This window comes from Lathyrus oleraceus, chromosome 1, assembly GCF_024323335.1.
Source record: "Lathyrus oleraceus cultivar Zhongwan6 chromosome 1, CAAS_Psat_ZW6_1.0, whole genome shotgun sequence".
Lineage (NCBI taxonomy): Eukaryota > Viridiplantae > Streptophyta > Magnoliopsida > Fabales > Fabaceae > Lathyrus > Lathyrus oleraceus.
In genome coordinates, this window is record NC_066579.1 from 403,606,649 (window position 1) to 403,678,737 (window position 72,089).

Consider the following 72,089-nt stretch of genomic DNA (forward strand, 5'->3'; position numbering starts at 1 on the left):
AACAGGATAAATGTCTATGGGCCCAATATCGAACTGGACAAAGATGACACGGTCTATGCCCTGTGTTCAATATAGACATAAGGGCAAAAGGGTAATTGTACACATAAGTATTATCACAAAAGGATTTATAAGATCACATAACATTTTCGTGTCTTTGGTAGTAGTGATGTGTTGCTAGATACCGCTCATTATTTATTATGTTAAATACGTGATTTAGTATAATTGTCAATGTCGCGAAAACCTACATGGTCACACACAAACGGACGGATTGATGAGAGATAGAGCAACTAAGGAATATCGTAATGTACGGTGCACTTAAGTGAATTGTAGAACATCGTAAGGTACGGTGTACTTAAGTAGAATGCGAAATATGGTAAGGTACCATGCGTTTAAGTGATTTTGGCATATTATAAGATATGGGCCACATACACTTGAGTGAGTTTTTTAGCTTGCAGCCCACATAAGTGGTTCTATAAATAGAATCCTTGTGTGGAAGCATTTGTGCAGTTGCAATTTCGTTTTTTTCTCTCTCTCTCTCACTCAAAGCCTTAATTCGTAGAAGCTAGCACTGAGATTGAAGGAATCCGTTCGTGTGGACTAAGTAGAGGCGTTGTCATCGTTCAACATTCGTGATCGCTCCGTAAATCTGCATCAAAGGTTACAATCTCCACAAGAGATAACGATTCTATTACTGATCTTGCCCATTCGTAAGGATCACTAAAGGAGAAATTTTAAATTCCACTGCATTACATCTTTCAAGCCTAAAAATACATTCAACCAGAGACCTAGCTCTTGGAAAAGAGAGGGGATACGGATCAGAAGCAAGGCACTTCACCCTTGTTTGAACATCCCATTCTTGTCTTTGCCAGAGACCTAGCTCCGCCGCATTGGAAATCGCCTTTTGCAGCGGTGAAGGTTCAAACACACTCATTCATACATCAATCAGTCTATTTCTGATCCCTCTACCATAATCCACTAACCACTTTCCCTAATTCTTCACCTAGAGCCTAAATCGAGCACCAAACGACATGAACCCTAATACAAGAAATCAGAAATTACAAGGTACCAAGGAGGAATCAAAGCCTTACACCTGAGGGCTCTGACTCCTCATGTTCGGTGATAAATTATGGAAAGTGAAATTGAGCAAGGAGAGGGATAAATCGTGACCACGAACCTACAAGGCAGAGGAGGGTCCCAATTCTGTAGGAGTTGGAGAAGAGGAAGACGAAAATAACAGGAGCTTTAGGTAATCTTCACTATCATAGATCCTTCGCACTTTGGTTCTCTTCTTCTTCATATGCTATAGTATGTAGGATTAGATTTTGTGGCTCTTTGTTGATGTCGATGCATGTGAATAGAGGCTTTAGCTCAACAACTTAGAGCTTCGGAGGTTGAAGCTCTAACAGTAATGGTGGATCGAGTGTATGGTGAGGGTGAGAGTTTTAGAGAGAGAGAAAAGCTTGGATGAAAGTGAGAGATTGATCATGATTCAATAATGAGTGTGTGAAGAATGATTGGTGGTCCCTTCAATGATTGAATGTGATGATTATTTATAGAGATTGAGTGAAGTAACTACTTAGGGTAGCTTGGTCATGTCTGTTAATGGAGTTAGGGTAGGTTAACTGAGTTATGATTTCACAGTTGAAGTGGTTAGGGGTTATAACTCTGTTAATGAATTCCGTTAAAAGTTAGTTAAAGTCTGTTAGTGCAGTTAAGAGTAATTCAGTTAGTATTAGAAGGTTGTGAAACAAATTAGTTAAAGTGTAGTTAATCAAAGGTTAGTTAGTGAAATTTGAAGAGGTTAATTAACCTTCTGCTAAAATAGTTAGGATCAAATTGTGTTAATGAGTTCAAGGTAAGCCTTTAGATTATGTTATGACTGTAGAATCAGTTAAAACAATTAGGATAAAAGTTGTTAACTGAAATTTAATTAAAATGAGTTAGTGAAATCTGAAGCTGACTCAATAAGGAAATGTTAGGAAATTAAATGTTGATGGACTATACTGACTGTTAGGGATTATGGTATTGGAAGTGTTGGTTTGAGCTGTTAGTTAGAAACAAGGATGCTACTACAAATGGTTATAGTTAAAATTCTGAACTTGGTTAGTTAACTGCACTTGCTGAACTTGGTTTTTTTTTTTTTTGTTATTTTGGACTTTATCTAATGGAATTGATACTTGTGTATAGTTTATAAATGAAAATGAATTTGTAAATGGATTTCTAAATGAACTATATAAATGAAAGATAAATTGAATGGTATATCAACTTGTGACTTCTGAATTAATCGTGTGTAAACCAAACTTAAAATGAATGGACTACAGGAATAAATGTAAGTCCAATGAATCCATTGTTTAACATACATGATTACCATAATCCCTGCAATTTTAACACACATGACCACCATAATCCATGTAAGCCTTGTGTAGCACCTCAAATTTGCACCTATCATTGTACATACATTTTCATATTAGGTCATAGCATATCATGGTCCATTGCATAGCATTGCATTGCCTCTTTTGCCTCAAGTGCAAGCCAATCAAGGAATTAGGTTAAACTGATCAGGAGATTAGTCAACCAAGCAAGCAAGCACAATTCTCAAGGAGCCAAGGCCCTAGGGTTGGTCCAACATGTTCACATGACTTGGGGATCCATTTGAAGTGATTAGGTCAAAGATTGGATGTTCAGAAGTCATCAGTCAGTGCACAGTCAGTCAGAAACCCTAAAAGTCAACTGTTGGTCAACTGTCCATTTAATCAGTGGTTTGATGGTTGGATTTGGTTTGAGAGGTCTCATTCATGTCCCGATAGGCCTCATATATCATGTCAAACACCATCATGGAAGAATTTGAAGCCAGATTAGAAATTTCCAAAAATGGAAACTGGACCTGTAACTGAAACTTACCAAAAATGGAAAGTCTTGATCCTCAAACTTACATCATGATACAAGCTTCAAATGAATTTTTGCCCAACATGAAAGTTGAAGATCTTGTTCTCCCATTTCCAAAAAGTCCAAGAACTCTCAATTCCCATGTATGGTTGGCAAGTTATGATCAATTCATTTTCAAAAATTCTTGAACTTCAAAAGGCCATATCTCTCAAACCATTTGGCCAATTTGGGTGGGGTTTTTTCCTACAAGTCACATTTGATCCCCTCTTTCCAAAAATGTAACTTTCATGTACCAAAACTTCACCAATCAAAATGGCATTTTTTGACTTGTCTCATTTAAATTCAAGTGTGGACCAAAGGTTGACTTTTTGAATTAGTGATTTTTAAACCATTTGGCCAATTGGGAATTGTTTAGAATGTTATTTGCAGCATGTTCAAAGTCCTTTTTGTGCAGTACACATAGCCCATACTAAGTTGCTTGAAAATGGGAAGAAAAGTACAATTTCTCAACAACCACATCCCACAAATCCATGGACCATGATCTGTACCACAAAAACAGCAGACTAAAACATGATTTTCTGTCAATTGAAACACAAGTTGCAGCCACAAACCAGCAAGAAAACCTTGGTTCACATTCTCTCAAAAACTTCATTCTTGGCATTTTTCCAAAGCCTGTCCAGAACTCTCAATGAACCAAACTTTGCCTTACATCAAACACCATCCAAGCATCATTTTGAAACCAGTAGCAGCCACACAAATCACTTGGTCCGAGCAGAAAAAAACTGATATTCCCTAAAAGCCATCTTTTGCATTTTGCATTTTTCTTGAGAAAACACCAAAGAGCCCGAGCCATACTTGTTTGTGCCATCATTCATGATCCTATTGGGAGCTATTGCTGGCAAGGAAATGCAGCTGTAACTACCTTTTCACTACTGTCTTCTCCAAGCACTCAGCCATGGCAGAACTTGTTTGCAACCTCACCAAGCCATTTCAAGCCAAACATCAATCATCATCCATCATTGGAAGGCTTATGGAGCATCTGTTTTAGGCCAACAACATCAAACAACGACTGTACCACAACTGTCCATCAAATTTGGTAAAAATTCGATCTCCCTATTTTGCGAAATAGATGCATGCTTTAGGCAGGTCTCTTGATGCTGAGTCCATTGTTGGTTTTGGTTTTAAAAATGGTTGAGTAATGGTCAAGTTATGTTGAGTGGAAGTTTTACATCCAAACTTGTTTTTGCTTATTTCTTCTTGTTTAACTTGATTTGATGAAAATGGAGTTTGGAATGTTGATGTGTGTTGCTTGATGATCATTTGTGTGTGTTCAATTGAGATTTCTGGGCATTTTTGAAAATCACGATTGAAAGAGGGATGAAGGTGCTGTACTGTGTAGAAACCCTAACTCCAAAATCCATTCCCCAGAATTCTTGTTTTTTCCACGTGCATGGCATGGTTTTTAGGCAACAACCAATAGAATTATTTCAATTTCCTGGCCAAAACGACCGCGTCCCATTAAGTGGGAGGTTTATTTACAAAACTGCCACTCGGACCCCATGTCACATTAAATTAAGTTATTTCTTTTCTAATTATTTCACTTTGATTCATCCAATTTGCAAAAATCATAACTTGTTCAATTTTGATCCAAAATTCATGGGATTTTTTGTGTTGTGTTCATCATGATCTCTACGTTTTTATCACATTTTTTCCAGAATTTTTGGATGTTTGGTTTTTAAATGGTGCTAGGGTTTGTGACATGTGACCAAATATTGTACGTTTTGCCAAAACATTTGTGAAATGATGATACTTTATCCAATGGCTCCCAAATTTTTTGTGCTTAAACTAGACACACTCATGGTGATCTTGGTGTAGAGTTTGTGAATTTATCTTATGTGGTTTGAGAGTTATGATTTTTTGAATTAGGGTGTGACAATTTGTGTCACACCATTGATGTCCAACTTCATGATTTTCATTACCATGCTTCTTGACCTCCAATTGATCTGATTTTTTGCATGAACCTACTCTTGTATGTCTAGTTTACATGTGAATTTTCTTGAAATTATTTGTGGCATTTCCTAATTGTTTGAGATTTTCTCCCCTGTTTAGTCATATGTTGACTTTTTGTGACACTTGTTCCCATTTCATTTGTGAAATTCTCATACTTTATTGGATGGACATGAAATTTTACATGAGATAACTAGACATCCTCATCTTTGCCATGGTTTTGACCCCATTCATTTATCATGCACCATCTCTGACTTATGATTTTTCTAAGTTGATGCATGTTTGGTTGACTCCTTTGAGCATGTTCAAAATTGCTTTGACTTTCTGATTTTCATTGACTGCCTTCCACTTGTCCAAATGAGATGAAATTTGACATGCTTACCATACTATGTGTTAGGATTGATCATGATTTATTTGGTGATTTTTGGAATTGATTATGATTGGTTTTGAGTTAAGTCTTGCTGTTGACTTCTATGAGCATCTGTTTGCTATACCTTGACCTAAATTGTTCATGAAATGATGATGATGATTGATATGAATGTGAACCCAATTGGTTTTGTTTCTTGATTGTTTGAACTTGATTTTGGATACTTGCCATTTGCTGTTTTGACTTTTTCATTCCTTTTTGACCCTAGGCTTGCCCTAGTGGTCCTGTTACTCACTTTTGAGCTTGTGTTTTCAGGTTAAGCTACAAATGACCAATGAGACCAATTCTTTTTGATTGAGCTTGCTTGATTATCATTGACTAACTTGTTTGTTTTGTAGGTGGCTTGACTCATGTGATTTGAGTCTTGTGCTTGGCACAGTTGATTATCTGTTTTGACTGTTGTTTCCCAATTCCTTTTGCTTTGACTTGTGAACTGTGTACTGATCAGTTTGACCATTTCAGGTACCATTAGTTGCTTAAGTTCCTTGAACTTGCTTTGCTTTGCTATTTAGCAACTTGCTTGAGGTATAATTTCTCATCTCCATGTAGTCTGGAAGACCTGGTCTGTTACTTGGCCAGGCAACTGTCTGAAGTCCTCCTTAAGAGGCAATGTTTGTGGATGTTTAATTTTGTCCTTGCATAGAGTCAAAGACCTCCTAAGTGAAGAGGCAATTGGCAGAACCCAAGGGATATGCAACCTATCCCCTGCTATTCAGTGTGTCTTCTGTTCTGCTCACACCACTGTGTTGATGCATTGCAGATACAAACCCAAGATCTTGTACAATTGTACAGTTGAGTCAGTTTTAAATGTGTAGAAGGGTTCCCACTTTCTGAACCCACACATTCTTGTCTTAAGCTCTCCCAGGCCAGGGATAAGAGCTGTGAAGTCTCATCTTCACTCACCTTTCATCTGCTTCACCTTAGCCCCTCAATGGCAAGGTTAAGAGCTAACTTTACCCAGTTCCAGAGGTTTGTTTGTTGAGGTTGATATGACCCCTCGACTAAAGCCTAACCCTTGTTTGAGCCACTTGCTTGTGTATAGTGTGTGCTATCTGTGCTTGTATGTTTGTTTGACTTGCTTCCTGTGCAAGTTAGGTTTAGTTTAGACTTGCTTCCTGTGCAAGTAGGTTTTGCTTGGCTTGCTTCCTGTGCAAGTTAAGTGTGTGTGTGGCTTGCTTCCTGTGCAAGTCATGACTAGGATAGGCTGGCTCCCTGTTCCAGTTAGCTAGAAACCCTAACTTAGGGATGATTTTGCATGACAACATCTAGGCTCGAGTCGTAGTCTCCCTAGTTGTGTCTCCCTCTGTTATCTGGTTAGGCTAGTCCCTTATCCCTCTGTAGGGGAACTACATCGCCCTGATCTTCATACCAGATGAAGTATGTAGGCAGGAGATTGAGCTGATCTCTCCGGGCGCCCTTTTTCTTTTTGTGTGAGTTGTTTGACAGTTGCTAGGCTCGAGTGCCTGACTCCTTAGCAATTTGTTGTCTGTTTGTTTGAGTGTGTGCTTGACAGTTATAGGCTCGAGTCCCCGACTCCCTATTAACTTGTTGTGTTGTTGTGTGCTTGGAAGCCGATGTAAGTCCATCGAGTGGCATTTGGGTTCCGGTGTGCGTGTGTTTAGGTTCGGATGCTGATGTAAGTCCAGTGATTGGCAGTCGGGCTCCATGTTTGCCTTTGCCTGTGTTTGTTTGTGTGCGTGTCAGCCGAGCTACGAATGCTCTGATTCTTCTCTCGTCCGAGAAGATACGTATGCATAGGATGCGATATCCTAGCGAGCATGTGTCGTTTCCCCATTCCGAACTACTTCGACTCAGATGTCTATGCCTGATAGACTAAGTAGGCCCAGGATGCGACATCCTGCCGAGTCAGTTTCAGTCAGTTCCTTGTGTCTCTTTCAGCCAGTGTGTGTGTGTTTGAGCAATGTTTTAGCAACCAATTTTCCTTCCTTTTGTGCGTGGATCCCGTAGAGTACTACGGATGCGTAGGGGTGCTAATACCTTCCCTTCGCATAACCGACTCCCGAACCCATTCTCTTTGGTCGCGAGACCATGTTCTTTCCAGGTTTACTCTGAGCGTTTCCTTTCCCTCTTTTGGGATAAATAACGCACGGTGGCGGCTCTGTTGTTCTTGTTTTCCCGCCGGTTTTTCGCGTGATGCGACAGCTGGCGACTCTGCTGGGGAGATAGAGAAGTTGACCTGTGCTGGTCCATCTTCCCTAAGCGAGTCTCTCCTAGCGCTCTCTAGGTTAGGGTTTTGGTTGCTGTTTGCTGTTGTATTTATTGCATTCATTTATTTATTGTTTGCATTCATGTTTGCACTTATGTTTGCATTCATTCACATTCATTATTCATCTGGCTGGTTGTCTGTTTCTCTCTGTTGGGGTGGGAGTTACATGAGGTAAAAGGCCCAATACCCAGGCCATGAGTGAAATCTAGGATACTTAGGAATAGAGTGATTCATGGGAAGCGAGTGGTATTGCGCCACTTAGCGGAACATTGATATCACGAGCAGTTCAGACCCTGGTGGGATATTATCGTTACATACTTCGGGTGTGTATATGATGATATTCTGCGAAAGGTTATTTATGCTGCGTTTCTCTCGACCTTACCCTGGCCTAGATGACACCCGTGAGTGGGGAGGGAATGATCATTATTACAGGCACAGTTGGTGACTCTCGGTACTGATGGTGACTGTGAATTATGGACATTTATTTCTGGGACGCCGGAGTTCTGTCCGTGGTTTATCAGCGGGTTCCGTTTATTTCGGATCCCCGGGTTGAATTTGAGAGTACCTGTTCAGAGGGGCTGGCTGTCATCCGTTCAGTGGATGTTCCTGTGATGATAGTGATGTAATCTCCAGTTTCGTTTAATTCGGAACTCCCCAAGTCGGATTTATGGTGACTTGGTTCCTCATATTGGTTTCAGATGCCAGTTGATCAGATTGACTTTGGGTTTCAGATGTTTGTGATCAGAGTTCAAGACGAAGCTTTGACCTTGTGCCTTGAGACGCACAGCCTGACCAGTCATGTTCACATCATTTGCATCATAGCATATTTATTTTCAAAAAAATAATAATGCATGAAAAAAGTTAACTTGCATGCGCATATCCTTTATCAGGATCATTCATGATAAAATATAGTACCCATATCATGCATATCATGTACATCCTTGCATTGCAGACATGTTTGGAGAGACTTCTCACTTCGGTTCTTGACTGAGACAGGATTGCTGACCGCCGACCGCATCGTTACTCAACCAGATTGAATCAACAGAGAAGTATGGACCAGGTTCAGACAGAGTTGGCTGAGATGAGGGCAAACATGGCCCAGTTCATGACAATGATGCAAGGAGTTGTTCAGGGGCAAGAGGAGCTGCGTGCCTTAGCCCAGAGACTGGAAGCCGTGATTCCACCAGTCCACCGTGCTTCACCAGTGGGTGTACCCGTTCATGAGAATGCTGCTGTCACTATTCTCGTCAATGATTATGCCTTGGGCGATGAATTGAGGGGGATCAGAATCAGTGAACAACCACTTACTGCAGAGACTGTTGATGTCAGAGCAACCTGTGCTCCGTTTCGCCATCCTGGCTCTTCAAATTCTTCCGGTTCTAAGAAGCCACCCTCTGGGGCACCCAGAAGGGGAGAGGGTGAGACAAATGTCGTGCACCGTAGGAGGAGTGTGAACAGAGGACAGTATCGTCAGGCTGCTGCTGTGACTATTCCAGCAATTCAACAACAGCAGGGAAGACCAACTCAGCAATATCAGCATCAACAACGTCGTCCTCAGCAGCAGGCTTCCCCAACAAGCCAGTACGAGTAATGAGAGGAAGAAGATCATTTTTGATCCAATCCCCATGTCCTACGCCGAATTGTATCCCTCTCTGTTAGAGCGGAACTTGATTACTCCCAGAGACCCGCCGGCTAAACCCGACAACCCTCGGTGGTGGTATAGGCCCGATCAGCATTGTGTGTATCATTCGGGTGCTCCTGGTCATGATGTGGATAGTTGCTTTCAGTTGAAGATGAAGGTTCAAGACCTCGTAAGGTCAGGTATTTTGAACTTTGAAGACTTGGGTCCCCGTGTTAATCAAGCCTGAAGATAACAAGTCCTGGGCTGGCGCCGACTTTTTCTTCAGAAGGGTTGTTCAGAAAGCAGAAGTTGCTGATGCAAGAGATACTGACAGTTGTCATCCCCGGTGGGATCTATCACAATTGGGTCACAGTGGGCGTTCCTACAGTTGTTCATAAGTCAGAGTAACAATCACTTTGTTTAAAAACCCTTCTCCCATGCCAAAAGGAGAAGTGATGACATTGTTGGCAACATTTTGTGCAATGATATTTTCATTCAAAAAATTCATGTTAAAACATTTGTTTTCCATTTGTTTTCCCTTTTTGCTTTTTTGCATGAAATTGGTGATCACAAAAAACCCTAAAAAACAAGAATAAAAGCAATCTTTTCATCTGCATAACGATTGTCTTGTTTGATTTTCAAAGAGCTTTTCATCTCTAAATCATTATGCAGGTTGTTTCTCAAACCCATTGAACGTAATGATCAGACGTCATCTCCCAATTTTGAATTCCCTGTATTCGAAGCAGAAGAAGATGATGTTGAAGGGATTCCTGACGAGATTTCCCGACTTCTTGAGCAAGAAAAGAAGATCACTCAGCTGCATCTCGAGAATCAGCAGAACAGCCAACTGGGGCATCGAAAAAAAAAGAGAGAAAAAGAAAAAAGAAAAAGAAAAAGGAGGGTGCAAAATCAAAAAAAAAAAATCAAAAGAAATCCAGATCAAAAGAAAGAAACAAAAAAAATAGCACCCTCAAAGTCCCAAGTTGGCTGATGCTGAATTCGATCGAAAGGAAGAGATCAACTGCCATGTGTCATGGACAGTCATATCAGCAGAGAGTAAAAAAGCATTCAACAAGAAGGTCAAGCCTCGTGTGTTCCGAGAAGGTGACCTTGTGTTCAAGAAGGTCTTGTCTTTCGCGCCCGATTCCAGGGGCAAGTGAACCCCCAAGCTATGAATGTCCATATGTTGTCAAGAGAGCCTTTTCAGGCAATGTTTTGACACTTACAACAATGGATGGAGAAGTTCACTCGTCCTGTGAATCCCGATGCAGTCAAGAAATACTTCGCCTAAGACAAAAAAAGCAAAAGCTCGCTAAGTCGAACACCCCAAAAGGCGACTTAGGCAAAAAGGAGCGTCTCGGTGGATTGAAAACCCGAAAGGGCGATCCAGGCAAAAGTTAGAGACATTGAAAAAAGAATTTGCATCCCGCTAGATTGAGCACCTCACACTGGGGCAATCTAGGCAAAAATTAAGGATTTGGCAAGTAACTGCATCTTGACAAGACTGTGCTCTATATCTGTCATCCGTCAGGAATTCTCGATTTGTCGTCGACTGAAGCTTTGAATACATCGAAAATTCAGAATGGTAGAGGAAAGGTCATTATGTTCAATGTATCCCTCTCCAATATACATCACCGATTTCAAACTTGCACAGATCTATGGAGTCTCGCCCTTTGCAGACTACCATTCCATCACATCAATTTGAGCTTTTATCCAATTATTTGCACTCTTATTTGTTTCAACTCAACAAACGTTTTGCATGTTTTAATTGATAAAGTATCATTGTTTTTCAAAATAAACAAATTTTTCAAAAAAAAATTTTGTTCTTAAACAAAGTGAACATTCACAAAGATGGAAGAATACTTAGGAGACCCACGGTGCTCTCCCGGGGGTGGTATGATTACCAACAGGTAAGACAATTGTTCGTATCTCGAGCATGACTGTATCTTTGTCCTGCAGAACCTCGTATGGTCTCTCCTCAGTAAAGTTGCCCGATGCAGTGTTGTTTGAAGTTGTTCATCTTCATGTTCCCGGCAGTACAGATTCTTCCTCCAAATCCCTGTTAGCTCTATTGTGGGGCATCCCCAGTAGAGTGCTGTTTGAGCCCTATCGTGGGGCATCCCCAGCAAGTTTGCTGTTTCGGACATTATTGTGGGGCAGCTCCCCTAGCAGAGTGTTTACCGAAGACTTCAACTTTCGCCTCTCCAGCAGAGCAGTCTTCATCTCTCCCCAGCATGGGTGCTTTTCTTGGAAGATTCAGTATTTTGCAAATTGACATCCCAGTACTCCATCATGTCCCTCAGATAGATTCCCCAACGGAGTTATTGGCATGAAAAGCTTTCTCAATGCCTATCTATCTTCATCAGAGATCTGATTGCTTCTTGGTATCTCTAGCACAAGTTGTTGTGGCGCATCCGCTTGTATGTTGAACTCTTCTCTCCGGTTGTGACCGACGATCCCTCCGGAAGCCTCGGGTGGCCTTTCTCCCCTGCAAGATGTTGATTGTTTCCTATTGTCCCAGCCTCCAGTGGATTTTCTTGGCTCTCTGGTGACTTTGGTTTTCTCTCCGGATGGTTGATTCCCGGGCCTGCGTGTTAAGCATGTCTGTTCGTCAACATTCATCATGCAGTTTAGGTATAAAACATACATGCATAATCATAGCATTCAGGTACTCATGTTGCAGTTGTTGCCGTGTATCTGGTGATGATTGCCTCCTGCTATTTGGTAATACAAATCTCCCCAGTAGATTTTCCTAGCAGAGTCGGGTGTGTCTGATCTCTCCATGTAGAGCCAACCCCTTAAGCAGAAAGTGTCTATCCTTTCCTGCCATTTCCCCACTGAGATACGTCCTCGTGGATGACGGTTGTTTCCGTTCCCTCCCCACACGGGATGGATTTTCCCTATTGAGTTCTTTCCTCATTAGGGTGAGTCTTGGTTCAGTTTGCCTTTTTGGATCGATCCTAAACTGGCTCCCCGTTGACCGTCTCTTGTGCTTCCCTGGGGCATAAATGAATAGTCGCTCACTAACCGGCACTCATTCATCTTATCCTCAGCGGAGTTTGTTGGCCTCTACCTACAAACCGGTAGTTGTAAGTCCTATCTTTGTGGTTTTCTACCCACAAGCTGGTAGTTGTAAAATCCCACGTTCTCCCCTTGGTGGAGTTAACCCTGTGTGCTCATCCCGATGATGACTGGTTACTTTTCCGTTGGCCTCTACCTACAAACCGGTAGTTGTAAGTCCTATCTTTGTGGTTTTCTACCCACAAGCTGGTAGTTGTAAAATCCCACGTTCTCCCCTTGGTGGAGTTAACCCTGTGTGCTCATCCCGATGATGACTGGTTACTTTTCCGTTGGCCTCTACCTACAAACCGGTAGTTGTAAGTCCTATCTTTGTGGTTTTCTACCCACAAGCTGGTAGTTGTAAAATCCCACGTTCTCCCCTTGGTGGAGTTAACCCTGTGTGCTCATCCCGATGATGACTGGTTACTTTTCCGTTGGCCTCTACCTACAAACCGGTAGTTGTAAGTCCTATCTTTGTGGTTTTCTACCCACTAGCTGGTAGTTGTAAAATCCCACGTTCTCCCCTTGGTGGAGTTAACCCTGTGTGCTCATCCCGATGATGACTGGTTACTTTTCCGTTGGCCTCTACCTACAAACCGGTAGTTGTAAGTCCTATCTTTGTGGTTTTCTACCCACTAGCTGGTAGTTGTAAAATCCCACGTTCTCCCCTTGGTGGAGTTAACCCTTTGTGCTCATCCCGATGATGACTGGTTACTTTTCCGTGGTCTTCTACCCACTACCCGGTAGTTGTAAATCCTTTTTCTCACTTTGTCTCTCGGTAGATCGGTTGATGGCCTCTACCTACAACCCGGTAGTTGTAAGTCCTATCTTTGTGGTTTTCTACCTACTAGCTGGTAGTTGTAAAATCCCACTTTCATCCCCTTGGTGGAGTTAACCCTGTGTGTTCATCCTATGCATGACTGGTTACTTTTCCGTGGTTTTCTGCATACTAACCGGTAGATGTAATCCCCTCTTTGCAGTTATCAGTATCCGGTTCGTGATATTGACATTCTTTCCCCTCTGGATACTTGCCTTGATTAAGCAGTATTGTCCCCAGTGGGTCTTCCCCTTCTTTTTGGATACTTGCTCCGAGTAAGCAGCCTTATCCCCTTTTGATTGGTCATCTTTTGCATACCTAGTCTGGTACCCAGATGCCTTTTCTTTTCGGTCGATTATCCATTTAACAACCTACAACCCGGTTATGGATAATCTTCCATGCGAGTGTATTATCTGCGTTTTGACGGCTATAGATAATATGTCTTATGTTTTTCCGGTAGTCAGACCGAAGAAGTTTCCGACGATCAGGTCGATGTACTTATGTTTTTCCGGTATTCAGACCGAAGGAGTTTCCGACAATCAGGGTGATGTACTCATGGCACTCAGGCCAATTTCCCGGTATTCAGACCGAAGAAGTTTCCGACGATCAGGTCGATGTACTTATGTCTTCCCGGCATTCAGACCGAAGAAGTTTCCGACGATCAGGTCGATGTACTTATGTTTTTCCGGTATTCGGACCGAAGAAGTTTCCGACGATCAGGTCGATGTACTTATGTCTTTCCGGTACTCAGACCGAAGGAGTTTCCGACGATCAGGTCGATGTACTCATGGCACTCAGGCCAATTTTCCGGTATTCAGACCGAAGGAGGTTCCGACGATCAGGTCGATGTACTCATGGCATTCAGGCCAATTTTCCGGTATTCGGACCGAAGTGGCGTTCAGGCCAATTTCCGATTTTCAAATCGAAGAAGTTTTCCTCCTCTCCGTTGGTGTCGATAAACGTCGAGTTTTTCCCGACCATCCGTTGATGATTTGGTTGTGTCCTTCTTCCCTAGTGAAGTATTCTCCTCTCCGTTGGTGTCGATAAACGTCGAGTTTTTCCTATTCGTCCTATGACGTCTAGTTGTACCTGTCCCCACGTGGATTTACCTCTCCGTTGGTCTTGGTAAACGTTGAGTTTTTCCCATTTCGTTCGTTGACGTATGGTTGTATCCCTCCCAGTCATTCATTAATGTCTGGCTACCTCTCCGTTGGTCTTGGTAAACGTTGAGTTTTTCCCATTTCGTCCGTTGACGTATGGTTGTATCCCTTCCAGTTATTCAATAACGTCTGGTTACCTCTCCGTTGGTCCCGATAAACGTCGAGTTTTTCCTAGTTGTCCGTTGGCATCTAGTTGTGATTGTTGTTCCCATTCACCATCGTTGTGATGTCCGGATGTGGCCGTACCCTTTGAAAACAAAACCAAAAAATATATACCCAGTAATAAATATCAAATCCCAGTGGACGTTTCCATTGGTGGATCCCTGTATTGTGCAAATTCTACGGTTCTTGGTATTCAATCCCTGTTTACCCTGAAAGTCTGACAGCCGTTGCTCTCATCCATTCGGGTTCCCAGTTGATTGAATAGGGGCAGCTGTAGCACCTCAAATTTGCACCTATCATTGTACATACATTTTCATATTAGGTCATAGCATATCATGGTCCATTGCATAGCATTGCATTGCCTCTTTTGCCTCAAGTGCAAGCCAATCAAGGAATTAGGTTAAACTGATCAGGAGATTAGTCAACCAAGCAAGCAAGCACAATTCTCAAGGAGCCAAGGCCCTAGGGTTGGTCCAACATGTTCACATGACTTGGGGATCCATTTGAAGTGATTAGGTCAAAGATTGGATGTTCAGAAGTCATCAGTCAGTGCACAGTCAGTCAGAAACCCTAAAAGTCAACTGTTGGTCAACTGTCCATTTAATCAGTGGTTTGATGGTTGGATTTGGTTTGAGAGGTCTCATTCATGTCCCGATAGGCATCATATATCATGTCAAACACCATCATGGAAGAATTTGAAGCCAGATCAGAAATTTCCAAAAATGGAAACTGGACCTGTAACTGAAACTTACCAAAAATGGAAAGTCTTGATCCTCAAACTTACATCATGATACAAGCTTCAAATGAATTTTTGCCCAACATGAAAGTTGAAGATCTTGTTCTCCCATTTCCAAAAAGTCCAAGAACTCTCAATTCCCATGTATGGTTGGCAAGTTATGATCAATTCATTTTCAAAAATTCTTGAACTTCAAAAGGCCATATCTCTCAAACCATTTGGCCAATTTGGGTGGGGTTTTTTCCTACAAGTCACATTTGATCCCCTCTTTCCAAAAATGTAACTTTCATGTACCAAAACTTCACCAATCAAAATGGCATTTTTTGACTTGTCTCATTTAAATTCAAGTGTGGACCAAAGGTTGACTTTTTGAATTAGTGATTTTTAAACCATTTGGCCAATTGGGAATTGTTTAGAATGTTATTTGCAGCATGTTCAAAGTCCTTTTTGTGCAGTACACATAGCCCATACTAAGTTGCTTGAAAATGGGAAGAAAAGTACAATTTCTCAACAACCACATCCCACAAATCCATGGACCATGATCTGTACCACAAAAACAGCAGACTAAAACATGATTTTCTGTCAATTGAAACACAAGTTGCAGCCACAAACCAGCAAGAAAACCTTGGTTCACATTCTCTCAAAAACTTCATTCTTGGCATTTTTCCAAAGCCTGTCCAGAACTCTCAATGAACCAAACTTTGCCTTACATCAAACACCATCCAAGCATCATTTTGAAACCAGTAGCAGCCACACAAATCACTTGGTCCGAGCAGAAAAAAAACTGATATTCCCTAAAAGCCATCTTTTGCATTTTGCATTTTTCTTGAGAAAACACCAAAGAGCCCGAGCCATACTTGTTTGTGCCATCATTCATGATCCTATTGGGAGCTATTGCTGGCAAGGAAATGCAGCTGTAACTACCTTTTCACTACTGTCTTCTCCAAGCACTCAGCCATGGCAGAACTTGTTTGCAACCTCACCAAGCCATTTCAAGCCAAACATCAATCATCATCCATCATTGGAAGGCTTATGGAGCATCTGTTTTAGGCCAACAACATCAAACAACGACTGTACCACAACTGTCCATCAAATTTGGTAAAAATTCGATCTCCCTATTTTGCGAAATAGATGCATGCTTTAGGCAGGTCTCTTGATGCTGAGTCCATTGTTGGTTTTGGTTTTAAAAATGGTTGAGTAATGGTCAAGTTATGTTGAGTGGAAGTTTTACATCCAAACTTGTTTTTGCTTATTTCTTCTTGTTTAACTTGATTTGATGAAAATGGAGTTTGGAATGTTGATGTGTGTTGCTTGATGATCATTTGTGTGTGTTCAATTGAGATTTCTGGGCATTTTTGAAAATCACGATTGAAAGAGGGATGAAGGTGCTGTACTGTGTAGAAACCCTAACTCCAAAATCCATTCCCCAGAATTCTTGTTTTTTCCACGTGCATGGCATGGTTTTTAGGCAACAACCAATAGAATTATTTCAATTTCCTGGCCAAAACGACCGCGTCCCATTAAGTGGGAGGTTTATTTACAAAACTGCCACTCGGACCCCATGTCACATTAAATTAAGTTATTTCTTTTCTAATTATTTCACTTTGATTCATCCAATTTGCAAAAATCATAACTTGTTCAATTTTGATCCAAAATTCATGGGATTTTTTGTGTTGTGTTCATCATGATCTCTACTTTTTTATCACATTTTTTCCAGAATTTTTGGATGTTTGGTTTTTAAATGGTGCTAGGGTTTGTGACATGTGACCAAATATTGTACGTTTTGCCAAAACATTTGTGAAATGATGATACTTTATCCAATGGCTCCCAAATTTTTTGTGCTTAAACTAGACACACTCATGGTGATCTTGGTGTAGAGTTTGTGAATTTATCTTATGTGGTTTGAGAGTTATGATTTTTTGAATTAGGGTGTGACAATTTGTGTCACACCATTGATGTCCAACTTCATGATTTTCATTACCATGCTTCTTGACCTCCAATTGATCTGATTTTTTGCATGAACCTACTCTTGTATGTCTAGTTTACATGTGAATTTTCTTGAAATTATTTGTGGCATTTCCTAATTGTTTGAGATTTTCTCCCCTGTTTAGTCATATGTTGACTTTTTGTGACACTTGTTCCCATTTCATTTGTGAAATTCTCATACTTTATTGGATGGACATGAAATTTTACATGAGATAACTAGACATCCTCATCTTTGCCATGGTTTTGACCCCATTCATTTATCATGCACCATCTCTGACTTATGATTTTTCTAAGTTGATGCATGTTTGGTTGACTCCTTTGAGCATGTTCAAAATTGCTTTGACTTTCTGATTTTCATTGACTGCCTTCCACTTGTCCAAATGAGATGAAATTTGACATGCTTACCATACTATGTGTTAGGATTGATCATGATTTATTTGGTGATTTTTGGAATTGATTATGATTGGTTTTGAGTTAAGTCTTGCTGTTGACTTCTATGAGCATCTGTTTGCTATACCTTGACCTAAATTGTTCATGAAATGATGATGATGATTGATATGAATGTGAACCCAATTGGTTTTGTTTCTTGATTGTTTGAACTTGATTTTGGATACTTGCCATTTGCTGTTTTGACTTTTTCATTCCTTTTTGACCCTAGGCTTGCCCTAGTGGTCCTGTTACTCACTTTTGAGCTTGTGTTTTCAGGTTAAGCTACAAATGACCAATGAGACCAATTCTTTTTGATTGAGCTTGCTTGATTATCATTGACTAACTTGTTTGTTTTGTAGGTGGCTTGACTCATGTGATTTGAGTCTTGTGCTTGGCACAGTTGATTATCTGTTTTGACTGTTGTTTCCCAATTCCTTTTGCTTTGACTTGTGAACTGTGTACTGATCAGTTTGACCATTTCAGGTACCATTAGTTGCTTAAGTTCCTTGAACTTGCTTTGCTTTGCTATTTAGTAACTTGCTTGAGGTATAATTTCTCATCTCCATGTAGTCTGGAAGACCTGGTCTGTTACTTGGCCAGGCAACTGTCTGAAGTCCTCCTTAAGAGGCAATGTTTGTGGATGTTTAATTTTGTCCTTGCATAGAGTCAAAGACCTCCTAAGTGAAGAGGCAATTGGCAGAACCCAAGGGATATGCAACCTATCCCCTGCTATTCAGTGTGTCTTCTGTTCTGCTCACACCACTGTGTTGATGCATTGCAGATACAAACCCAAGATCTTGTACAATTGTACAGTTGAGTCAGTTTTAAATGTGTAGAAGGGTTCCCACTTTCTGAACCCACACATTCTTGTCTTAAGCTCTCCCAGGCCAGGGATAAGAGCTGTGAAGTCTCATCTTCACTCACCTTTCATCTGCTTCACCTTAGCCCCTCAATGGCAAGGTTAAGAGCTAACTTTACCCAGTTCCAGAGGTTTGTTTGTTGAGGTTGATATGACCCCTCGACTAAAGCCTAACCCTTGTTTGAGCCACTTGCTTGTGTATAGTGTGTGCTATCTGTGCTTGTATGTTTGTTTGACTTGCTTCCTGTGCAAGTTAGGTTTAGTTTAGACTTGCTTCCTGTGCAAGTAGGTTTTGCTTGGCTTGCTTCCTGTGCAAGTTAAGTGTGTGTGTGGCTTGCTTCCTGTGCAAGTCATGACTAGGATAGGCTGGCTCCCTGTTCCAGTTAGCTAGAAACCCTAACTTAGGGATGATTTTGCATGACAACATCTAGGCTCGAGTCGTAGTCTCCCTAGTTGTGTCTCCCTCTGTTATCTGGTTAGGCTAGTCCCTTATCCCTCTGTAGGGGAACTACATCGCCCTGATCTTCATACCAGATGAAGTATGTAGGCAGGAGATTGAGCTGATCTCTCCGGGCGCCCTTTTTCTTTTTGTGTGAGTTGTTTGACAGTTGCTAGGCTCGAGTGCCTGACTCCTTAGCAATTTGTTGTCTGTTTGTTTGAGTGTGTGCTTGACAGTTATAGGCTCGAGTCCCCGACTCCCTATTAACTTGTTGTGTTGTTGTGTGCTTGGAAGCCGATGTAAGTCCATCGAGTGGCATTTGGGTTCCGGTGTGCGTGTGTTTAGGTTCGGATGCTGATGTAAGTCCAGTGATTGGCAGTCGGGCTCCATGTTTGCCTTTGCCTGTGTTTGTTTGTGTGCGTGTCAGCCGAGCTACGAATGCTCTGATTCTTCTCTCGTCCGAGAAGATACGTATGCATAGGATGCGATATCCTAGCGAGCATGTGTCGTTTCCCCATTCCGAACTACTTCGACTCAGATGTCTATGCCTGATAGACTAAGTAGGCCCAGGATGCGACATCCTGCCGAGTCAGTTTCAGTCAGTTCCTTGTGTCTCTTTCAGCCAGTGTGTGTGTGTTTGAGCAATGTTTTAGCAACCAATTTTCCTTCCTTTTGTGCGTGGATCCCGTAGAGTACTACGGATGCGTAGGGGTGCTAATACCTTCCCTTCGCATAACCGACTCCCGAACCCATTCTCTTTGGTCGCGAGACCATGTTCTTTCCAGGTTTACTCTGAGCGTTTCCTTTCCCTCTTTTGGGATAAATAACGCACGGTGGCGGCTCTGTTGTTCTTGTTTTCCCGCCGGTTTTTCGCGTGATGCGACACCTTGACCAAACCCTAAAACCAAAAATGCAACACACATGATCCACAAATGCCAAAAAGTCAGCGAATTAGGGTTTTAAAGAACTTGGTTCATAAGATAGGATTTTCAGGTTGAATTCACCACCAAAGATCCTTAAACCTGATTCTTGGGAAAAACCTTAGTTCCTTGTTAGCCATAAGTAACAAGAACCTCTGAATCCAAGATGCTTAATGCAAATGGTAGGATGAATGTGTTGGTGTAAGCCCTAGATGCCAATACTTTTAGTACTTGTATTAAATTATTTATTAATAATAAAAGACTTTTTCTTTATTATGTTTGTTTAATAAAGTCCCTAGAATAGCTAGTCCGTTTAATGTATCAAGTGTGACTTAATCATGAGATCCCATTAAACATAAGGACACTACTCTTAAATTATCTGTAGTCGAGCTTTGTGGTGAAGTGGGATAACATTAAAGCATTAAGACTATTATGTATATAGACTGATGATCACATCTCATGGATCATGGATAAGGAGTTATCAAGTCTTAAACATAAGTATGCATATTGAGAGTAATATTTATACTGGATTGACCCGCTATGAGAATACTATATAGAATGTTATGCTAAGTGTCATAAGTTATTCTCATGGTGATAATGGTGTATACCATCCTTTGACCTGAAACCACTATGTACCCTAGATGTAGAGTCGAATGCCTTATTACTGATCAAACATTGTTCGTAACTGGATGACCATAAAGACAATTGATGGGTACTCCACGAAACATGCTGAGGGACATGAGTGACCTAGATGGAACTTGCGCATCCTATGTAACAGGATAAATGTCTACGGGCCCAATATTGAACTGGACAAGGATGACATGGTCTATGCCTTATGTTCAATATAGACATAAGGGGAAAATGGTAATTGTACATATAAGTATTATCACAAAAGGATTTGTCATATCACATAACATTTTCGTGTCTTGGGTAGCAGTGGTGTGTTGCTAGATATCGCTCACTGTTTATTATGTTAAATATATGATTTAATATAATTGCCAATGTCGCGAAAACCTACAGCGTCACACACAAAAGAATATACTGATGAGAGATAGAGTAACTAAGGAACACCGTAAGTTACGATGCACTTAAGTGAATTATAGAACATTGTAAGGTACGGTGTACTTAAGTGGAATATGAAATATGGTAAGGTACCACGCGCTTAAGTGATTTTGGCATATTATAAGATATGAGCCACATACACTTAAGTGGGCTTTTTAGCTTGCAATCCACGCAAGTGGTTCTATAAATAGAACCCCTGTGCAGAAGCATTTGTGCAGTTGCAATTTCGTTTCTCTCTCTATCTCTCTCATACACACACATAAAGCCTTCATTCGTAGCAGCTAGCACTGAGATTGAAGGAATCTGTTCGTGTGGACTGAGTAGAGGCGTTGTCAACATTCAACGTTCGTGATCGATTCATAGATCTGCATCAAAGGTTTCAATCGCCACAAGAGGTAACAATTCTATCACTGATCATGTCGATTCGTAAGGATCATTAAAGGAGATTTTTTTTTAAAATTCCGCTGCGTTTTGGATCACTCTTCTCCTTCAGTGGTATCAGAGCCACTTACGAAACCATGCATCTGATAACTGTTTATTTTCTATATTTTCTGTATTAATACGATTAAAAGAAAGAATGAATCAAAGAATAAACGAGTAATTAAATTTGGCATCATGTGTGTACAATTTGGATGGTTGATGTTGACTATGCTTCGTTATCCGACATTAGTATGGTGAAGCAGCGATACATCGATCGTCCATAGGTTACGCAATTGAGATCGATCAAGTCATATATATGATATAAGTAATCCTGATGAAAAATACGGTATATATGATATATTGTTTCTGTTTCGTTCATTCAAACACTTAATGGTTGTTTTCCTTTGAGTGATCAATGGTCATTTCCTTCTTGATCCGACATTAGTATGGTGAAGCAATGACGTGTTGATCAATCATACTGAATTAACAATCGACGTGTGTTTGACGGTCTGAAATTGGTGCATTAGGGTTCATGACGGCACAAGGTTTGTGTTGTCAAAGAGTTATGCGATTAGGGTTGTGACTGCGCAAGAGTTGTGCTTTAAAGTATCAAGTGTTGATGCGGAACCCCTGGCTAACTCTGCGTAGTGTGATCGGTCACCGAAATTTAATTTAGTTTTAATTAATTAACAGATTTAAATTAATAATAATAATAATATGTTTATTATTATTGTCTTGTGGTGATCGGTTATGGCCTTAGTTTTCCTTTATTTTATTTTGGGATTTTAAAATACGACTTGCGTGTCGTGCCTCTCTTAATCTCTTAATGTAATTTCTTTTCTCATCTCACTCCCTCGTATGTAAAACGAGTTTCTTTTATGTAATGTAATGTTATGAAGAAAGAGAAGAATACAATATCAAAGGTGGACAACCTTGAAGATCTTGCTTGGAGAAGCTTAGATCGTTATTAGGTTAGCTTAGGTTCTCTCATTGGCTTGGGAGAATAATTGCGCTAGGGGCCATAACTATTTTGTTATGTATGTTGATGCATGTGAATGTATGTTGATGCATGTGAGAGACGATTTATATGATAAATAATCCGATGAGATCAGAATAATTGCAATTTCCCTCAAATTAAATATTAAGTTTATGCTTTCCAAGTTTTAGCACTCATCAAGACTAGTATCGAATAATGTAGGTTTCGCCTACGCGAGGTGCATGTTCTATATTTTAAGGTGGGATGGGATAATTGTAATATCCAATTCTTAAAATAATGGATCAAACTTAACTAAACAAATTATAATAAGATTATATATGTTTAGAAGCAAGAGTTGGAAATGATCCATGTGATGGATTGGAATAAGGAGTTATTCACCCAACTAAAATATTTGAGAGTTGTATTAGATACAATTGGAAGGAGTTCCTGCCTAAATAACCTAGTTTTATGTAATCCACCTACGCGGACTTAAGACAAAGTGAAATGTGGATCTCGACCCACTAGAAAATCTTCCAACGGGATTTTCCGAATCAAATTGTGAGGGTCATTTGTTTTGAGTAAAATAGTGGGAGCATATTTAATTAAATGCCTAATTAAATATGTTATTGATACTTATATTTTCATTATTTTCATGTAGATTACCATGACAACGAACATCTCTAACAACATTTTGCGATCAATCCTTGATAAGGAAAAATTGTCTGGGACAAATTTTCTGGATTGGCACCGAAATCTGAGGATTGTCCTCAAACATGATAGAAAGTTGTATGTCTTGAAGAAACCTTTTCCTGAAGAGGAACCTCCTAGTTCTGCACCTAAGGCAAAAATAGATGCTTATAAGAAGCATGTCTATGATGCCAATGAAACTGCTTGCCTCATGCTAGCTACTATGAACTCAGAGTTGCAAAAGCAACATGAGAACATGGCAGCGTTCGATATGATCGAACACCTGAAGACGCTCTATCAAGAGCAAGCAAGGCATGAAAGGTTTGAAGTTTCAAAAGCCTTTTTTCAAGGCAAGTTAGCTAAGGGAGCCCTTGTAGGCCCACATGTGCTCAAAATGATTGGGTATGTGGAGAACCTTGAGAGGTTGGGTTTTCCCCTCGAAAAGGAACTTGCGACTGGTTTGATCTTGCAATCGTTGCTAGATAGATTCAATAAATTTATCCTTAACTGCTAGCCATGTTAAGAACTGCTAGCCATGTTAAGAATTGCTGAGTAGAATCTGAAGTCAAAAGGGAAGTCTATTCTGATGATCGGAAATGGAAAGAGACGAGAACAAAAGACCCACTAAGCAGGATGATAAAGGGAAAGGCAAGGAAGTTGCCAAAGACAAACCCACTGCTCCTGCTTTGAAGCCTAGTGGAGGCATAGAAAAGGAAAGCACTTGCTTCCATTGCGGTAAGACCGGACACTAGAAGAGAAACTGCCCAAAGTACCTGGAAGATAAGAAGAATGAAGTAGAGACTTCAACTTCAAGTATTTTTGTTATTGAAATTAATTTATCTATTTCTGCATCATGGGTATTAGATACTGGATGCGATTCTCACATTTGTACCAATGTGCATGGGCTAAAAAGGAGTAGAGATTTGGAAAAAGGTAAAGTTGACCTACGAGTTGGCAATTGAGCAAAGGTTGCTACTTTAGCCGTAGGAACTTATGTATTGACTTTACCTAGTGGTTTAATAATTTAGTTAGAGAACTGTTATTATGTACCTGCAATTAGCAGGAATATTATTTCTGTTTCTTGTTTAGACAAGTTTGGTTTTTCATTTATAATAAAGAATAATTGTTGCTCCATTTATTTGAATGATATATTCTATGCTACTGCACAAATGAACAATGGACTATATGTTCTTGATCTTGAAATGCCTATTTATAACATTAATACTAAAAGGATGAAACCTAATGAGTTAAATCCAACTTACCTTTGGCATTGTCGATTAGGCCACATAGCTGAGGGAGCCCTTGTAGGTCCCCATGTGCTCAAAATGATTGGGTATGTGGAGAACCTTGAGAGGTTGGGTTTTCCCCTCAGAAAGGAACTTGCGACTGATTTGATCCTGCAATCGTTGCCAGATAGATTCAGTCAATTTGTCCTTAATTTCAATATGAATGATATAGACCAATCTCTTCCTGAATTGCTAGCCATGTTAAGAATTACTGAGCAGAATATGAAGTCAAAAGAGAAGTCCATTCTGATGATCGGAAATGGAAAGAGACGGAACAAAAGACCCACTAAGCAGGGTGATAAAGGGAAAGGCAAGGAAGTTGCCAAAGACAAATCCACTGCTCCTACTTTGAAGTCTAGTGGAGGCATAGCAAAGGAAAACACCTGCTTCCATTGCGGTAAGACCGGACACTGGAAGAGAAACTGCCCAAAGTACCTAGAAGATAAGAAGAATGGAGTAGAGACTTCAACTTCAGGTATTTTTGTTATTGAAATTAATTTATCTATTTCTGCATCATGGGTATTAGATACTGGATGTGGTTCTCACATTTGTACCAATGTGTAGGGGCTAAAAAGGAGTAGAGATTTGGCAAAAGGTGAAGTTGACCTACGAGTTGGCAATGGAGCAAAGGTTGCTGCTTTAGCCGTAGGAACTTATGTATTGACTTTACCTAGTGGTTTAATAATTCAGTTAGAGAACTGTTATTTTGTACCTGCAATTAGCAGGAATATTATTTCCATTTCTTGTTTAGACAAGTTTGGTTTTTCATTTATAATAAAGAATAATTGTTGCTCCATTTATTTGAATGATTTATTCTATGCTACTGCACAAATGAACAATGGACTATATGTCCATGATCTTGAAATGCCTATTTATAACATTAATACTAAAAGGATGAAACCTAATGAGTTAAATCCAACTTACCTTTGGCATTGTCGATTAGGCTACATAAATGAGAAACGCATTTCCAAACTCCATAAAGATGGACTCTTGGACTCTTTTGATTATGAATCATATGAGACATGCAGATCTTGTTTAATTGGAAAGATGACAAAGTCTCCATTCACAGGAAAATATGAAAGAGCTAATGATCTTTTGGCCCTCATACATACTGATGTATGTGGACCACTGAACATACCAGCCAGAGGAGGTTTTCAGTACTTCATCACATTTACTGATGATTTCAGTAGATATGGTTATGTGTATTTAATGAAACACAAATCAAAGTCCTCTGAAAAGTTCAAGGAATTCAAGAATGAAGTACAACACCAACTAGGTAAGAATATTAAAACTCTTCGATCAGATCGAGGTGGTGATGAAACAATAAAACAATGTGGATTCATCAAGAACAAAGATGAGCCTTGTGTCTACAAGAAGGTTAGTGGGAGCATGGTCTTTTTCCTGGTATGATATGTAGATGACATATTGCTCATTGGAAATGATGTCCCTACCCTACAACAAGTAAAGTCTTGGTTGGGGAAATGCTTTTCTAAGAAGGACCTAGGTGAAGCAGCCTATGTATTAGGAATCAGGATCTATGGAGATAGATCATAAAGATTGCTTGGCCTAAGTCAGAGTATATACATAGACAAAGTGTTGAGACACTTTAATATGCATGATTCCAAGAAAGGATTCATACCTATGCAACATGGCTTGTGTCTATCAAAAACACAACCCTCTTCAACTAAGGAAGAAAGCGATCACATGAATAAGATTCTGTATGCATCTACAATAGGATCTATCATGTATGCCATGTTATGTATTCGACCAGATGTCTCGTATGCTTTAAGTGCAACGAGTAGGTACCAATCTGATCCCGGTGATGCTCATTGGGTAGCTGTCAAGAATATCCTTAAGTATTTGAGAAGGACTGATGACTCATTCTTGATATATAGAGGTCAGGAAGAGCTTGATGTAATTGGATACACCGATGCTAGGTTCCAGACATATAAGGATGACTTTAGATCGCAATCTGGTTATGTGTTTTGCTTAAATGGTGGCGCTGTGAGCTGGAAAAGTTTAAAGCAAGATACAGTTGTTGATTCTACAATTGAGGTCGAGTATATTGTTGCCTCAAGTGCAGCAAAGGAAGCTATTTGGATCAAAAAGTTCATTAGTGAACTTGGCATAGTTCCTAGCATTATGGATCCCATTGGTCTCTATTGTGATAATAATGGTGCTATCGCATAAGCTAAGGAGCCTAGATCTCACCAACGATCCAAACACATACTTAGGCGTTATCACCTCATTCGAGAGATAATAGATAGAGGAGATGTGAAAATATGCAGAGTACCTACACTTGACAATATTGCTGACCCATTGACAATGCCTCTTGCACAGCAGAAGCATGATGGTCATACTAGATCTATGGGCATTAGGGGTATGCCTGATTGGCTCTAGTGCTAGTGGGAGATTGTTGGTGTAAGCCCTAGAAGCCAATACTTTGGGAACCTGTATCGAATTATTTATTAGTAATAAAAGGCTTTTTCTTTATTATGTTTGTTTAATAAAGTCCCTAGAATAGCTAGTCCGTTTAATGTATCAAGTGTGACTTAATCATGAGATCCCATTAAACATAAGGACACTATTCTTAAAGTATTTGTAGTCGAGCTTTGTTGTGAAGTGGGATAACATTAAAGCATTAAGACTATTATGTATATAGACTGATGATCACATCTCATGGATCATGGATAAGGAGTTATCAAGTCTTAAACATAAGTATGAATATTGAGAGTAATATTTATACTGGATTGACCCACTATGAGAATACTATATAGAATGTTATGCTAAGTGTCATAAGTTATTCTCATGGTGATAATGGTTTATACCACCCTTTGACCTGAAACCACTATGTACCCTAGATGTAGACTCGAGTGCCTTATTGCCGATAAAACATTGTCCGTAACTGGATGACCATAAAGACAGTTGATGACTACTCCACAAAGCATGCTGAAGGACATGAGTGACCTAGATGGAATTTTCCCATCCTGCGTAACATGATAAATGTCTACGGGCCCAATATTGAACTGGACAAGGATGACACGGTCTGTGCCTTGTGTTCAATATAGACATAAGGGTAAAAGGGTAATTGTACACGTAAGTATTATCACAAAAGGATTTGTCAGATCACATAACATTTTCGTGTCTTGGGTAGCAGTGATGTGTTTCTAGATATCGCTCACTGTTTATTATGTTAAATACGTGATTTAATATAATTGCCAATGTCGCAAAAATCTACAGGGTCACACACAAAAGGACGGATTGATGAGAGATAGAGTAACTAAGGAACACCATAAGGTACGGTGCACTTAAGTGAATTGTAGAACATCGTAAGGTACGGTGTACTTAAGTAGAATACGAAATATGGTAAGGTACCACGCACTTAAGTGATTTTGGCATATTATAAGATATGGGCCACATACACTTAAATGGGGTTTTTAGCTTGCAGCCCACGCAAGTGGTTCTATAAATAGAACCTTTGTGTAGAAGCATTTGTGTAGTTTCAATTTCGTTTCTCTCTCTCTCTCTCTCTCACTCACTTACTCAAAGCCTTCATTCGTAGCAGCTAGCACTGAGATTGAAGGAATTTGTTCGTGTGGACTGAGTAGAGGCGTTGTCACCATTCAATATTCGTGGTCTCTCTATAGATCTGCATCAAAGGTTTCAATCGCCACAAGAGGTAACGATTCTATCACTGATCATGCCCATTCGTAAGGATCACTAAAGGAGATTTTTTTTTTAAATTCCGCTGCGTTTTGGGTCGCTCTTCTCCTTCAGAATGTACCATGATACTAATGCATATGCAAATGAATCACAAACCAAAAGTTAGATGAAAATGAAGATAGGAGAAAAAAATTTGAGGTATGACACACTTAATTTTATATTCTCCCCCTTTTGATGATAACAACGTATCTCTTAGAGAGGTTGTGAAAGAAAAATTAGGTAGATAAAATTTGGATTGGTTTAACTCCACATCACATGAGTAGATAGTATACTCTACTCCCCTAGAGTATACTTCTCCCCCTTTGACATAATAAAAAAGGAGGGTAAATATGTTAGAATTTTTTTAAATATGCAAACACATTGTTCACATGGTCAAACATGTTTCTAAGAAGGGAAAATGTTATCTTATTAATTCAAATATACTGGAATTTAAATTGCATAAAGCATGAAAATTGAAAGAATTAGGAAATGTGGAAAATACATAAATTTAAATACACTTAAAATCTAAGATACACAAAACACACATAGGTGAGACTACTAATTTCCATAAGTATTATACATTCTTGAGGTATTCCTTTTGATAATGGCCACTTCCTTTTCCAAATTTTATATGGCTAGAGCATTCTATTGGCACATTTCTAAACGATCGTTGACATATGTATCTCTCGTGGCATGTAAGGTAATAATTTCCTCCTCATCCATCGACTAATGTTGGGGTTGGTTGAAAATATACATATTGAATAAGTCCTACATCACTTAGTTTTATGAATGAAGAGAGATTCCAAGGCTATATATAGCATACAATTTCTTTGAAGTCTCATATCGCTTAGTTTTGTGAAGGAAGAGGGAGTCAAAGGCTATATATAAGATTCAAGTTCTTAATTCCAAGATGCACCAGTAAAAAGCACTATAAGCTTGTATTTGAAGTTCTTTGTTCTTTTATACTCTTGTATTAGATTGTTGTGGGATATAGTTAAATATTTGTTTTGGAGGGTGTGGGTGTACTGGGGGATTGGGTTAGTTGAGGGTATATTATGTGTTGTAACAATTTTCACATAGTTTTATTCTCTAGTTGTCTATTGACAACGATCGTGGTTTTTTCTCCGATTTTGGAGTTTCCACGTTACGTTCTTATGTTGTGATTGTGTTCCTCTTTTTTCTATGCTTTATTTTCCCCCAACAACTGGTCTCAGAGCTTTTGGTTCTATCCAGGAATAAGTGTTCTTAGTATGCTCTGTTATTACAGTTTTGTCTGATCTTTCACATCAGAAAATAAGGATAGTGTTGTGAAAGAGTTGTCGAGCTGCAGTAGAAAATTCTGCTGTGCAGTTTGGGCTAGAGAAAATTAATGAAAGATTTTTTTTTTAATTTGTGGAAAGTTCAAGTCAAAGATGTGTTTATACAATCAAGATTAAGCAAGGTGCAAGATTATGTCGGTGGTTGAAGGCTTCCTGCCAACAAGAAAGTTGAACCATAAGTTCTTAACTTGGTTTTCAACACGTGAAAATTCATCAAGTAGTTTACCTTCAAGTGAAGTATACTCTTTTTTAGATGGAGTATGATAGTTTTTTAAAACTATGATTATCGATGAAGACAATATGAATATTCTTGGAGTGGTGTAGCTTCAAGTGATTATACTCTTTATGATGGAGAATGATTGTCGGTGAAGACAATGAAAGTTTATGTATTATTTTCAATCAAGGTGGATATTGTTGGGGTTGGTTGAAAATATACATGTTGAAGAAGTCTCATATTGCTTAGTTTTGTGAATGAAGATAGAATCGAAGGCTATATATATATATATATATATATATATATATATATATATATATATAATATATATATATATATATATATATATATATATATATATATCATACAAGTTCTTTGAAGTTCCACATTGCTTAATTTTGTGAAGGAAGAAGGAGTCAAAGACTATATATAGGATTCAATTTCTTCATTCTAAGATGCATCAGCCAAAAGCAATATAATCTTGTATTGGCTTTATTTGTTCTCTTGCAATATTGTAATAAAATATTGTGAGATATAGTTAAATATTTATTTGGGAGGGTTTGGATGTACTGGGGGTCTGGGTTAGTTGAGGGTATATTATTTGTTATAAATTTTTTCACAAAGTGTTATTCTCTAGTTGTCTATTGAGAACGACTGTGGTTTTTTCTCCGATTTTGGAGTTTCCACGTTATGTTCTTGTGTTGTGATTTTGTTCCTATTTTTTTCTATGTTTTGTTTGTTTTTTTCCCAACAACTGGTCTAAGATCGTTTGGTTTTATCCAGGGATAAGTGTTCTTTGTATTCTTTGTGATTGCAGTTTTGTCTTATCTTCCATATCAGAAGAGAAGGGTAATGTTGTGAAAGAGTTGTTGAGTTGCAGTAAAAAATTCCGCTGTGCATTTTGAGCTAGAGAAAATTAATGGAATATTTTTTTTTGACTTGTGGAAAGTTCAAGTCAAATATGTGTTAAAATAATCAAGATTATGTCGGTGGTTGAAGAGCTTCTTGCCAACAAGCAAGTTGAACCATAAGTTTTTAAACTGGTTTTCGACATGTGAAAATTCTTGAAGTGGTTTAACTTCAAGTTAAGTATACTCTTATTTAGGTGGAGTATGATAGTTTTTTAAAACTATGATTATCGGTGAAGACAATGTGAAATTCTTGAAGTGGTTTAGCTTCAAGTGAAATTTATTCTTCAAGATAAAATATATGATTGTCGGGGATGACAATGTAAAATTCTTGAAGTGGTTTATCTTCTAGTGAAATATATTTTTCATGAGAGGGTATGGTAGTTTTTACAACTATGATTGTGGTTAAAGACAATGTGAATACTCTTGGAGTTGTGTAGGTTCAAGTTACTATACTCTTTATGGTGGAGTATGATTATCGATGAAGATAATGAAAGTTTACGTATTATTTTCAAACAAGGTGGAAATTGTTGGGGTTGGTTGAAAATATAAATGTTGAAGAAGTCTCACATCGCTTAGTTTTGTGAATGAAGAGAGAGTCTAATGTTATATATAGCATATAAGTTATTTTAAGTTCCATATCGCTTAACTTGGTGATGGAAGAGGGAGTCAAATGTTATATGTAGAATTCAAGTTCTTAATTCTAAGATGCACTAAAAAAAGTATTATAAGATTGTATTTGACTTTCTTTGTTCTCTTATACTCTTGTATTATAGTGTTGTGAGATGCAGTTAAATATTTGTTTTGGAGGGTGTGAGTGTATTAGGGGTCTGGGTTAGTTTAGGGTATATTATGTGTTGTAAAATTTTCACAATGTGTTATTCTCTAGTTGTCTATTGGCAACGACCGTGGTTTTTTCTCCGGTTTTGGAGTTTCCATGTTATGTTCTTGTGTTCCTCGTTTTTTCTATGCTTTGTTTGTTTTTTCCCAACAACTGGTCTCATATCTTTTGGTTCGACCCGAAGATAAGTGTTCTTAGCATGCTATGTAATTGCAGTTTTGTCTGATCTTCCACATCAGAAAAGAAGGGTGGCGTTGTAAAAGAGTTTTTGAGCTGCAGTAAAAAATTCGATGTTCAGTTTGGGCTAGATAAAATAAATGGAAGAATTATTTTTGACTTATGGAAAATTCGAGTCAAAGATGTGTTGATACAATGAAGATCATGCAAGGTGCAAGATTATGTCGGGGGTTGAAGATCTTCCTTCCAATAAGGAAGTTGAACCATAAGTTTTCAACCTGGTTTTCGTTATGTGAAAATTCTTGAAGTGGTTTACCTTCAAGATAAGTATACTCTTCTTTAGGTGGAGTATGATAGTTTTTAAAAAATATGATTGTCGGTGAAGACAATGTGAAATTCTTGGAGTGGTTTATCTTCAAGTGAAATTTATTCTTCATGATAAAATATATGATTGTTGGTGATGACAATGTAAATTCTTGAAGTGGTTTATCTTCAAGTGAAATGAATTTTTCATGAGAGGGTACAATAGTTTTTAAAACTATGATTGTCGGTGAAGACAATGTGAAAATTCTTGAAGTGGTGTAGCTTCAAGTGAATATACTCTTTATGGTGGAGTATGATTGTTAGTGAAGACAATGAAAATTTATGTATTATTTTCAATCAAGCTGGAGATTGTTGGGGTTTGTTAAAAATATACATGTTGAAGAAGTCCCGCATCGCTTAGTTTTGTGAATGAAGAGAGAGTCCAAGACTATATATATCATACAAGTTATTTGAAGTTCCACATCACTTAATTTTGTGAAGGAAAATGGAGTCAAAATCTATATATAGGATTCAAGTTATTCTTTCTAAGATGCACTAGCCAAAAGCACTATAAGCTTGTATTTGACTTTCTTTGTTCTCTTATAATCTTATATTAGAGTGTTGTGAGATGTATATAAATATTTGTTTTGGAGGGTGTTAATGTACCGGGGGTCTGGGTTAGTTGAGGGTATATTATATGTTGTAATAATTTTCACATAGTGTTATTCTCTAGTTGTCTGACCATGGTTTTCTTCTTCTTCCGATTTTGGAGTTTCCATGTTATGTTCTTTTGTTGTGATTGTGTTTCTCTTTTTTCTATGCTTTGTTTGTTTTTTCCCCAATAACTGGTATCATAACTTTTGGTTCGATCTTGGGATAAGTGTTCTTAGTATGCTATATAATTGCAATTTTATTTGATCTTCCACATCGGAAAAGAAGGGTAGCATTATGAAAGAGTTGTTGAGGTAATAAAAAAATTCTTTGTGTGGTTTGGGCTAGAGAAAATTAATGGAAGATTTTTTATTTATTTGTATAAAGTTCGAGTCAAAGATGTGTTGATACAATCATGATTACACAAGATGCAAGATTATGTCAACAAGGAAGTTGAACCATAAGTTTTCAACCTGATTTTCAACATGTGAAAATTCTTGAATTGGTTTACCTTCAAGTGAAGTATACTCTTATTTAGGTGGAGTATGATAGTTTTTTTAAAACTATGATTGTCGGTGAAGACAATATGAAATTCCTGGAGTGCTTTAGCTTCAAGTGAAATTTATTATTCATGATAAAATATATGATTGTCGGTGATGACAATGTAAAATTATTGAAATGATTTATCTTCAAGTGAAATATATTTTACATGAGAGGGTATGATAGTTTTTAAAACTATGATTGTTGGTGAAGATAATGTTAAAGTTCTTTGAGTGGTGTAGCTTCAAGTGACTATACTCTTTACGGTGGAGTATGATTGTCGGTGAAGACAATGAAAGTTTATGTATTACTTTAAATCAAGGTGGAGATTGTTGGGGTTGGTTGAAAATATACATGTTGAAGAAGTCTCACATCTCTTAGTGTTGTGAATGAAGAGAGAGTCCAAGACTATATATAGCATACAAGTTCTTTGAAGTTCCACGTCACTTAATTTTATGAAGGAAGAAGGAGTCAAAGGCTATATATATGATTCAAGTTCTTCATTCTAAGATGCACCAACCAAAAGTACTATAAGCTTGTATTTTACTTTCTTTGTTCTCTTATACTCTTGTATTAGAGTGTTGTGAAATATAGTTAAATATTTATTTTGGAGGGTGTGGGTGTACTAGGGGCCTGGGTTAGTTAGGATATATTATGTGTTGTAATAATTTTCACATAATGTTATTTTCTAATTGTCTATTGATAATGGCTGTTGTTTTTTCTCCAATTTTGGAATTTCCATATTATGTTTTTACATTGGGATTGTGTTCCTTTTGTTTCCCTATACTTTATTTGGTTTTTTCCATGCAATTTGTTCCTCAATTATCTATGAAATATATGAACCCTCGTTCTTCCAAGTGAGAACCGCATTTTTGAATTATTCAACGAGTTGTGAAATAAACAAAGTCAATGTAGATGTCAGTTCAGAGATATGCTTCCAAACTAGTTTTACGGAAAATGAGGGTGTCTCACTTAAAATATATTTTGGTTTGCATTAGATATTAACCACTAAGGGTGGGAAGAGCAACCCCTTATTTTCTCTTTCTTGAGTTAGGTGAATGGAATCAAAGAGTATTCTCTTGTAGATTGAGAAAGCATTCCGAGATGGGTTATAATTTAAACCAGAAACCAAATTTAAAATTTGCAACGAAAAAAACTTAGCAAAATATTTTCAATGAAACCAATTATGTGCTTAAGTGTATGTAAAAATTTATTTGATATATTAATGTGAGAACTCATACTACAAGATCATGCATGTTCTGTCACATACAATACAGAGCATGGGATTTCAAGTGATATGAAGGTGTGCCTAGTTATAACTTATTTATTAGTAACCTCTAATCACATAATTTAAAATAGAATGACCCTAGTTTATTTATATTGAACTAACAATACCATCCTCCTCTAATGAATCAATAGACTCTATAACATTTATATCTAGTTCTGTTGATTTTGAATTAACAAAGTTCCATTGTTTTCTAATCTCTCCTTGGCTCCTAGTTAACACACCAATATTTCCCATTTTGATTATTGCATCCTTAAAGCTCTCAGAGAAAAACATTCAGCCACATGAGTCCTTGTAGCAAAGGGAGCCATTGTTGGGCTAAATTGGTAACGCTTTGCAAACATCAGGAAATATGACGAGAATGCTTTTCGATCTGCTTTATTTTTGTTGGTCGAGGTCATTTGGGTTGATCAAACACTCTCAATACACCTACCTTTAACGGCTGCATCATTATCGCTAAGTTTGTCGATATTTAGAGGAATTTCAAAAGTGGCATTTAGCCAAAGTTGGAGTAACCAAAAGGGTTCTGATAATAGTAAAATGTCTTTAGGCTGGAGATTACTTAAGACTTATATGGATAGACCTAGGGATTCATAGAGGGACCCTAAGATCAATTGAATGAGGAAAAAATCATTACCTTCATGCAATTGGTTGACCAAGGTAATGCATATTTTGGAAACCTTTAATGATTTGCAGCAGTATATGCACCTCGACAGCCACAACGCAAGAAATGTGATATGTTCTTTGTTTGAAACTTCATTGTTGTCAGTAATATGGTGATCTTCAATGTACTTGCCAAAAGTAACATGATTACCATTGAAGTTAATGGTGTCTTCATCACTCTTGTTAGGATAGAAAGTTTCGCTAGTTGGGTGAAATCTAGTGATGCCTGCTATGTCAAATAAGGTGGGTGTCAGCATCCTGTAACGGTAAATTCATGACCATTGAGCTATTGATTAACTCAACGTCAATAAAACTAAAGTCGCCACCACGCTTTTATTATTTCCAAAGGAAAATGGAGAAAGTACGAACAAGACCCAGAGATAAGAAGTTTTCAAATCAAAACTAATAAAATGTCAGATATTACAAGTAAGGGGGTTGATTACACAGATGGAAGGTATTAGCACCCAAAGTGTCCTAGGTACTCTTAGGGAGCCCTTTTTGTGTGTAAGTATTTTGGTTGAAAAAGATGTTTGTTTTAAAATAAAATGAGGGGATGAGAAAAGAATTCATTATTTACATTTTGTGTTTGGTATGACTTTTGGTCTTATGCCTACGTACCAACATAAAATGAGGGATCAAAACCTCGTAGTTCATGGTAAAAATTTCAAATATGGGTGGATTGATTTTAACAAAAGCTCAAAGATCTTTTGTTATCAATTGGAGAATACTCAACCAAACATCCACCGATAATGAGGATTTTATAACATTTAAAAGGGGGCTCCGACTTGGATTAAATCAACAAGTATGCCACTAACCCCTAATAAATGGAAAGACTTACACTCAACATATCATGGAATGGGAGAATTACATCTCAACCAAAGATAACTCAAATCTAAATGCTTTCCTTTCTAAAAAATTTAAAACAAAAAAGGCACAAACTGGTCAAAATGATTAGATGAGGTTGTTAGTTCTTTTTTTGTCCTTTTGAAAATAAAGTCAATATGATTAAATTCTTTATAAGTTTGATTAAGAAGATATTTTGAAAATCAATGGCATAAGACCAAGGTTTCTACTCATTAAAACAAGTCTAAATTGATAACAACAATCAAAGAAGTTTTGAAAATGAGAGGGAGACTTTGAAATTAAAGAAGAAGGGAGATATGAAGGGACTATCCTAGACAAGATTTAAAAGTTTAGAGTTGAAAAGATCTAACCCATGGGAAGCATCCACATGACAATAATGTTAGATAGAAAACCATTTCCTTTGGATTGTCAAGCAAATAACAAAGCCATAATTATCCAAGCAATTAATAAGAAACCCAATGGTATTAAATAAAGATAACCAAACATCCAAGCTAGCACTCCAAAGCAAGTAATCTTCGATGTCCCTTATGATGTATCAGATGAGAAATCCCTTGAAACATACTCAAAGAGAAACCATCAAATAATATCAATAAGATCAAAATAACAGTTTAAACAAAGAGAAAGAGTGTATCATAAAAACCCAAAAGAGTCTCTCTAGCTTGTCTCAGATGAATGACATTGGCCAAGGTTGGTCTCAAATTAATGGCATTGGCCAAGTTTCTTCCATAGATCAGGAATGTTTGTAAGACCCTAATTTTGACCCTAAGATCCCTCATGACATCATATCATTTACTCAATGCATTGTCTCAAGGATCATAACATGGTTGGTTCCTTAACTCTAGGGGTGGGACTTGTGTGAGTGGTTTGAGACCACCAAGCATGCTTGTATTGTATATTATTGATTTTCTTATTTTGATTACTAACCAAAAGCACAAAAATATATCACTAACTCTTTTTGTTTTGAAGCTCAAGTGATCATGTGCTCCAATGCTCCTAGGAGGCTCCTAAGCTCAATGAAGTGGCTAGATGAGGATGAGAAAAAGCATGAAAATGTTCCACAAAGTTCCTAATAATCATATATGTCTCCCAAGTATCTCAATTTTCCAATTTGATCAAGATAACCCAAAGGGCTTGAGGATTGTTTCCCAAGGAAACCCTAATTCAGCTGTGCTTTGACTGTGCCTTGCTCATGAAGCAACCTCAACCTATGATCAAATTTAATCAAGGGAAGTTCTTTCATTCATAATTTTATGCATATATGAGCCTATTTTAGGATCCTAAATCATTCATTCATCAAGATTTGAAGTTTGGCCTTGAGAAGTTGACCAGTCAAGTCATCTGACTAAACTGAGGATCACTGGGATACAACTTTTGATGTGTTTGTCAAATGAATATGACCCCAAGAGAAAAAATGTTCTTAAGTACCATATGAATAACGTTTATGTTCATCAAAAATCCATTTGAAACATTTAAGGTCATCATTAATTTCAAAACATTATAGGTCATTTTGACTGAAACCCTAATTTTAGGTCAACTTCCCAAGGATCTAACTTCCTTAATTTTTATGATTTTTAGGTGAGACCAATTTCATTGGAAAGCTTAAACTGTCTAATTCAAATGTTATGTTGGACAAAATTTCATAATCCTAAAAGAAATACATGTGATAATACAAAACATTATAGGTCACTTTGGACCTAAGTCATTGAATTTGAAAAATGTCCAACTTCAAGTACCCATAACTTTCTCATGAAAAATCCAAATGATGCAAAATTTAAGTCTAAATTGATCATCTTGAAAAGATATACAGTTTTGATGTTAGAGGTTTTTCCATTTGAGGCATGCATCATTGAAACAGAAGGGCTTGAAGTTGCTTGTTTTTGGTGAAAATTTCCAAAGGGAACTTAAACATGTTTTGTACCCAAACCTTCACAGCCAGATTTCATTAAGTTCCAAACTCCAAATGAATTTTTTCCCAACATGACTTTTGTTCCTTATTTCAAGGGATTTCCAACCATTACTCACATTAATTTTTTGGACTTTCCATGTGGGAGTTTCGAAGAGCTTTGTGTTTATGTTCATTTTTGCATTTCACTTTGTAACTTCATGTGCAAGCAAATGCCAGGCCTTGTGCACGTCCAATTCACTTCTATTTGATCTCAACATGGATTTCCATTCATTCTTGGGCCTCACATGCGCCTGTACAGGCCCATGCAAGGAGAATTCAAGTTTCATGCACACGAGCCAAGCATTGCCTTGCATCACATTCCAGCTATAAATAGAAGTGCAGTCTCATTCAAATGGTAACCAAGTGGAGATCTGAAGTGCTGCTGAATTGAAAACCAAACCCTCACTAAAGGAATTTTCAGTTTTCTATTTCAATTTCAAGCTTGAATTTCAACATCATTAGTTGATCTTCACAGCTCAATTCCTTAACCTTGCATCACCATCACACTTCTAGATCAAAATTGGATCAAGAGCTTGGACAATTCGTGCTGTTTGAAGCTCCATTTCAGAGGTATATCACCAAACTTTCTTGATCTAGATCTTGCTATATAATGTGAATCTCTTTGGTTTGTGCTGTTTTCTGAAGCCCTCATGCATGAGGTAGGCCAGTGGTGGTCTTAATTTTGCAAATCATGCCATTTCAGTTCATGTACCATGATCTTCAAGCTCATGTTTCTCACTAAATAGGAACTATGAGGATGATCCATGGTTATAAGGGTGATGTACATCACCTCAACTTCATTTTGATACCTTCTTTTTTCATTTTTATTGAGGTTTGATTTCCTGCGCGTGGCGGCCGGATCTAGTTAGATCGCCGGAGAAGATGGTGGTTTCCACCACCATTCCCACGTGGAAGCCTTCAGGTCCATTTGATCATGATGAAATGATATAATCTTGGCCTTTCATTGTATTGACCTATTTTAAATCAGAGTGTGGCGCGTTTGACCAAGGTGTATCATGTGACCGCGCCTCTGAGCCCTAGGATCATTGCCACGTCAATTAATGAAAGGATCCCGTGGCTGCGCATTTTTGCTATTTTCTTATTTTCTCTTAATTCCATTTTAATTTCTTTTATTTTCAAAAATTCATAAATATTTTATTTGGAGTCACAAAAATATGAGACCAATGCCAAAAATTTTCTTGAAAAATCTAGTTTCATATTTTGATTTTTAATTATTTTTGTGACTTCATTTAATATTTTTTGGGAATTACTTGATTTTTAATAGTTCTAATTCATTTTAAAATACTTTTTGATATCTGAAAAATCCAAAAATATTTTCTTAACACCTATGGATCATGATAAGTCAATGAAAAATAGTCTCATCAATTTCTTATTTGATTTGAGATTTATTTGAGATTTTAATTCATATTGTGTTATTTTTCATTGTTTTTAATTGTTTTTAAATAGTTTCTGATTTCAAAAAATTGGTGGAAAAATTTGTCAAAGTTTGTTTGATCATGTTAGACCTATGAGAATTTAAGTAGACTTGTTGAAGTGGATTTGAATTGAATTTGAGGTTTGACCATATTTTGTTTATTTTATTTTGCATTTATTTTTAATTCAAAAAAATACCAAAAAATATGTTTGACTTGTTGACCTATAATCTTCATTTCCCTTCTGTTTAGCATTGGTTGATGATGACTTGGTTCACATTTGATCAATTGTGTTTGATGCTTTATTTCTTTGTCCATCCATTTCATCTTCATCCCATTTCTTTTTATTTTTGGGCAATGAGTTAATGACTTATGGTTGGTCTTGACAAATGAGAAGTTTAACCTTCTTTGATCCAAATCAAACTCAACTTAATCCAAGATCAAGTGAGTTGCTTTGTATCCAAGATAGGTTGCTTCTTGGTCAAGCAAAAAACCTAAAGTCCATACAAGGTCTTTCTCTTTTCTTTTGACATGGCAAGTTTTTGGAGCTTGGCTTACTAGTCATGATCTCTAACTTGTGTTTATTTGCCTATAGTTTTATTGACCGACCTGAAATAGGTGTGACTACTACATTAGTCCACTTACGATTGCTTAACATAGCACTACATTGTCTTATGAAAAAACAACATAACTTCACTAATTACTAACTTTAAATTCAAGCATTTAATTTCTTGCAATTTACTTTAATGCATTTTATTTCTTGCTCATTTATTCATATTGCTTTTTTACTTTGCTCACTTGAGCACATATTTTATGTTTATGTCATTTTCCTTTTCCTCATTTGAGCTCATTATTGTATATAAATATATTGTTGTCTTGTGTTGGTTTTGTCTTTGTTTGTGTGAACCATTGCAAAAAAGGAGAAAAGACTTAGAATTAGGACTTACCCATGCTTAAAGGAGTTCAAGAGCAACTAGGCCTCATGCCTTTAGAATGCTAAACTTGTTGAAGAGCAACTAGGCCTCGTGCCTTTAGAATGCTAAATCTCAAAGTTGACTTCAAAGGACTTCCTTTCTAAACTCTTTCTTTGTCCATTTCCCTTATTGTGTTGTGAACTTTTTGATGTTTGATCTTATGTGATAGAGGTTCCATCTTGAGATAGTAAAGAAGACCATTGTCATGAGTAGCCAAGTTAAGAGAGACAAGCCAAATGGAGATCCTAGGAGCTTGAATCTAAATTGTTTGATTGCTTGATTGTGTGCTAAGTCCAAAGGAAAGAAGCATCTTGAATCATCTCTATGATTTCAAGAAAAGGAACTCCAAGGGTTTTATCTTCTCTCTTATCTTTGTATGCTTTAGGACTAGCCCTTCTCTTCTTCTCCTCACTCTAACCCAAGCCAAAAATCTTTTCTAAACTTTGACATTGTTTTTCAAACTAGAAACCTAGGCCTTATGCCTTTGACTTTTCAAAATATTTTCATCAATACTCATTGTGAATGAATCTTAATCCAACTTTGACTTCATTTTGTAAATAAGTCTAATTTGTAAATACAACTCACTTCAAGTTGATTTTGTGGTTCCAATGGCCACCCTTTATTGAAACCTTTTGAAAAACATTAGTCATAGGTTTGAGTTATCATAGTAGTGATGTAAACCTCACCTTATCCTTAGTGATTGGATTATAAGTCTTCCATACTTATTATAGAGTTAACCCCTCACTAGTATGTTGAAGCCTTCCTCACATGGTGGATTGTTGGTTTAGGTTGAGTTTTCTCCCTTTGATAACAAAAGACCTTAAGGCTTTTGATCAAATCAATTCACCAATTTTTTGAGATTTTTACCCCGAACTACGAGGTTTTGATCCTACCTTTGTGATGGTACGTAGGCAATGGGTTCATCCATTCAAACAACAAAATTGTAAATATAATTTATTCTTTTCTCACCCCCCAATCTTTTGCACATATTTTCACAAATACCAACCTACAACACATGTTTGCAAAAAGAGGTTCCCTTAGAGTACTAAGGATGTTTTGGGTGCGTAAAACCTTCTCATTTCATAACCAACCCCCTTACCTATATCTCTGACATTTTTATTAGTTTTTGATTTGATAAAACTTCTTACTTGGCTTTTACTCGCTTTTTAGCCTTTCCTTTGGACAAATAAAAGTGCGGCGGCGACTCGAATTGTATGTTTACTTTTGGTTTAGTCAATAAACCTAAAGGTAACGAAAACCCCGCTACAATGTTGCCTACTCTAAGTCCATAGGTCCAAATCAAGTCACAGACAGAGGTCCAATAGTCCACCAATGTATTTTTTAGGCTTTTCGTTTTTATTAAGTGTTTTAAGGTCCTAAGACCATAAACAAAACAAAATCACAAGCACAAATATATCACAAACACAAAAATACAATGGCTCAAGTGTGCAAAGTGAAAATGACCGAAACATAAACAATTTGCATAAATGTAAATGACAATGAATGATAAAGTGCAAGAATTTAAATTACATTAAAGTAAATGACACTAAAATAAAGTCAATATAAATAGATGTTAGTGAATTTTAGTAGAATAAGAAAAGATGTTTTAGTCATTTTTTGGAGAATATTCAACCATCCACTCACAAGCATGAAGATATGAACATATACATCATTCATGAGAAGAGCTCCAACTTGGATAAAATCAACAAGTATGCTACTAGCTCTCACAAATGACAAAGGAGCAAAGTTTTTAAACAGTATCATGAGGAATGGTAGACTTACAATATCACTTATAAAAATGCTAATGCCTCCAGGACAAATTTAGCGTTATGTTAAGCAATCGTAATTGGACTTATGTAGAAGTCACCACTATCTGAGGTCGGTCAATAATAATATTGGTGCTAATGCATGCTAGAGACAAGGTATACAAGACCAAGCTCCTAAAGCATACCACACACAAAAATAAGAGGGGATGGGCCTATCTCATTCAAGCTCATGTTGATTCGTCTAACACAAGGTCATTCATGAATCAACTAGAAAATGATTCATGAGAAGTCATTGGCTAAGAAATGGATCGGGGAAGAAATAAGATGGAGATTGAGAGATGAAATGGAAAGGATCCCAAATTGATCACGGGATAAATCTCACTTGATCAATACCATTCATTCATCTTGAGGGATGAAGTTCAAACTTCATCAACCCCCTAAATTCAATGGTATTGACCAAGTCAAGGTCCAATTCAACCAAGACCAAGGCCAAACAGAAGTAAGGTCAACACAGAGTCAATACAGAAGTTGAACAAAACATTAAATCAATTAAAAAAAATTTAAAACAAATTTAAAAAGAAGAAAATACATTTTTAAAGGTCAAAAACCTAAAGCCCCTTCAAAACAGCAAAGAAATGGCCAAGGGATTTACCATAGGTCAAGCAAGGTCAAAGGACCATTGACTATTTTTTTTTGGCATATTTGTAAAGTCATAAGCAATTAAAAATCAATTAACCATCCCACTTCTTAATAATTGTTGAACTTCATATTTCAGCGGATAACAATTCTCTATATCATGGTTTGGTGCCCCTTGATGATAGGCACAATGCTGATCGGGCTTATACCACCATGGCAAAGGTTCAAGCATTTGCGGAGGATTCTTCGGCTGAACTAGATTCTTGACAATGAAAGATGGACAATTCGGCATAAGACATAGGAATAGGGTCAAACATGACCTTCTTCCTTTCAAAGTTGTTATACTGATTATTGTTGTGATTTTTGTTGTGATGATTGTTGTTATGAGTACGTTGTTGTTGTTGTTGTCGTTGTGGTTGAGTTGGTGCTGATTGAACGACATAATTATTGGTAAACACTGGGATAATAGAAGATACTTGATGATGTTGCTGATGAGATATGGAACTCTTCTTCGCATAAGGCCTCATTCGCCTCTCCACAGTCACTGAATTAGTTTCTCCATCTTTCTTCTTCGAGAAACCATCCACATGCTTCTTACCAACTGACTCTTCTTCTCTAGACAATCTGCCCCCGCAGACATCTTCCTCTAGACGCATCCCCATGTTCACCATCTTTGTGAAATCATTGGGAGCGCTAGAAATCATACTCTCATAGTAAAATGAACTCAAAGTCTTGAGAAATATCTTCGTCATTTCCTTTTCTTCCAACGAAGGACTGATATGAGTGGCTAACTCTCTCCACCTCTGCGCATATTCTTTAAAATGTATCCTTATCTTTCTGAGACATAGACCAAAGCTGGTCACGATCTAGTGTGATATCCACATTGTACTTATACTGCTTGACAAAGGCCTCACCTAAGTCATTGAAACTACGAACACTACCACTATCCAGACCCATGTACCAACGAAGAGCGGCACCTATCAAACTGTCTTGAAAATAATGAATGAGCAACTGGCCATTACCTGTTTGGGTTGACATCTTGCGAGCGTACATCACAAGGTGGCTTAAAGGACAATTGTTCCCCTTGTATTTCTCAAAGTCAGGGATCTTGAACTTAACAGGAATCTTCATATTAGGCACCAAGCAGAGCTCAAAAGCGCTCTTCCTAAACAAATCTTTCCCCTTCAGGGTCTTCATTTCATTCTTCAGCTCTTGAAACTGATCCTTCATTTCATCCATCTTCTCATACATATCTGGACCTTCTGACGACTCAAAGTGTTAGATAATATCTTTAACACGAGGCATGACATACACAACAGGAGGAGGAGTAGACATGATTAAGCGAGATACCGGCATAGGAGCAACAGTAGGAGCATAACCTTCAGGCACATAATTTTGAGGCATTCCCCAAGGGAATCCGGCAGGCATAGAGTGCGCAGGTTGGTTGACAGGAGCCACAGACACATGCGTTGAACTAATCTCTGAGACGATTGTCTGTTGTTGCGGAGTTGCAAGAGTTGGAGCCGCTTGACTCTAAGATGCGATGAGAGATTCCATAAGAGCAGTAAGTCTAGCAACCTCTTCCTTTAGTTGATAGTTCTCTTGTTCCATTTGATCCATCTTGCATTGACGATTAGCACAAGTGTTTTACTGATGCGTCAACTTGACTGATACAAAGATGAAGATCATGATACACCTGGCCGAAGGGCTAGAATGCAAGAAACCTGCGATGCAAATGATGCATGAATGCAAAGTTTTTAATTTTATTATCTTCAAGGAACATTCAAAGTCTTATTTGAAAATATTTCAACAATAATTATCAATAATAACAATTTGAATTGACCATAAAATCTCATTTTTATTCATAATATTTGGAAGGATTACACTGAGTACAATTTCAGAAACCAAAATACAAATACAAGAGAAAAGGAAAATAGCATCCTAAGGATCCCTAGAAACTGCATCAGATGAACTGGCTATGGGAATGTACTTCCTTCGAATACAGTTGATCTTTGACTCGTAGGCGGTCTTCATATGATCTTTCTCGGTGACGAGCTGATCGACGATCTTCTTCCAAGCACCAGAAGACTGAGGGATACTAGAGGAAAATAAATCCTCTGGATCTCTCTCTCTCTCTCTCTCTCTCTCTCTCTCTTAACTACACACTCTTCAAGGATCTCAATGAGTGCATCCTTCTCTTTCAACTCCACTTGCTTTCGATTGAAAGCATGAAACCGTTATTCCCAAAGGTCCTTCTCTGCTTCACCTTAGCTAGTGCATCTTCCAACTCCTCTACATCTTGGTTAGGGAGAGTTGATGGCTCAACCACAACCATAAACATAGGTCTCTCACAGGCATACAATATCTTAAGCTCTAAGGCTCTCTTCTTCACCCAACTAGTGTAAGGTTCAAAAGCTACACAATTGCACGGTCCAAGCTCAGCTCTTCCCTTCCTATGAACATTATGCCAAGCATGCACCATCATACCCTTCCAATTTTGGGGATATTTACCCTCTTGATAGAACAAACCTTATAACTGAATGTTATTAGGTTTATCCTTCAAGGGTAACCCAAGTTGACGACGGGCCAAAGTAGGGTTGTGGTTGACTCCTCCTTGTGTACCAATGAGAGGCACATTAGATAATTCGCCAAAATCATCAATAATCTTCAAGCCATCAAATGCAGGATCATACCAAGTAATATCATCACTAGTGAGAGACATAAGTCTCTAGGACTAGTGTAGACATTGCTTGTTCTCTAAGAAGACTGGTGTCCGAGGCAAGTGCGAAATAAACCACTTGTACAGAAGAGGAATACAATATACAATAGTTTCATTGCCCTTAGAATTCCTTAAATATAGAGAGAAATATGTGTCACGAAACAGAGTCAGAACAGGATTCCCAATCAAGAAGATTCTAGTGGCATTAACATCGACAAAGTTGTCAATGTTAGGGAACAAAGCTAGACCATAGATAAGCAATACAAAGATAGCCTCAAAGGTGTCTATACTACCAGCTTGAGCAAAAGTGGTAGCTCTCCCAATCAGAAACTCAGAAGTCAGACCTATGATACCTCCTTTCTTAGTCATATTTGCATCAATCTCAGACTTCTTCAAATGAATAGCATCAGCTATGACTTGAGATTTCAGAATCTCCTCTAATCCACTAAAAGGCACCTTATCATATACATGTATACCCAATAGATAAACATAGTCCTCAAACGTAGGCATGAGCTGATAATCGGGAAATTTGAAGCATCGGTAGAATGGATCATAGAACTGAACCAACACACTCAAGAGTCATTCAACAACCTCGATAGATAATACATACAAAAGCTTCCTATGACGCTCTTTTAAATCCACAGGATCAACTACAAAGGATGCTAACTTCCTTAACTCTTTCAAATCTGGACATTTGAAACTATATTTCTTAGTGTTCCTTCGTCCACAATCCATGGTCTAAAAATATTTGCAAACACGACCTTAGTTCCTTGAAATTTATTTTTGTGATGAATGTTATGATGCGCATGTATGCATGAATGCAACAATCACACACAAGGGATCACACACAAGATAAACACAAACAAAGGTCAAGGGATGGATCAAATCATCATCAAGTCATCCAAAGATAACTCAAATCTAAATGCTTTCCTTTCTGAAAAATTTAAAAGGAAAAAGGCACAAACTGGCCAAAATGATTAGATGAGGTTGTTAGTTTTTTTTTTTGCCCTTTTGAAAATAAAGTCAATATGATTAAGTTCTTTACAAGTTTGATTAAGAACATATTTTGAAAATCAACGATATAGGGCCAATGTTTCTACTCATTAAAACAAGTCTAAGTTGAAAATAACAAGCAAAGAAGTTTTGAAAATGAGAGGGAGATTTTGAAATTAAAGAAGACGAGGGAGATGATGGGACTATCTTAGACAAGATTTAAAAGTTTATAGTTGAAAAGATCTAACCCATGGGAAGCATCCACAAGACAATAATGTCAGTTAGAAACGCATTTCCTTTGGATTGTAAAGCAAACAACAAAGTCATAATTATTCAAGCAATTAATAAGAAACCCAGTGGTATCAAATAAAGATAAACAAACATCCAAGCTAGCACTCCAAAGCAAGCAATCTTCAATGTCCCTCATGATGTATCAGATGAGAAATCCCTTGAAACATACTTAAAGAGAAACCATTAAATAATATCAATAAGATCAAAATAACAGTTTAGACAAAGAGAAAGAGTGTATCAAATAAACCCAAAGGAGTCTCTCTAGCTTGTCTCAGATGAATGGCATTGGCCAAGATTGGTCTCAAAGTAATGGCATTGGCCATGTTTCTTCTATAGCTCAGGAATGTTGCATACTCTAAGTCCATATGTCAAAATCAAGTCATAGACAGATGCCCAACAGTCCACCAATGTGTTTTTAGGGTTTTTTTGTTTTTATTAAGTGTTTTAAGGTCCCATGGACACAAAAAAACAAAATCACAAGCACAAATATATCACAAGCACAAAAGAACAATAACCCAAGTATGCAAAGTGAAAATGGCTGAAACATAAACAATTTTCATGAATGTAAATGACAATGAATGATAAAGTGCAAGAATTTAAATTGTATTAAAGTAAATGACACTAAAATAAAGTCAATATAAGAAGATGTTAGTGAATGTTAGTAGAAGAAGAAAAGATGTTTTAGTCATTTTTTGGAGAACACTCAACCATCCACTCACAAGCATGAAGATATGAACCTATACATCATTCATGAGAAGGGCTCCAACTTGAATAAAATCAACAAGTATACCACTAGCTCTCACAAATGAAAAAGGAGCAAAGTTTTCACACAATACCATGAGGAATGGGAGACTTACAATCTCGCTTATAAAAATGCTAATGTCTTCGGGACAAATTTAGCGCTATGTTAAGAAATCGTAATTGGACTTATGTAGAAGTCACAACTATCTGAGTCTGGTAAATAATAATATTAGTGCTAATGCATGTTAGAGACAAGGTATGCAAGACCAAGCTCCTAAAACATACCACACATAAAAATAAGAGGGGATATGCCTATCTCATTCAAGCTCATGTTGATTCATCTGACACATGGTCATTGATGAATCAACTAGTAAATGATACATGAGAAGTCATTGGCCAAGAAATGGATTGGGGAAGAAATAAGATGGAGATGGAGAGATGAAATGGAAAGGATCCCAAATTGGTCAAGGGATGAATCTCACTTGATCAATACCATTCATTCATCTTGAGGGATAAAGTTCAAACTTGATCAACCCCCTAAATCCAATGGTATTGACCAAGTCAAGGTCCAATTCACTCAAGACCAAGGCCAAACAAAAGTAAGGTAAACACAAAGTCAATGCGAAAGCTCAACAAAAAATTAAATCAATTAAACAAATTTTTAACAAAAATTTAAAATGAAGAAAATAATTTTTTAAAGGTCAAACACCTAAAACCCCTTCAAAACACCAAAGAAATGCCCAAGGGATTTATCATAGGTCAAGCAAGGTCAAAGGACCATTGACTAATTTTTTTTGGCATTTTTGAAAAGTCATAAGCAATTAAAAATCAATTAAGATAAGTTAAAAAACACAAAATTCATAAAAAATATCAAACTTAATCCAAAATTAATTTTAAATCAAAAATGGGAATAGGGAAATATTTGTGAATTTTTGGTGTTGGTCCCATAATTTTTGAATAAAAAATGAAATTATAATGAATTTTGGAAGAAAATCCTATTTAAAAATCAATTTAGAAAATAAAACAAATCAGAAAAAACAAGGGCCATCACATCTCCCTCATTAATTGAGGTGACATATCTGATGGCCACATGTGTGCGTTCCATCAATGCCCCAGTCAACGCATGCACACGCATGTTAATCAAAACCAAAGGACCAGATTAAAACGTGGAAACAATATCTGAGGGTGAGGGACAAGCCAATTCACCATTAGAGACCTAGCTCCTGTCATCTTCTCCGGTGAAGGTCATCGGACTGGTGAGACAAAAAGTTTCCAGAAATTGATGGATCAGATACCAATTTAAAGAGAAAAATGCAAGGATCACGAATATCACTTCCACTTCTTCCATCTCTCACTCTATAATCAGGAAAATGGAGATGAAAATTGAGGTGTTCAATCTGAGTTGCTTTGTTTCAAGCTCAAAATAACTCAGGAACATTACCTACATTGGTAGGACTTCAGCCATCCCAAAATTGAGTCCAGATCTTGAGAATTGAGGAAGAATCGAAGAGATGAAGTTTGAGAAAATTCACCTTCAAGGAGAAACTTCTGAGCTTGATTCTTGATGTGATTCCACTTGGTTTCTCTTCCTCTTGCTTGCAGAAGTTCAATGGAGTGAAAATGGAAATGAATCATTTGAGTTTTTGTTCACAATCTTGAGTTAAACAAAAACTCGATTTTAAAGGAATCTTCAAGGAATTCTGTAAAGTGAGGCTATGTGATTGATTGGCAAGGCTTAGTCAAGGGTCCTCCTTCATTCTGAGGCAATGGCAATGCATTTATAGGCCAAGCATTTTGATTTCCACACCTTTTCAAGTTTCAACCAAAAATAGCAATTCAAGTTGCATAGGTGCATGGGCGCATGCTCAGGCCCAAATTATCATTCCAATCCACTCTAAATCGTTCCAAAAAGCTACTGAGGTCATCACATGAGGCCATGCAAAGATGTACCATGTTTGGAGTTTGATACTTGCTAAATTAAGCCAATGAAAGAACTTATGCGTAAGTCCTTCAATTCTTGTCCAAATGGTGTGGTCTTAGACTTTTTGGAAAACCCTAAATATAAGGAACAACTTTGATGTTGGGACCTTTTCAATTTGAAGCTTGGAAAATGGTGAATTATGGCCTTGAAGTTGGTGGTATCAAACATACTTAGAAAATTTCTAAGTTATAAGTCAAATGACCCCTCTTTCCACCTTAAATAACTTTTGATGTGAGCGTCAAATAAACTTGGTTCCTTCTACAATGTGTATACCTTTAAAATATATCCAATTAGATCACAAATTTGATACCATTTGGAGTTTGGATGATGGAGTTATGGATTTTAGAAGTTGAGGAAATTTGCTTGTTCAATGATGATGACCAAAATGGACCTATAATGTTTCCTCATGGAACATGACTTTGAAAGTAGAATTTGATCTTTCCCAAAGAAGAAAATTTGAATAAGACATCTTAAAATTAATCATGAAACTTGGATCATCTTCATATTATAAAAATTGATGAAGTTATGACTCTTGGAAGTTGGCCTTCTATCTAGGGCACAAACAAAATGACCTATAATCTTTCACCATAAAAAAATGAATTTCCAAGAAAAATTATATCTTGATATCAACATGGAAGTTGTTTGGAATGTCATAAAGAGTAATGTTTCTATTGGAATAATTTTCATATGACAAAAATTATAGGAGATAGGGTCTAGGGAACCCTAGATTTGACTAGTTGACTTTTTGGTCAACTTCCTTGAATCAACTTGCATACTTGAAGTTCCTTTGCTATTAGGGGATCATGTAGGATAAATATGCTTATTATGATTTAAAATGAAGTATACCTTGATATCTTTGACCAACTGTTGAAGAAACTTGCTGAGGAAGGCACACAAGATACCTAGATGAATTAGGACTTCCCTGACAAACAAGCTTCAAATTCTTGATGAACTCTTGATCAAAATGACAAATAAAGAACTTGGGGATCCATATATGATGTTTAGAACCAATGTGGACCTTTGCTTGCTTTATCTCTTGCATTGAGGGTCTCAAACCCTAGTTATGGGCTTGGTGAGGCACATATGGATACACACACTACCTACAAAAGAAACAAAGCCACACTAGACATATTTTTTGTATTTTGGTTAGTAAACAAAGAAAAATAAAGTATGATATAATCAAATACTCTTTGCGATCTCTCCTAATGCAAACCCAATGAATGATAGGTGAGGAGGATACATAGGTGTGATCCCAATGCCAATGCAAAGCTATGAGATGGCATGAAGGATCTTATGGGTCATAATTGGGGTCTTACACATCCCACAGGAGAGTTGAAAGGTATTAATGGTGATTTCCAGAAGTACAAGGATGCGGCCAACATGTTCTGGCAGTAAGCGAGGCTAGTTCTTGACAGTTGAATAAAGTAAAAAATACCCTTAGCCAGAGGATGTAGTCCTCATGCTTTTTGGTAGGGGGAGCTGAATGAAATACACGTAAGTTGGAAGTTATATATTCTAAATCCGAGGGTCCCTTAATGCTCACTACAGGTTTTGTTCTATGATAATTGGGGGGGAAAATCCCTAAGCTTAGTAAGATCCACTGAAGGATCACACAACGGACCGATGAGTGCATGTGTATTTCCAGAGATGGAATAAAGAATGATTACCCGAGACTTATAGATACAAAGCTTTTCTTCATAATGAGGTGGTTCTGGAAAGTATTCTTGATCCCCAACAACATTTGCAGAAGAAAGCATGTGAGCTAGTGAGAGAGACTTTTTGGTAGCCTTGTTAGTCTTTGTCTTGGAAGCCATTGTTTTGAGTTTGGGAGTGTTTTTTGGTAACTTGAGAGAAAACTTGTAGAGAAAAGGTTCTAGAAACAATGGAAGAAAAGAGAAGAAAATGGAAGAAAGAGTAGTTATAGCGAAGGAGAAAAACCTTCCAGTTCTTGTGTTTGACAAATAACACGAAGTGGACTGACATGTGTCATCTTCTGAGAGGAGGGATTAAAATGACCTGATACACTTAGCCACATCACCCTACGAAGGCGTAGCCATGATGATGGAAGTTATGGTTTTGGGAAACACACGTTTTCGAGGTGACTAATGATGGAAACATCACGATGTCCATGACATTAGCCCACTAGCTGAATAATGTAGTGAGAAAGTAAAAACCACCCTTATCCCCTTTTCTTCGAAAGAGACCTTTTTGGGAGAAAATTTGTTAGCTAAGATTTTCGACAGAGGGAAAATCTCAGCATAAGCATAAATTAAGGGCAATGAAACGTTCGATGACGTGTACATTGAAGAAGTCTCAAATAGAGAAAAAGGGGACTTAGTATTTTTCAAAATGTGTTTGGAAGATGATTTCTACAGCAACATTTCGACAGTGGTGAGCGCATGAAGTGACCGTTATTTGAGCGTGCAAAAGCATTTTGTTCAAAATCAGTAACTACTTCTTAGTTTTATCTTGAAGACAAGTGGAGGGAATGCAGGGGCGAAATGCATGCAGAGGTTTACGTGGTGGCTAAAGCTGAAGAATGGAACGTTAGGAAGTAGTTATTTCATATTAGTATAAATATAGTTTCTAATGCTAGAATCAGGGTGTTCATTTCATTACAAAATCCCACTTACACTCGAAGTATCAATGTTAGAGAAAAGAGTTTTCACTGAGAGAATGTATGAACCTTGAAACACCACTTTTATTTTAATGCAAAGTCTTTCAATTCAATTTATGATTTTTGCTCTTGTTTTTTACAACATTCTCGCTTTTACCATTGTCGAAATTACATCTTTACAACCTTCTTCATAATTGTTTCGACCATGTCGAAATCATTCTTTTTTCAACAGAAAACTATAAATTAAAATCTTTAGCACTATGTCCTAAGATTCCCTAGTTAGTCATGTGAATAACCTTTAATAAGAGACTAGCGATTGTTTATCAATTTTCACTATAAATACTAGGGTGTTCATGGGTGTGGGTCGACCTACGAACCCGCTGACTCAAACCAACCAAATCCATAAAATACCCGAACTCATTCATTTATGGGTATACCCAACCCAACCCATAACAACCCGTGTAGTTTTGGTTCGGGTATCGGGTTTGAGTTTTGCAACCCGCGGACCCGTTGACTCAACCCATTGATGTGCCTTTAATAATTTCTTATTATTTAAAATAAAAATATATAATTAATATCTCATTAATAACCATAATTTTTTCAAAAAAAAAAATATTTCCCACCGGTAATACTATTAAACCAATGAGTTTATGTAATTCTAAGATTAAATATCATTTTTTATTTTCTTTTGTATCATTTCCAACTTACGTATTTTATAAAAATAAGGTATCTTATTGAATTTTATACTATTATAAAGTGTTATGTCGAGTTGATGAATTTTATTAGATATTATATGATGTATTTCATTGAATTTGAATGTTATAAATGAATATGATTGTATTGAATTGTGTTATATTTTTTTTAAAACCGACAAAAGAAATCATAAAAAAATATATTTTTTATTTGAAATACAACCCGTAAACTCAACTCAACCCATTAATGAACAGGTCGGTTTTGAAAATAAAATTGTGGGTTGGACGATGAACCAAACCCATTGAATTTTGAACGAATTGGGTGACGAATTATGTCAAACCCGATCCAATCCAACCCTCATACATCCCTAATAAACACACTATAAGAAAATTTGTAATAATGTTTAAATTACCATCCCAAATGAACCTTTCACCCTACCCTTTTACTTTGTAACTATTAAAGGTGTTGATATTGTTCTTGGCATGACTTGACTATGCACTCTAAGGCCTCTTCATGCAGATTTTTCAATTTCATCCATCACATTTTTCCACTATAACATTTCAATAACCTTGAAGGCGATCCTAAATCTCCTCCCACTCATAAAACCTTTCAGTAACCATGCAAACTCATACACACTAAGTTTTATTGCTTCCTTCCACCTCACAAATTTTCAAAGTGTAAACTCAATTACGAAAACCATTGAGCTCACTGCCTCGTCCCTTGAGAACCTAACCACCATCCTACACCTAAAAATTGCCACCCTTATAAATAACTACCCGACTGCTTTTGAAGGCTCGAGTGGTCTTCCACCCTCAAGACCACATAATTGTCCATTATTTTAGAAGTATGCTGAACACGTGATAGGTATAAATTTATAGTTTGATTTTTTTAACTGTTAAGTTTTTTTCAATTTCATTGACAAATAATTTTATTCTTTGTGTAATTTATACGATATTGTATATTCTAGTAATTTTATAACTCAAATAACACCTCTCTTATTATTTTTAGTATGGAATGGTAAACAAATTTTTTCTGTAAAAAATACTCAAGTTGAATAATTTATAAAATAAATTAAATTAATAAAAAATAATGAAAAAAAAATATTATTATTTTTCATTATCAAAATGAATAAAAATATAATAATAATGAAAAATGAAAATAAATATATTGAAAATAATATTTAATAATTATTTGCGATTTTGACTAATTTGTTTTCATAAAATAATATGACTTTTATAAAAATTACATTTCAAAGTTGCACAATATTACAAATTTGTCATTAATAAAAAACTATACTACTTTACTTTTTTTTTCTTATCAGTTTTTAAAATTAAAAATTAAAAATCAAAACATCTAAAATCTATTTTACATTTTTAATTTTCAAAAATCATAAATAGAGAATAATTTTTTAAAATTATTTGATATAACTAAATTATTAAATACATTTTTTTTATTTTAAAATTTTAAAAAGTAAAAAACAATTTTATAAAACTAAATCAAACATTTTCAATTGATTTACGTTGTCAATATATCACAATCGTCGGTTTATGTTACACTATATCTGATTATAATAAAAATCAAACTTCTTTAACAAGTCAATGGTTATAATTAATCGATAGTATAAAATATCTTTACACTGTCAGTGCATTTCAATTAAATTCATAGAAATTTTATTTTAATACAACATATTTTAACTATTTTTAAATGAAATTTATAATATTACATATTTGTGTTAATTTTTTTTTTAATATTGACATTTCAAAAAAATTATTTAAATTCAAAGTTATTTTGAATAATTGTATTCATAAATTATTTTTTAAGATATATTATTTAGATAAAGTTAAAATCTTAATAAATAAATATATAAGCTACTAAGTATAAAAAAATTATAAAAAAGCAAATTTAAAATAATACCTATTATTTTAAAAACACACCGGGATCTATGTTTTCAGGAAGAAATGAGTCCATAATTTAGAGTTTGGTTACAAGTAACAAAATCTAAATGCACATAATTGTCCCCTATTTTAGAAATATTTCAAACATGTGATAGATATTAGTTTATAGTTTGAATTTTTTAATAATTTTTTTTTTCAATTTCATCAACAAATAAATTTATTCGCTGTGTAATTTATACAACGTTGAATATTCTATTAATTTTATAACTTGAATCAGTTGCGGAGTTAGATAAAAAAAATTGGGATGACCGCTAACGTAAAATAAAGATTATAAATAAAATGTAAATAGTATTTTAAATAAAACATTAAAGTTAAAATAAATACAAAGTTAATTACTAAAAATTTAAATTACATGACTTAAAACTACCTTAAAGTAATGCTTTACGCGTTCCGAGTGACTTGAAATCGTCAATAATTGACTCCGAACTAATGCTTGCACTAATCTCCCTTTCAATATATATTGTCATGCTATCTCCAAGAAACTCATCATCCATCTTGTTTCTCAACTTAGTCTTAATAATTTTCATTGCTGAAAAAGACCTCTCAGTTGCGGCCGTAGAAACGAGAAGAGTCATGATAAGACGAAATAGTCTATCAATCAAGAAGTAAGTTTCAGCCTGTCCAGATGCAACCAAACATGAACATAGTTCTTGAATAGTTGATAAATTATTCAAGTTTGATGCTTGACGAGCAACAAATAGAAAATGTTGGAGTTGAAATTGCAAATTATTCTTCTCTTGATCACTAAAATCCATAGGATAATATTTTTCAACTAAAGAACAAATAGTATCAATGCTAAAAGCTTTATATCCATCCTTAGGAGATAAAGAACAAGAAAGAGTTAACAAATCCATTGTCTGCTCACTGAATCTGCTATTCAACTCTTGTAACTGTTTATCAATGGTAGTGAAAAAGATTTCAACTTTAAAGTAATGTTGAATTGTGACTTGATTCTCTTCAAGACGGGAGCGTCCAAATCTTGTTGTGTAATGAACATCATTAAGATCAGGAATCTCAATACCATACTGTTCACAAAAAGATACCACTTTAGTAAACAATATATTCCAACCATTTTCTCTCAAACCTTGAATAAGATATTTTGTTGAACGAACCGAGTTCATAGCATTAACTACATCTTGATTTTTTTTGTAAGGCTTGACAAAGCATATCTGTTATTCCCATGATTTCTTTCATCAATTGCAAAATAAATATAAAATCAAATGCCTTTAAGTAATTGTAACAACTATCTGCATCCCCACGTGTAGCATAACTCCCTCTATCTTTTGCAAAAAAATTTAAAACTAAACAAGTTGCTTCATACATGTTTATCAAGCTAGAAATTAAATCGTAATGTGACCCCCAACGAGTATCTCCAGCTCGTTTCAATATACCAACTTGATTTGCACCTTTACCAGTTAGAATCTCATCAATCTCTAACAAATAAGCAATTTCTTCTAATTGGCCAGCTTGTAACTCATCATGATGCTTTGTAGAAGAAAAAACAACATTCACAACAAAGATCAGCTTCTCAAAAAATTTATGAACATGTTTGACTTCTCTTGATGATGTAACTAATGCAAGTTGCAATCGATGAGCAAAACAATGAACATAGTATGCATAAGGACAATCCTTCATAAAGAGGACTTGTAAACCATTTCATTCTCCTCTCATATTGCTAGCACCATCATACCCTTGGCCACGAATGTTAGAAACATCAAGGTTATGTCGAGAAAGTATATCACATATTGCTTCCTTAAGAGTTAAAGATGTGGTGTCTTTAACATGTGCCACATCAAAAAATCTCTCTTGTATTAAACCAACTTTATCAACAAATCTTAATACAAGAGCCATTTGTTCCTTTTTTGACTCATCACGAGCTTCATCAACAATGATACAAAATTTGGAATCACCAATTTCCTCACGAATACTCTTTTTCACCCTACTAGAAAGAATTTACAAGAGCTCTTTTTGAATTTGATGTGAAGTATACTTGCAATTTTGTGGAGCATTTTCCAACACAACTTTTGCAACTTCATCATTGTAGGATGCTAAAAGTTTCAATAACTCAAGAAAGTTACCTTGATTTCTTGATTTGCTACTTTCGTCGTGATCCCTAAAAGCACAAGCTTGTAGTGTTTACCAACGAACAGTGTCAATTGAAGTCTTGAGTCGTAACCGATTATTCATTCTTTGACTTGAACTTTGCACTTGAATAACATTTCTAATATGACCATCTTGATTCAACAAGTCTTGACAAGCTTTCATTGCATTGTTGTGTGGTGAGCAAGGATCCTTCCCTACGTGTTTAAGAAAGGAACAATGTTTTCGATTCCTAACTTTCTTCCAATTTCTAAAACCCATAGAAATAAAGACAAGTGATCTGGGACGTCCACTTAGTTTTTTGCTAAAAAGGTAACATGGTAAGCAATATGCGGCATCTTCAGAGAATTTTCAAAACCATGATGCTCTTCAATTGTTGGATTCTCAAGAACTGTTTCAAATTCGGATGTCGGAATTATAGTTTCTTCATCTCTCTCTTCTCTTTCAATTTCACATGCTTTCCTTTTGAAAAAAGAATCAATTTTCCTATTATTCATCTTTACTCTTCCTATAATATCATATCAGATCCAAAAATCAATTTAGAGAACATAAAAATTAAAAGAGAAAAAAAATAATAAACTTAATTAATCAACTTTAATCCGTTTTCAAATACTGATAATTTCAGTGTATAACTATATTTGTAAATTACAGTGTTATGAATTGACTTAATAAACCTCATATAGATTATTTTAACACATCGAGAAAGAAGAACCCTAAAAATCTCAAAAACACAAATTAAACAATCACTTTAATTTGTTACTTTTTATAAAAGAAGAATGAATAAAGTTTTTTACCTGTTAGATGCCGATCACTTTAATCTGTTCCGATTCCGGTGCCGGTAGCAAACCCATATGAGAAAGAAAGGAAAGGTATGAGTTTTTTTACCTTATTTGTATTTTAACCTAACTTTGAATGAAAAATAAAAAATAAAAAATAATTTTAATTTAAAATAAGAATATTTTAGTAATTTAATATATATGAATTAAAAAAAAATTGAGGGGTGACCGTGACCTTCCCACGTCCCCCCTCAGTTCCGCCACTGACTTGAATAACACTCATTTTATTAATTTTAGTTTGAAATGGTAAACACGTTTTTCCCTAACAAATATTCAAATTGAATAATATAGGAAATAAATTAAATTAATAAAAAATAAATAAAAAATAAAAAGATTGAAAACAAATGTATCAAAAATATTATTTAACAATTTAATTGTGATTTTAACACATTTGTTTTCATATAACAATATGATAAAGTGGTTTTTTTTTAAAAATAACCCACTTTTTCAAGAAAATTCCCAAAATACCCCTGGTTTCAAAAAAAATCCCAAACTACCCCACTTTTAGGAGGAGTCGTCAATTGAATTGGAAACTCCTCTTAAAACTTGAATGGAGGCGCCAATTGGATTGGCTAGGGCAGGTGCCCTAGCCAATCCAATTGGCGCCCCTGTGTAGGTTTTAAAAGGAGTGGCCAATTCAATTGGAGACTCCTCATAAAATGCAATTTTTTTGTTATATGGTATACGTGATAGATAAATTTGATATAGGACCACTTGATATTAATAAAATTTGTCGTTTACACAAAGAAACATAATGGTGATGACCGGGATCACCTAACCGACCTCCGGTCCCACATCCTCTAGTTACCTTAACCCGTGGCCCTAACCCACGTTGACGATTCTGTACCGGTGTTTGATCATCTGAGGGGCCAGGAGCGTCACTACCAACTACAGGAGAAGGTCTATTGAGGTATTCAGACAAGTCAGCATAGTCTTCAGTATGCATCGATGGTGTATCGCCGTAGCTAAGCTCATGACCCATGCCATAGAAGTTGGGATGTGGTTGACTCATTGGTGGGCGACCAGGACGGTTGAAGGGAGACATGGGTGTGAACGATGCGTCGAGGAAAGGTTGGAAAGGTTGTTGGGGTGTTTGGTAGAGATAGGGTTGTTGGATGTTTTGGTTTTGTGATGTTTGGGCTTCTTGGCTACGGTAGGAGGGGGCGGTTGGTGTTGAATGATCGTTGGGTGTTCTGGCTTAAGCGACTTTGGTAGGGTGATGGGGTGGGTGCGAAGCGATGTTCAGTCTCAGGTTAATGGTCAATTTGTTGCTGGTGATATGGGGTATGCTCTTGGTATTGGGGTTGGGTGTATGGAATGTTTTGGTTGTATGTTTGTGTGTTGGTTGAACGGAACATTTGATAGACATGGGGTTATGTGTATCCGGTCTGACACTGTTGTTAGGGGTTTGATGTTGAGGTGTCAGGTGTGTAAGTTTGTTGGCGTGGGTCGTACAGGTACATATCCTCGACGATGAACTGAAAACCAACTGATCTGTACCAAGCCATATAAGTACGACTTGGTTTTTCTTCAGTTGGCATGACTGCGCCAGTTAACACATGGTCATTACGGTGCTTCCATTTGCGACACTCCGATCTTGCGAAGCTTTGCCATGGATTGAAGTTCCATTGGTCATTAACTTTACGCAGATGTCATTCTCCTAGGCTAGCTGGGGGATCTGGGATATTTTGGAGCATACCAAACTGCAGCTTCACACGATCACTGTTGTGCATCTCCACAGTTGTGAACCGTATTATCGGTGTGCATGCAGTCCATACGGCCGCGTCTTCAGCGTTGACCTCATGGTCATGATCCAAATTAAGGTATGGACGCCAAATGAACTGAAATGTGAAAGAAGATAGGATTATAGTCAATGTAGAAGAAGTTAACAAAATATAACGAAATAATTAAGTTATTTTCCTTACGTCTATCGGTCGAAGGTGATCCAACAGGTTGCGATACTGAGTAATATAGTGTCTTGGACATCTGCTGTAACTCATACCACGTGCAGACCATTTACACCAAAAAGTCAAAAAATATTAGTTAGAGGTAATAATCTTTAAAAAAGTAAGTAAAGATATAGCAATTTAAACAACTTACTTTTGTGCATACGGAAATGTGAAAGGGTTGTTATTGACGGGTGCTAGAGACGGTAGTCTTGACCAACCCCATGCTTGTAGCAAAACAACACATCCAGAAAATGTAAATATGTCTTTGTATGAGTTTTTGCACAATGAGCTATAGAGATAGGCTAGACAAGCAGATCCCCAACTGTAACTTCCTATTCTATCTACATGTCTAAGTAGAGGTAAGTACATAATATGCATGCTAGAACCACTACCTTCGGGAAATAAAAACGAGCCAATTAACAGCATAATGTAACACCTAGTTTTTATTATTCGAGCATCTTCGGTAGAATGCTCATCTAAGTATAAACTATTATAGTACGACTTAAGGCGTGAGAGTAGTATACCTTGACCTCTCGCATTATCATCTAACAAATCAGTCTCTAAGAGCTCCATGCAAATTGAATTTGCATAGTTGGTTTTACCATTAACAGCCTTACCTTCAATGGGTAGTCCCAAAAGCATGTAGACGTCTTCTAACGTCACGGTACACTCACCGGTTGGGAACCAAAATGTGTGTGTCTCTGGTCTCCATCTTTCGCATAAAGCTAGAATGAATTTGTTATCTATGGACCAAGACAAAATCTTGCTTATATGACCAAAACCGGTGAGTTCAACATAAGGTTGAATCATCGGGTCCATATGGACATATTCGTGGACCCGAGTTCGGAACCTTGATACATCCTATAAAAGAAAGAATAAAAAACTTGACTAAGTTGGTATGTTAAAATAAAAGGGGGTTGGTGAAGATGAAAGGTAAAAAGTTAACAAAAGAAAAAACTTACATATGTTGCGATGTTTGCAACCGTTCCTCTATGTGCTTCGCCCATTGTGAGGATAGACATTTTGTTAGGGGGTTGGTGTAGATGAAACTACAAGAAGTTGCTGAAGATGAAATTGTAGAAGAAGTATTATTGAAGAAGTAGTGAGAGTGATGGTGTGGAAGAAGTGTTGATGGAGTGGATGCATTTATAGGCAAATGGATGGGAGCATGAAAAGTTGTGCTTGCATGGTGTCTCCACTTGAATTGGCGACCATGTACAACCTTTAAGAGGGGTCACCATTCAAATTGGCGCCTCCATAGGGACATGCATGCAAGACCTAGGTCTGATGGCTTGGTTTCGAGGTCTGAATGCATGGTGTCTCCACTTGAATTGGCACCCATGTGCAAGGAATGAGTGGGGGTGCCAATTCATTTGGAGTGTGTGTCTGCATGTCTGACACGTGGCTGTCTTGTCTCTTGCATGTTGAACATGTCACTTCTTAGTAGCTTGCATGGTTGACACATCATTTCAGAGTACCTTGCATGTGCGACACGTCATTTCGGAGTAGCTTGCATGTGCGACACGTCACTTCGAACTAGCTAGCATGTGAGACACTTCACTCCTCTATTTAAGTGTCTTACTATTAACATCCAAGACACTTCACTCACACTCATCTGCAGTAAGAAAATAGTTTTCATCTGCACAATGTCATCTTCATCATTATACAGTGTCAACGTTCACTGCAACGGTGAAACTTACGAGTCTGAGCTATATGGTTTTTGTTTTCGAAACACCGATACCATTAGACTCACGATCAAGAGAAACACAACCTTCTTGCATTTGAAAAAAAGAATACAATCCTGTATAGGATCGGGTATTGTGTCAAAGATCACATATCAAAATCCAATATTTTTTGAGAATAGTCAATGCAAGTATTTCCCCCTTAAGGTACGAGACGATGAAGATGTTGAATACATGTTTGTTAGTCATGAACATTCAGGCTACAACTGTATTGAGTTATACATTACTCTTCAACCATGTATACCATCTCAACAGTCTCAACTAACCGGTCGGGATGAATCTGGTGAAGATGATCCATAATGGTCAGATGAACTCAACCTAGAAGCAGAAGCAGAAGTGGACGTCGTTGATGAAGAAGAAGAGGAGACCGAGATACAGGTTGATCACGTGCTGAACAACGACGATGAAGATGATGATCAACCACCACCAATACCTCCTAGTAATGTCTATAATCCGCCTCAACATATGACAAATATGGATCTTCACGATGATGAAACATCCAACAGTGTTTTCTATAATCCGTATCCGAGATCAGAAGGCGAATTAAAGGTGGGAGACATGTTTCGTACCAAAGAAGAATGTGTTATGGCTATCAAAAAATTCCACATGAACAACTCTGCTGACTTTATAGTGAAACACACTGATTCTAGAAGGTATGTTATCGAATGTCGTAACATGCTTTGTAAGTTTCATTTGGCTGCGTCTTACAAGAAGAAAAACGACTCTTGGGAGATCGGTTCAATAGACCCACCTCACAGTTGCATTGCAACTAACGTTGAACAAGATCACCGTAAACTAAGCGCAGCGTTGATATGTCAAGACATTCTGTCGTTGGTTAATAAAGACCCATCAGTGAAGGTGAGTATAATTATATCCTATATCAGATCAACATATAATTATACTCCATCTTACAAGAAAGCCTGGATTGCGAGGACAAAGGTTGTTGAACAAGTTTTTGACAACTAGGAGGATTCATACAAGGAATTGCCACGGTTTTTATGGGCACTAATAACATATGTCCCAAGAACTATGGCAATTATGGAGACATTGTCAGCGATGATGCCAGACGGAACCTGTGCTATAGGTAATAGAATCTTTCACCGTCTCTTTTGGGCATTTGACCCGTGCATTAAAGGTTTCGCATTCTGCAAACCTATTATTCAAATTGATGGCACTTGGTTATACGGAAAATACAAGGGTACTTTGCTCATGGCGGTTGCACAAGACGGAAACAACAATGTCTTTCCCATTGCCTTTGCTCTTGTTGAAGGTGAAACGGCTGGTGGATGGGGTTTCTTCCTTCAACATCTCAGAACGCATGTGGCTCCACAAGCCAATCTCTGTTTGATTTCTGATAGACATGTTGCCATTGAGAGTTCCTACAACAACCATGACAACGAATGGCATGATCCTCATTCTATCTATGTCTACTGTATCAGACACATTGCACAAAACTTCATGCGTGCTATAAAAGATAAGAATCTTCACAAGAAGGTGGTGAATGTTGGGTATGCTCTAACTTAGCTGTCATTTCAATATTATCGTGATGAAATTAGACTGTCTAATGAAGACGCAGGGAGATGGATAAATAACATACCAGTAGAGCAGTGGACAGGGGCATTTGACAGAGGTTGTCGATGGGGCCACATGACAACAAACATTGTGGAATGCATGAATGGGGTATTCAAAGGAATTCGAAATCTGCCGATAACCGCCTTGGTAAGATCAACCTATTATAGGTTGGCTTCTATGTTCGCAACCAGAGGTGAAAGATGGAGTGCGGTGTTAATGTCCGGGCAAGTATTCAGTGAGTGTTGCATGAAGGTCATGAAAGAGGAGAGCATCAAAGCTAGCACACACGTTGTAACAGTCTTTGACCGTCATAGGCAAAATTTCAGCGTCCAGGAAACAATGGACCACAACGAGGGGAGACCAAATTTAGCATACGCTGTTAGACTAAACAGAAGTTGGTGCGATTGTGGAAAATTCCAGGCCTTCCGCATACCTTGCTCCCATGTCATTGTAGCATGCGCTTATACTCGTCAAAATGCTTACAACCATTTATCTGATGTGTACAAGGCCAACACCATCATGAATATATATAATCAAAGCTTCTCAGTACTACCAATGGAGGATTACTGGCCTCCATATGAAGGTGATATTGTTTGGCACAATGACGAGATGCGTAGAAAGAAGAAAGGAAGGCCAAACAGCACACGTATCAAAACAGAGATGGATTCCACAGATAAAATGATAAGATTATGTAGTATCTGTCGTCAACCAGGACACAACAAGAACAAGTGTCCCAATCGAGGAGCATCATCTAGGTCTTAAGCTTTTTGTAACATTATATTTCTGTAACCTTCAATCATTATATATCATTAAGTTTTTGTTACAACGAGGTTCACAACAAACATCAGTACAAAATAAGCTATCTGAAAACATAAATATTTCTAACTGATTACAACAATCAAATTGATGTCGTCTCGACCGAACATCATTTCCCTAACATCCTTATAAGTCTTCATTCGCACCCAACCAAAGATACTGTCAAGTCTCTCAATACTTCTAATTTTTCCCCTTCTGGTATTTTCCCATTCAACCAACGAACCAGCTCCCACTTCAGTTGATCGAACGTAGTGATGTTCTAGAACAGCATCAACATCTGAGGTTCGTCTCTCGCATAAATCACCTTACCGTATCGGCGACGAACACCAAACATGATTGCCAAATGATTGTGTGAGATGTGGAACATTTACTCACACAACGCATCTATTTATAACACAAAAATTACATTTTATGAGGAGTCTCCAATTGAATTGGCGACTCCTCTTAAAACCTACACAGGGGCGACAATTGGATTGGCTAGGGCACCTGCCCTAGCCAATTCAATTGGTGCCTCCCTTCAAGTTTTAAGAGGAGTCTCCAATTTAATTGGCGACTCCTCCTAAAAGTAGGGTAGTTTGGATTTTTTTTTGAAACCAGGGGTATTTTGGAAATTTCCTTGAAAAAGTGGGTTATTTTTGTAAAAAAATCTGATAAAGTTGCATAATATTATAAATTTGTCATTAATAAAATAATCACTATTTTTTCTTATTTTTTTCTCTTATCAATTTTCAAAACTAAAATTCAAACATTTATAATCAATTTAAAAATAGAGCATACTTTTTTAAAACTATTTATATAACTAGATTATCAAATAAGTTTTATTATTTTAAATTTTTTAAAAACTAATTTATATAACTAGATTATCAAATAAGTTTTATTATTTTAAAATTTTAAAAAGTAAAAAACAAATTTAAAAAACTAAATCAAACAAATTCAATTGATTATCTACGTGAACAAGTTTTTCCTAAAAAACATATTCCCTCCATTCTCTTTAATAAACAACTTTAATTTTTAAATTTATTAAATAATTGATATATTTAATTTATATATAATTTAATTACATTATTTATTAAATGAATTTACAAGTCAAAATTTTCTTTAAAAAGAGAATGAAAGCAATACTAGATAGTACCCCTCGTGTTTCCTCCCATTAATGATATCATGTAGTTTTTTATACTCCTAAATATAAACAATTATTTTAAGAATTTTACCTTACATACATTTGAGTATTTTTTATAATGAATAATTATATAATGGATAATTATATAAAATAACGGCAACCCGTAACTACTAAAATTTTAATATTAATACAACATAGTTTAGCTATTTTTAAATAAAATTTATAATATTACATATTTGTGTTTAAAATTTTTGAATATCAACATTACAAAAAATTTATTTAAATTCAAAGTTATTTTGAATAATTGTATATAAATTATTTTTTAAGATATATATATTTTTTATAATATACTATTTTGATTAAATTAAAATCTTAGTAATATATATATATATATATATATATATATATATATATATATATATATATATATATATATATATATATATATATATATATATATATATATATATATATATATTATTAAGTAATTCTATTATTTTTAGAAACAAGCTTGAATCTAACTTTCTAGGGAAGGAAAACAATATAATTTAGAGTTAGGTTTAGAACAATATAAATATATAATATATTTATTTAAAATCTTAAAATAATTGATATGTTGGTCTTTTTAATTATAAACTTTTTAGTTCTTATTTTTTTAAATAACTTCGGGTTTACACAACTCACATTTATTCTTTAATAATATGCATTAATTTTTTATATTCCCCTTCAAACAAAAATTCTTTCTTCTATATACACGTTGCTTGAAAATTACAGTACAATAAATAAATTATTGCTCTTTTGCATAAATATCTGAAATCAAAACATGTTGCAATGAAAGGTGAGAACGTTAGACAACAATAATTAGGGGTTGAAGGTGCAAAATATTGACAAACAAAAATACAGGTGTAAGTGTAAATATATATAGTACTACTAGCTATAAAGTGTGGACCAAATACAGGACAATCACCATTGAAGTTTCCTTTGTGACAATTTGATTAAACAAAAATACAGGTTATGACTCAACTTAAACGTGGGTGGCACGAAATTTCTTTAAATTCAAAATATCACAATTTGCTTCTGTTAACTAGTCTTCTAACCACATGCCATACTTTTGATTTCTTTTTTAAAAAAAATCACATTCTCAAACATAATATCCAAAATACAACATTTTTATTAAATAACCTGGGTCGTAAATTGAATGGACTTAAGCTCAAATGTAACGTCCATCAATTCAATGACAGATCCATCATATTTAAATTTTAAAAATAAAAAAACATTACATAAGAAATTAAATTTTAAAATATAACGTTTAGAGAATTAAATTTTACTGTTATTTCCCGCTTATTTTTGTATATATTATTCCATAAAAATTACATGAAAATAAAAGGCGAAAGAGAAATTAAGCAGGAATGTTGCTCTTAGGATTTTGTATTTTTAAGTGAATAGTTTAGTTTATTTATAAGTTGTGTTTTTCACATTATATTGAAATTTTTTAATGTTAGAGCATTTGTAATAGCATGTGTTAAAAGTTACGTAAATAGTAAATAGAAAAACAAAACTCTTAATTATATTCACATTTAACAAAAACTCTTAAATTCTACCTTAAACATCTTTTTATTTGACTAAATATTTGTTTATGGGTAGGTTTATGATTGAAGATTACAAATTTCATAGTTTTTCTCTTTATTCACATTTCTATTTCGTCATATATTTCTTTTTTTGGTTTAAGTTATCTAAGTTATCGGAGTTATTTTTTTTTCTCACACTGTCCGGGAGCCTCACATATCATGAAACTCAGTCTCCACTGAATCGTCATTAAACAGCCAACCATAGGCATAACACAGACTATCAATTAAAACTGATATTCCATAATAGTGAGGACCGTAGCATGGATCGAAGGTCAGATGTTTTCTGATACACAAGATCCTCAGTTGAGGCAGGTGTAGAGCATACTTGCATCTATGTGGGGGATTATGATATGAATATAGTAACTAAAGCTTTTAGGGAGAAAGAGAGGATTTTTAGAACATAGTTGTTCTTGAACACACAAAGAGTTTTTATTTATGATTGCTTGATGAAAATAGCTTACAAGAGCCCTCCTTTTATAGGCAAGGAGGAGCATAAAAGACAAAAGCAATACTATTACAAGCATGGCATTATAGAAATGCCTTTTTCTAAAAGTCCGACACCCTTATCTCTAAAGCATACATAATAGAGTTACTTTTACACAAAAAGACGAGAAAATACAATTCATAAGCATGCTAATGGCCCATAAGGGACACTTGTCACCTAGTCTTTGAAAATAGGTTCATGAGATGGGGACATGTTCTGATCGGATAAGTTCTCATCAGAAAAACAATCTCCATAACGTGATGACTCATGTTGCCAGATGTCATCCATCATGTAAGTGTGATCCATCAATTTTCTATTAGCTTCTTCCACTTGTCCTTCTGAGAATTCAGCTTCCATTGGCGAGTCTGGATTCTGTTGTATGGCTTGAGTTGAGCTTTCTCCAACTTCTGGTCTTCTGAACTTTCCATGACTTATACAAGTTGTATTATCATCAAAGTTCTTTGGGTCATAAAGATTGATACAGTTGACATATTCCATTAATTCCCTTGTGATTTTTAGACTGGGAGGATAATCATCGATTGTTTCCCATAAGTGGACATAACTCTTACAATTAAGCAACTTTGTTTCTGGATCTGTCTGATAAGGCCTGTGTAGAAAGAAAACAGACTTGAGCTTGTTAATAGCTTCTAAGGCTAATCTTCTCTCTTTGACCTCGTCTATGACTGGTTTTAATTGATTCCTCCACCATTGCAATGGAGAATACCATTCAAGAGTAGTCCAAATCAAGGACTTGTGATTTTTGGGATCCATCAGGTGTTGATACATGGCTTCAGTGGGAATAAGAACGGGCATATAATACAATACTGTGGCACACCAGATATACCATAAATGGTTTTTTGTGAATTTGGCATTTGGGTTTATTAAAATTGGTAGGAGGAAAGGTGTGTCAGGGAAATAAGGAGTATGATCAGGGAGTTTATTCCTTATGATTTTTGTCATGTAATAGAAGAGATTGTTCCTGGCATATTGTTTGAGCTGAGATGGTGAAGAGGAGACTGTTATTCCTGGAGGGAGAGTTCTGGTTGTGGATGCATGATCTGGCAGTGGTTTGACCATAAGAATCAAAGGGAAAGTGTGTTTGGCTGTGATAATCTGGATAGGTTTCATAGGTCGGGATAGTAGATCCGGAATCACATTTTGGGTCCCTTTGATGTGTTTTACCGAGAAATCATATCTGGAAAACCAATCTTTGAGGCGAAGGGTTTGAGGATCCGGTGGCATCTTATTTTTAAATTCAAGGATTTTGGGAAAAGATGAATTATCCATCTGTACTTCAAACTGGTAGCCTCTTAGATGGAAGTCAAACTTTTGAATTCCCATTTTTACGGCAAGAGCTTCTTTGTAAGTAGTGTGATAGTGTTTTTCAGCTTCTTTAAATTGGCCACTGGCATGACCACAGTAGTATCTTTTCCCTTCAAGTTCCTCTATCAAAACTGCTCCCCAATAGTGATCACTAGCATCAGTCTGCAGGATTCTTTTCCCATTTCCAGGGATTTTTAGGGCAGGTGGAGTTTGTGCGATCTTCTTCAAGGCTTTTACTGCTTCGGTTTGCATTGTTCCCCACGGTGGGGGTTTTTCTTTAACATTTGTGATAGAGGGCTTGTGTATTTCGCCAGTCTTGGAAGGAAATCTCTGATATAATTAATTATACCAAGAAATTGTTGGATTTGTTTGACAGTGAGGTTTTCATCAGGAAAGTTTAACAGTTCTTGGGCAATATGGGGTTGAGGTTGGTATTTCCCTTGGGAGAAATGCATCCCTAAAAAGTCAATCTCTGTTTGGCCCAATTGACTTTTCCTTTCAGAGAGCATAATTCCATGTTGTTGGGCTATTTGAAGAAATCGGCCCAATAGTTGTTTATGGGTCTTTTCATCTTTTGAGAACAATAGCACATCATCAATATAGATGAGGATACTATTGAGAATGGGTTCAAAAATTCTTGTCATGGCCTTTTGGAAGAGTGACGGCGCAACTTTAAGCCCAAATGGTAACACAGTCCATTGGTACTGGGCGTTGGGAATGCAAAATGCTGTTTTGTAACGATCCTCTGGATTGATACCCAATTGCCAAAATCCTGACTTAAGATCGAACTTAGAATAGATTTGGGCATCTTTGATGAAAACATTTAAGGACGAGGCCTTCGGAATGGGGAATTTATCATCTTTGAGAAAATAATTTAGAGGTTTGTAATCAATTACTAGCCTCTTTTTCCCTCTTAACTTTTCAGATCTTTTCTCCACATAAAATGCTTGACAAGCCCATTCTGATTTGGTGGGCTCTATCAGACCTTGCTTGAGCAACTGGTGGCATTCCTCCCTTGCCAATGAATAATCTGATGGACTCATTCCTGGATGAGTGGCCTTGGTTGGGTTAATATCTTCATTTAGCTTAAAAGGAAGTTGAACAAAAAAGTCCTTATTTTTCCATAGGGGTTTCGGATGGCGGAATTCTTCATGGCTGTCTGCGCAGAGTTTGAGTAGGTTGGTCTTGATTTCTTCATAACCAGCAGGGATCTTAGACAAGGAATATAGTTTCATTATTCCGGAATAAGGCTTGAATTCTCTTTTGAACTTGATTCCTGTGGGGAGAATTTGAAGCCTGTTTGCTGCTGAATATACATCCATTCCTACTACAATATCTTTGTTTGGAAGATTACTGCCAATGACCCTGGTCCAGACGATGCAGTCGGGGAAGAATTTTATTCCTATTTTCTCCTTGGTCATTAGATCTGTCTTGAAAACTTTCCCATCTGCTGCTACAAAGTATGCGGCATGTGTTACCCATGATTCTGCTGGGAGAATGCTAGGGTTCATCATTGTAATCTGGGCCCCAGTGTCCATGTAAGCTATAACTTTCTTTGGACGTGAAAACTTCGTCGCAAGGATATGAACTTCAACACAAGGGAGAGGTGGAGTAGGAAGAGAACTTCCTATTTCTTTGAAGGAGTAAACAGGGAGATATCTGCCATCTTCTAACTCCGAAGATGATGATTCATCAGACGAAGAGTCTTGGAGGGCAAAAATTGTTTCTTCGTCAGCAGAGCTTTGCTCAGAATACAATGATTCTAAGTCTCCTTCTAAAGGTTGAAGAGAGTTAATCAGTTTTGCGGCTTTATGAGTATTATTAGGACATTCTTTAGAGAAATGTCCCTTCTTTCCACAAATAAAGCATCTCTCATTTTTCCCTTTTCCTCTAAAAGGTTTTCTTCTGAAGAACTTCATATTCTTCCTTTTCTTTCCCTTGAAGGTCCTATGAGACTTGGTGTATTTTTGTCTTTGGTGTTTCTTTTTTGTTGTACAACTACACCTTTTGTCTTTACATTTAATCTCCAGGTAGGGTTTTCTACACGCGTGTGTGAATTTTGACTTTTGTTCTATAACTTCAGAAAATTGGTGATGAAAACTGCAAAGCTTTTCAAGTGCTTCTAGTGTCACCTGGTGAATTTGTCCAAGACTCATGGTTTGGATATCTCTTTGAGTTGTGGCTAACATTCTATGGATTTCTGGTTGGAGCTCTTGTGGTAGAGAGGAGACATAGGTATTCTTGAGACTAGGGTCATTATATCCATTAAGGACATAATATCTCTGTGCCATTCTGTGATAGTGTCTGTCAAGATCCTTTGTTTTGAGGGAACAACACTTCATCTCAAAGAATTCTTGTCTGTTCTTCCTATCAAACATCTCCATATCACCGATAAATTCACGGTGAAGCACACCAAGAACATTAGCTGTAGTTTCTAAACGGTGTAACTCATCTTGTTTGAAGGTTCCAAGATTGTGATACCATTCTTTCATTGTACCTGTCATCCTACAGCAAAATTCTTCAATGATCTTATAGCTATCTGCACTTGTTTTCATCATCTGGGTGTCAAGCCAAGCTCCAAATTCAAGTAGTCTTTTCCTCCAGCGACTGGGTGGAATGTCATCAAAGGTGAACCAGGGACCGCCATTTGGTTTAATCCTTTCAGGGATCAGAGTTTCTTCAGGGGACTCTTCTTCAAAAAAGGAATCTTCCTCTTTTATATTTGCCATGAAGAGTCTTGGGATATAGTTGTCTTCAGATTCTGATTTTGAGGAAACAGATTCTGGTGTTTCATCAGTAGATGTTTCCTGATCAGAGTTATTGTCACTATCTGTCGAGGACTCATCTTCCTTGTGTGCCGATGTTTCAGCAAGGTGGTGATTTTTCTGGGAAGATTCGTACTTTCTGGTGATCGCCATGGCTTGGAAATCTTTATCTAGAGTTTCTTCTTCCTTTTGGATTTTTGGAGGAGGTGTTTCAGGGATATCCTGAGAGTCTGAGGATGAGGCGCTTAGGCAGGAAGCTTTGCCTTTTGTCTTGGAGGTCGAGGGAGTTGAAGTTCTAGTAGATTTTGGCCTGTAAGCTGTAGGTATGTATCTAGCCTGCTCTGGTGGTGATGAAGCATAGGTAGGGTAGAAAGGAGAAGGCCTTTCTGGTTGTTTAAAATATGTAGGAAAAACAGGAGGGTCAAAGAAAGAGTTTTCAACGGGCTTGGGCTTTCTTTCATGAGAGGCTCTTAAGAAATCATCTATCTCTTTTACTTGGCCTTGTAGATTTCTGATCTCTCTTTCCTTTTGGTCAAAGGTTTTGCCAAAAGTTCTTTCTTCTAACATCTGCCGCAAATCACGATCCAGTTCAGATACTTGGGCTTTTAAGCTCCTGTAGTGCTTCTGCATTTTTTGGGATAAAACCTTGAGATTATCATCTGTCTCATCAATTTTCTCAGCAATCTTATCTACCCTTTTGTCAAGGCTCTGGAGAATCTCATTTTGAGAAACCATGTTTTCCGATTGCCAGTTTAGCACTTCTTCAGCTTGGGTTAAAGGCTTAAGTTTCCCATCGGGCTGGACTTCACTGGGATGAATGAAGGGTTTAGATGTTCTGCCTGTGATTGGATCCATTTTCCTTTCCAGGGAAGGAAATTGTCGTTCGTACTCTGGAGTTGCAGCTGAGTACATAAAACAAGGAATTGGTTGGACGACAGTTGGAGGATGTAGTGGCTTACAATGGTCTGTTGGTGACCATGTAACAAGGGTTGGATCATCAGGTGGTAACAATCCTTCTTTCCTGAGGATTTTTAGTCCTTCTTCGTAGATAGAGAGGGGTTTCTTTTTCCCATGGATTCCTACCCATGGACCATTGTCTGGATCAAATCTTCTTTGAGGAGGTGGAGAGGGTTTACACCTCCCCTTTTTATTTGTTTTGGGAAGAATGATATCTCGGTCAATATCATTGTCGTGCATCCAGCAGTCACAATCTGAGTCACATCTGGTAGGATCAACATCCCAGATGAAGTGGCCATCTATTTTATCAGTGTAGATGGGTTTTCCTTCTGATGTAACAGCATGGACAGGACACCAGTCTTCTTTTAAAACTGGTTGGATCATCATTGTCTGGAAGATTGGAGATATTGAAGTCGACC